Source organism: Pan troglodytes, chromosome 13, assembly GCF_028858775.2.
Source record: "Pan troglodytes isolate AG18354 chromosome 13, NHGRI_mPanTro3-v2.0_pri, whole genome shotgun sequence".
Classification (NCBI taxonomy): domain Eukaryota; kingdom Metazoa; phylum Chordata; class Mammalia; order Primates; family Hominidae; genus Pan; species Pan troglodytes.
The window spans coordinates 9918204-9990292 of NC_072411.2; positions in this window are offsets into that span (position 1 = coordinate 9918204).

Genomic DNA, 72089 nt, shown 5'->3' on the forward strand with positions numbered 1-72089 from the left:
TGGAAATATCTACACCACTATCTGTATAACCCTGAAAATAACTACACCGCTATCTGTATCAACATGTAAATAACTACACCGCTATCTGTATAAACATGGAAATATCTACAATGATATCTCTGTAAACATGGAGATATCGACACAGGTATCTGTGTAAACTTGGAAATATCTACACCGCTATCTGTGTAAAGTTTGCAATGTCTACACCGCAATCTGTGCAAAGATAGAAATATCTTTACCGCTATATCTGTAAAGATGGAAATATCTACACTGCTATATGTATAAACATGGAAATATCTACACCGCCATCTGTATAAACTTGGAAATATCTACACCGCTATCTCTCTAAACATGGAAATATCTACACCGCTATCTGTATAAACATGGAAATATCTACATCGCTATCTGTATAAACAGGGAAATATCTCCACCGCTATCTGTGTAAACATGGAAATATCTACACTGCTATCTGTATAAACAAGGAAATATCTACACCGCCATCTTTAGAAACATGGAAATATCTACACCGCCATCTGTATAAACATGGAAATACCTACACCGCTACCTGTATAAATATGGAAATGTCTTCACCGCTATCTCTATAAACATGGAAATACCTACACCACTTGCACTATAAACATGGAAATATCTACACCGCAATCTCTGTAAACATGGAAATATCTACACCGCCATCTATGTAAACATGAAAATATCTACACTGCCATATTCAGAAACATGGCTGTATCTACACCGCCATCTGTATACACATGGAAATATCTACACCACTATCTGTATGAAGATGGAAATACTTAAACCGCTATCTCTATAAACATGGAAATATCTACACCGTTATCTCTATAAACATGGAAAAACCTACACTGCCGTCTGTATTAACATGGAAATATCTACACAGTCATCTGTATAAACCTGGAAATATATACACTGTCATCTATATAAAGATGGAAATATCTACAGAGAACTCTGAATAAACATGGAAATATCGGCACAGCCATCTGTATAAACATGGACATATCTCCACCGCAATCTTTAAAAACATGAAAATATCTACACCGCTATCTCTATAAACATGGAAATATCTACACTGCCATCTGTACAAACATGGAAATATCTACACAGTCATCTGTAGAAACATGGAAATATCTACACCGCTATGTGTATAAACATGGAAATAACTACACCGCTATCTGTATAAACATGGAAATTTTTACACCGCTATCTGTATACACATGGAAATATCTCCACCGCTACCTTTTAAACACGGAAATACCTACACCGGTATCTTTAAAAACATGGAAATACCTACACCGCTATCTCTATAAACAATGAAATATCTACAACGCTATCTGTGTAAACAGGGAAATATCTACACAGCTATCTGTGTAAACTTGGAAATATCTACACCGCAATCTGTGTAAGCATGGAAATATCTACAACACTATCTGTGTAAACATGGAAATATTTACAACGCTGTCTATGTAAACAGGGAAATATCTACACAGCTATCTGTAAAATGTGGTAATATCTACACCACTATCTGTATAACCCTGAAAATAACTACACCGCTATCTGTATCAACATGTAAATAACTACACCGCTATCTGTATAAACATGGAAATATCTACAATGATATCTCTGTAAACATGGAGATATCGAAACAGGTATCTGTGTAAACTTGGAAATATCTACACCGCTATCTGTGTAAAGTTTGCAATGTACACCGCAATCTGTGCAAAGATAGAAATATCTTTACCGCTATATCTGTAAAGATGGAAATATCTACACTGCTATATGTATAAACATGGAAATATCTACACTGCTATCTGTATAAACTTGGAAATATCTACACCGCTATCTCTATAAACATGGAAATATCTACACCGCTATCTGTATAAACATGGAAATATCTACATCGCTATCTGTATAAACAGGGAAATATCTCCACCGCTATCTGTGTAAACATGGAAATATCTACACCGCTATCTGTATAAACAAGGAAATATCTACACCGCCATCTTTAGAAACATGGAAATATCTACACCGCCATCTGTATAAACATGGAAATACCTACACCGCTACCTGTATAAATATGGAAATGTCTTCACCGCTATCTCTATAAACATGGAAATACCTACACCACTTGCACTATAAACATGGAAATATCTACACCGCAATCTCTGTAAACATGGAAATATCTACACCGCCATCTATGTAAACATGAAAATATCTACACTGCCATATTCAGAAACATGGCTGTATCTACACCGCCATCTGTATACACATGGAAATATCTACACCACTGTCTGTATAAAGATGGAAGTACTTAAACCGCTATCTCTATAAACATGGAAATATCTGCACCGTTATCTCTATAAACATGGAAATATCTACACTGCCGTCTGTATTAACATGGAAATATCTACACAGTCATCTGTGTAAACCTGGAAATATCTACACTGTCATCTATATGAAGATGGAAATATCTACAGAGAACTCTGAATAAACATGGAAATATCGGCACAGCCATCTGTATAAACATGGACATATCTCCACCGCAATCTGTAAAAACATGAAAATATCAACACCGCTATCTCTATAAACATGGAAATATTTACACTGCCATCTGTACAAACATGGAAATATCTACACAGTCATCTGTAGAAACATGGAAATATCTACACCGCTATCTCTATAAACATGGAAATAACTACACCGCTATCTCTATAAACATGGAAATATCTACACCGCTATCTCCATCAACATGGAAATATACACACCACCATCTCTCTAAACATGGAGGTATCTACAACGCCATCTACATAAACAAGAAAATATCTACACTGCCATCTATATAAAGATGGAAATATCTATACCGCCATCTCTAAAAACATGGAAATATCTACACTGCCATTTGTAGAAAGATGGAAATATCTACACCGCCATCTGTATAAACGTGGAAATATCTACACCGCTATCTGTATAACATGGAAATATCTACACCGCAATCTGTATAAACACGGAAATATATACACCGCTATCTGTAAAAATATGAAATATCTAAACCGCTGTCTCTATAAATGTGGAAATATCTACACTGCTATCTGTATAAACATGGAAATATCTTCACTGCTATCTCTATGAACATGGATATATCTACACCGCTATCTCTATAAACATGGAAATATCTACACCGCCATCTCTATAAACATGGAAATAACTATACCGCCATCTGTATAAACATGGAAATATCTACACCGCTATCTGTATAAACTTGGAAATATCTACACGGCGATCTGTATAAACATGGAAATATCTACACCGTGATCTGTATAAACATGGAAATATCTAGACCGCTGTCTGTATAAACATGGAAATATCTACACAGTTATCTCTATAAACATAGAAATATCTACACCGCCATCTGTGTAAACATGGAAATACCTACAAATTAATCTGTATAAACATGGAAATAACTACACAGCCATCTGTATAAACATGGAAATATCTACACAACCATCTGTATATACATGGAAATATCTACACAGCTATCTGTATAAACATGGAAATACCTACACCGCTATTTGTATAAACAAGGAAATATCTACACCGCCATCTGTTTAAACATGGAAATATATACAGAGGCATCTGTTTATACATGGAAATATCTACACCGCTATCTGTATAAACATGCTAATAACTACACCGCTATCTGTATAAATTTGGAAATATTTGCACCGCTATCCCTATAAACATGGTAATATCAACACCGCGATCTGTATAAACATGGAAATATCTACACCATGATCTGTAGAAACATGGAAATATATACACCGCGATCTGTATAAACATGGAAATACCTACACCGCTGTCTCTATAAACATGGAAATATGTACACCGCTATGTGTATAAACATGGAAATATCTCCACTGCTGTCTGTATAAACATGGAAATATCTACACCACGATGTGTATAAACATGGAAATATCTACCCCACTATCTGTATAAACATGGAAATATCTACACAGCTATATCTATAAACATCGAAATACCTACACCACTATCTGTATAAACATGGAAATATCTACACCGCTATCTCTATAAATATGAAAATATTTACGCCACCATCTCTAAAAACAAGGAAATATTTACACCGCTATCTCTATAAACATAGAAATAACTACACCGCCATCTCTATAAACATGGAAATACCTACACCGACATCTGCATAAACATGGAAATATCTACACAGACATCTGTATAAACTTGGAAATACCTACAATGACATCTGTAGAAAGATGGAAATATCTACAAAGCGATCTGTATAAACATGGGAATTTCTACACCGCTACCTGTAAAAACATGGAAATATCTACACCGCTATCTGTATCAACATGGAAATAACTACACCGCAATCTGTATAAACATGGAAATATCAACACAGCAATCTGTGTAAAGTTGGAAATATCTGCACCGCAGTCTCTATAAACATGGAAATATCTACACCGCTATCTGTATAAACATGGAAATAACTACACCGCTATCTGTATAAACATGGAAATTTTTACACCGCTATCTGTATACACATGGAAATATCTCCACCGCTACCTTTTAAACACGGAAATACCTACACCGGTATCTTTAAAAACATGGAAATACCTACACCGCTATCTGTATAAACAATGAAATATCTACAACGCTATCTGTGTAAACAGGGAAATATCTACACAGCTATCTGTATAAACTTGGAAATATCTACACCGCTATCTCTATAAACATGGAAATATCTACACCGCTATCTGTATAAACATGGAAATATCTACATCGCTATCTGTATAAACAGGGAAATATCTCCACCGCTATCTGTGTAAACATGGAAATATCTACACCGCTATCTGTATAAACAAGGAAATATCTACACCGCCATCTTTAGAAACATGGAAATATCTACACCGCCATCTGTATAAACATGGAAATACCTACACCGCTACCTGTATAAATATGGAAATGTCTTCACCGCTCTCTCTATAAACATGGAAATACCTACACCACTTGCACTATAAACATGGAAATATCTACACCGCAATCTCTGTAAACATGGAAATATCTACACCGCCATCTATGTAAACATGAAAATATCTACACTGCCATATTCAGAAACATGGCTGTATCTACACCGCCATCTGTATACACATGGAAATATCTACACCACTGTCTGTATAAACATGGAAGTACTTAAACCGCTATCTCTATGAACATGGAAATATCTGCACCGTTATCTCTATAAACATGGAAATATCTACACTGCCGTCTGTATTAACATGGAAATATCTACACAGTCATCTGTGTAAACCTGGAAATATCTACACTGTCATCTATATGAAGATGGAAATATCTACAGAGAACTCTGAATAAACATGGAAATATCGGCACAGCCATCTGTATAAACCTGTACATATCTCCACCGCAATCTGTAAAAACATGAAAATATCAACACCGCTATCTCTATAAACATGGAAATATTTACACTGCCATCTGTACAAACATGGAAATATCTACACAGTCATCTGTAGAAACATGGAAATATCTACACCGCTATCTCTATAAACATGGAAATAACTACACCGCTATCTCTATAAACATGGAAATATCTACACCGCTATCTCCATCAACATGGAAATATACACACCACCATCTCTCTAAACATGGAGGTATCTACAACGCCATCTACATAAACAAGAAAATATCTACACTGCCATCTATATAAAGATGGAAATATCTATACCGCCATCTCTAAAAACATGGAAATATCTACACTGCCATTTGTAGAAAGATGGAAATATCTACACCGCCATCTGTATAAACGTGGAAATATCTACACCGCTATCTGTATAACATGGAAATATCTACACCGCAATCTGTATAAACACGGAAATATATACACCGCTATCTGTAAAAATATGAAATATCTAAACCGCTGTCTCTATAAATGTGGAAATATCTACACTGCTATCTGTATAAACATGGAAATATCTTCACTGCTATCTCTATGAACATGGATATATCTACACCGCTATCTCTATAAACATGGAAATATCTACACCGCCATCTCTATAAACATGGAAATAACTATACCGCCATCTGTATAAACATGGAAATATCTACACCGCTATCTGTATAAACTTGGAAATATCTACACGGCGATCTGTATAAACATGGAAATATCTACACCGTGATCTGTATAAACATGGAAATATCTAGACCGCTGTCTGTATAAACATGGAAATATCTACACAGTTATCTCTATAAACATAGAAATATCTACACCGCCATCTGTATAAACATGGAAATACCTACAAATTAATCTGTATAAACATGGAAATAACTACACAGCCATCTGTATAAACATGGAAATATCTACACAGCCATCTGTATATACATGGAAATATCTACACCGCTATCTGTATAAACATGGAAATACCTACACCGCTATTTGTATAAACAAGGAAATATCTACACCGCCATCTGTTTAAACATGGAAATATATACAGAGACATCTGTTTATACATGGAAATATCTACACCGCTATCTGTATAAACATGCTAATAACTACACCGCTATCTGTATAAATTTGGAAATATTTGCACCGCTATCCCTATAAACATGGTAATATCAACACCGCGATCTGTATAAACATGGAAATATCTACACCATGATCTGTATAAACATGGAAATATATACACCACTATCTGTATGAAGATGGAAATACTTAAACCGCTATCTCTATAAACATGGAAATATCTACACTGTTATCTCTATAAACATGGAAATATCTACACTGCCGTCTGTATTAAGATGGAAATATCTACACAGTCATCTGTGTAAACCTGGAAATATCTACACTGTCATCTATATGAAGATGGAAATATCTACAGAGAACTCTGAATAAACATGGAAATATCGGCACAGCCATCTGTATAAACATGGACATATCTCCACCGCAATCTGTAAAAACATGAAAATATCAACACCGCTATCTCTATAAACATGGAAATATCTACACTGCCATCTGTACAAACATGGAAATATCTACACAGTCATCTGTAGAAACATGGAAATATCTACACCGCTATCTCTATAAACATGGAAATAACTACACCGCTATCTCTATAAACATGGAAATATCTACACCGCTATCTCCATCAACATGGAAATATACACACCACCATCTCTCTAAACATGGAGGTATCTACAACGCCATCTACATAAACAAGAAAATATCTACACTGCCATCTATATAAAGATGGAAATATCTATACCGCCATCTCTAAAAACATGGAAATATCTACACTGCCATTTGTAGAAAGATGGAAGTATCTACACCGCCATCTGTATAAACGTGGAAATATCTACACCGCTATCTGTATAACATGGAAACATCTACACCGCAATCTGTATAAACACGGAAATATATACACCGCTATCTGTAATAATATGAAATATCTAAACCGCTGTCTCTATAAAAGTGGAAATATCTACACTGCTATCTGTATAAACATGGAAATATCTTCACTGCTATCTCTTTGAACATGGATATATCTACACCGCTATCTCTATAAACATGGAAATATCTACACCGCCATCTCTATAAACATGGAAATAACTATACCGCCATCTGTATAAACATGGAAATATCTACACCGCTATCTGTATAAACATGGAAATAACTACACGGCGATCTGTATAAACATGGAAATATCTACACCGGGATCTGTATAAACATGGAAATATCTAGACCGCTGTCTGTATAAACATGGAAATATCTACACAGTTATCTCTATAAACATAGAAATATCTACACCGCCATCTGTATAAACATGGAAATACCTACAAATTAATCTGTATAAACATGGAAATAACTACACAGCCATCTGTATAAACATGGAAATATCTACACAGCCATCTGTATATACATGGAAATATCTACACCGCTATCTGTGTAAACATGGAAATACCTACACCGCTATTTGTATAAACAAGGAAATATCTACACCGCCATCTGTTTAAACATGGAAATATATACAGAGACATCTGTTTATACATGGAAATATCTACACCGCTATCTGTATAAACATGCTAATAACTACACCGCTATCTGTATAAATTTGGAAATATTTGCACCGCTATCCCTATAAACATGGTAATATCAACACCGCGATCTGTATAAACATGGAAATATCTACACCATGATCTGTATAAACATGGAAATATATACACCGCGATCTGTATAAACATGGAAATATCTACACCGTGATCTGCATAAACATGGAAATATCTACACCGCCATCTATATAAACATGGAAATATCTACACCCCTATCTGTATAAACATGGAAATATCCACACAGCTATCTCTATAAACATGGAAAAATCAACACTGCTATCTCTATGAACATGGAAATATCTACAAAGCCATCTCTATAAACATGGAACTATCTACACCGCGATCAGTATAAACATGGAAATATCTACACCGCTATCTGTATAAACATGGAAATAACTCCACTGCTATCTAAATAAATATCGAAATATCTACACCGCCATCTGTATAAACATGGAAATACTTACAAAGTTATCTGTATAAACATGGAAATATCTACACCGCAATCTGAATAAACATGGAAATATCTACACAGCCATGTGTATATACATGGAAATATCTACACCGCGATCTATATAAACATGGAAATAACTACACCGCTATCTGTGTAAACATGGAAATATCTACACCGCCATCTACATATCCATAGAAATATCAGTGCCGCCATCTGTATAAACATGGAAATATCTACACGGTCGTCTGTGTATAGATGGAAATATCAACACCACCATCTGTACAAACATGGAAATATCTGCACCGCTATCTGTATAAACATGGAAATATCTACACCGCGGTCTGTATAAACCTGGAAATATCTACACCACTATCTGTATAAACATGGAAATATTGACAAAGCCATCTGTATAAACATGGAAATTCCTTCACAGTCATGTGTAGGAACATGGAAATATCTACACTGCTATCTGTATAAACATGGAAATATCTACACAGCCCTCTGTATAAATATGGAAATATCTGCATAGGCATCTGTATAAACATGGAAATATCTGCACCGCTATCTGTATAAACATGGAAATACCTACACCGCTGTCTCTATAAACATGGAAATATGTACACCGCTATGTGTATAAACATGGAAATATCTCCACTGCTGTCTGTATAAACATGGAAATATCTACACCGCGATCTGTATAAACATGGAAATATCTACACCACTATCTGTATAAACATGGAAATATCTACACAGCTATATCTATAAACATCGAAATACCTACACTGCTATCTGTATAAACATGGAAATATCTACACCGCTATCTCTATAAATATGAAAATATTTACGGCACCATCTCTAAAAACAAGGAAATATTTACACCGCTATCTCTATAAACATAGAAATAACTACACCGCCATCTCTATAAATATGGAAATATCTACACCGCCATCTGCATAAACATGGAAATATCTACACAGACATCTGTATAAACTTGGAAATACCTACAATGACATCTGTAGAAAGATGGAAATACCTACAAAGCGATCTGTATAAACATGGGAATTTCTACACCGCTACCTGTAAAAACATGGAATTATCTACACCGCTATCTGTATCAACATGGAAATAACTACACCGCAATCTGTATAAACATGGAAATATCTACACAGCAATCTGTGTAAATTTGGAAATATCTACACCGCAGTCTCTATAAACATGGAAATATCTACACCGCTATCTGTATAAACATGGAAATAACTACACCGCTATCTGTATAAACATGGAAATTTTTACACCGCTACCTGTATACACATGGAAATATCTCCACCGCTACCTTTTAAACACGGAAATACCTACACCGGTATCTTTAAAAACATGGAAATACCTACACCGCTATCTCTATAAACAATGAAATATCTACAACGCTATCTGTGTAAACAGGGAAATATCTACACAGCTATCTGTGTAAACTTGGAAATATCTACACCGCAATCTGTGTAAGCATGGAAATATCTACAACACTATCTGTGTAAACATGGAAATATTTACAACGCTATCTGTGTAAACAGGGAAACATCTACACAGCTATCTGTAAAATGTGGAAATATCTACACCAGTATCTGTATAACCCTGAAAATAACTACACCGCTATCTGTATCAACATGTAAATAACTACACCGCTATCTGTATAAACATGGAAATATCTACAATGATATCTCTGTAAACATGGAGATATCGACACAGGTGTCTGTGTAAACTTGGAAATATCGACACCGCTATCTGTGTAAAGTTTGCAATGTCTACACCGCAATCTGTGCAAAGATAGAAATATCTTTACCGCTATATCTGTAAAGATGGAAATATCTACACTGCTATATGTATAAACATGGAAATATCTACACCGCCATCTGTATAAACTTGGAAATATCTACACCGGTATCTCTATAAACATGGAAATATCTACACCGCTATCTGTATAAACATGGAAATATCTACATCGCTATCTGTATAAACAGGGAAATATCTCCACCGCTATCTGTGTAAACATGGAAATATCTACACCGCTATCTGTATAAACAAGGAAATATCTTCACCACCATCTTTAGAAACATGGAAATATCTACACCGCCATCTGTATAAACACGGAAATACCTACACCGCTACCTGTATAAACATGGAAATGTCTTCACCGCTATCTCTATAAACATGGAAATACCTACACCACTTGCACTATAAACATGGAAATATCTGCACCGCAATCTCTGTAAACATGGAAATATCTACACCGCCATCTATGTAAACATGAAAATATCTACACTGCCATATTCAGAAACATGGCTGTATCTACACCGCCATCTGTATACACATGGAAATATCTACACCACTATCTGTATAAAGATGGAAATACTTAAACCGCTATCTCTATAAACATGGAAATATCTACACTGTTATCTCTATAAACATGGAAAAATCTACACTGCCGTCTGTATTAACATGGAAATATCTCCACAGTCATCTGTATAAACCTGGAAATATATACACTGTCATCTATATAAAGATGGAAATATCTACAGAGAACTCTGAATAAACATGGAAATATCGGCACAGCCATCTGTATAAACATGGACATATCTCCACCGCAATCTGTAAAAACATGAAAATATCTACACCGCTATCTCTATAAACATGGAAATATCTACACTGCCATCTGTACAAACATGGAAATATCTACACAGTCATCTGTAGAAACATGGAAATATCTACACCGCTATGTGTATAAACATGGAAATAACTACACCGCTATCTGTATAAACATGGAAATTTTTACACCGCTATCTGTACACATGGAAATATCTCCACCGCTACCTTTTAAACACAGAAATACCTACACCGGTATCTTTAAAAACATGGAAATACCTACACCGCTATCTCTATAAACAATGAAATATCTACAACGCTATCTGTGTAAACAGGGAAATATCTACACAGCTATCTGTGTAAACTTGGAAATATCTACACCGCAATCTGTGTAAGCATGGAAATATCTACAACACTATCTGTGTAAACATGGAAATATTTACAACGCTATCTATGTAAACAGGGAAATATCTACACAGCTATCTGTAAAATGTGGAAATATCTACACCACTATCTGTATAACCCTGAAAATAACTACACCGCTATCTGTATCAACATGTAAATAACTACACCGCTATCTGTATAAACATGGAAATATCTACAATGATATCTCTGTAAACATGGAGATATCGAAACAGGTATCTGTGTAAACTTGGAAATATTTACACCACTATCTGTGTAAAGTTTGCAATGTACACCGCAATCTGTGCAAAGATAGAAATATCTTTACCGCTATATCTGTAAAGACGGAAATATCTACACTGCTATATGTATAAACATGGAAATATCTACACCGCCATCTGTATAAACTTGGAAATATCTACACCGCTATCTCTATAAACATGGAAATATCTACACCGCTATCTGTATAAACATGGAAATATCTACATCGCTATCTGTATAAACAGGGAAATATCTCCACCGCTATCTGTGTAAACATGGAAATATCTACACCGCTATCTGTATAAACAAGGAAATATCTACACCGCCATCTTTACAAACATGGAAATATCTACACCGCCATTTGTATAAACATGGAAATACCTACACCGCTACCTGTATAAATATGGAAATGTCTTCACCGCTATCTCTATAAACATGGAAATAACTACACCACTTGCACTATAAACATGGAAATATCTATACCGCAATCTCTGTAAACATGGAAATATCTACACCGCCATCTATGTAAACATGAAAATATCTACACTGCCATATTCAGAAACATGGCTGTATCTACACCGCCATCTGTATTCACATGGAAATATCTACACCACCATCTGTATAAAGATGGAAATACTTAAACCGCTATCTCTATAAACATGGAAATATCTACACCGTTATCTCTATAAACATGGAAATATCTACACTGCCGTCTGTATTAACATGGAAATATCTACAGAGAACTCTGAATAAACATGGAAATATCGGCACAGCCATCTGTATAAACATGTACATATCTCCACCGCAATCTGTAAAAACATGAAAATATCAACACCGCTATCTCTATAAACATGGAAATATCTACACTGCCATCTGTACAAACATGGAAGTATCTACACAGTCATCTGTAGAAACATGGAAATATCTACACCGCTATCTCTATAAAATGGAAATAACTACACCGCTGTCTCTATAAACATGGAAATATGTGCACCGCTATGTGTATAAACATGGAAATATCTCCACGGCTGTCTGTATAAATATGGAAATATCTACACCGCGATCTGTATAAACATGGAAATATCTACACCGCTATCTGTATAAACATGGAAATATCTACACAGCTATCTCTATAAACATGGAAGTACCTACACCGCCATCCGCATAAACATGGAAATACCTACAAAGTCATCTGTATAAACATGGAAATATCTACACGCCATCTGTATAAACATGGAAATATCTACACAGCCATCTGTATATACATGGAAATATCTACACCGCTATCTGTATAAACATGGAAATATCTACACCGCCTTCTACATATCCATGGAAATATCTGCGCCGCCTTCTGTATAAACATGGAAATATCTACACGGTCATCCGTGTGTAGATGGAAATATCAACACCGCCATCTGTACAAACATGGAAATATCTGCACCGCTATCTGTATAAACATGGAAATATCTACACCGCGGTCTGTATAAACTTGGAAATAGCTAAACCGCTATCTGAATAAACATGGAAATATCGACACTGCTATCTCTATAAACCTGGAAATATCTACAATGCCATCTGTAAAAACATGGAAATACCTATACAGTCATCTCTATAAACATGGAAATATCTACACCACCATCAGTATAAACATTTAAATATCTACAATGTCATCTGTATACACATGGAAATACCTACACGGCAATCTGTGTATAGATGTAAACATCAACACCGCCATCTGTACAAACATGGAAATATCTACACCGCTATCTGTATAAACATGGAAATATCTACACTGCGGTCTGTATAAACATGGAAATTTCTACACCGGTATCTGTATAAACATGGAAATATCAACACCACGATCTGTATAAACATGGAAATATTTACACCGCTATCTGTATAAACATGGAAATATCTACACAGCTATCTCTATAAACATGGAAATAACTACACCGCCATTTGTATAAACATGGATATACCTACAAAGTCATCTGTATAAACATGGAAATATCTACACAGCCTTCTGTATAAACATGGAAATATCTACACAGCCATCTGTATATACATGGAAATATCTACACCGCTATCTGTATAAACATAGAAATCTCTACACCGCCTTCTACATTTCCAGGGAAATATCTGCGCAGCCTTCTGTATAAACATGGAAATATCTACACGGTCATCTGTGTATAGATGGAAATATCAACACCGCCATCTGTACAAACATGGAAATATCTGCACCGATAACTGTATAAACATGGAAATATCTACACCGCGGTCTGTATAAACATGGAAACAGCTAAACCGCTACCTGTATAAACATGGAAATATCTACACTGCTATCTCTATAAACATGGAAATATCTACAATGCCATCTGTAAAAACATGGAAATACCTATACAGTCATCTGTATAAACATGGAAATATCTACACGACCATCTGTATAAACATGGAATTATCTACAATGTCATCTGTATACACATGGAAATACCTACACGGCAATCTGTGTATAGATGGAAACATCAACACCGCCATCTGTACAAACATGGAAATATCTACACCGCTATCTGTATAAACATGGAAATATCTACACTGCGGTCTGTATAAACATGGAAATTTCTACACCGGTATCTGTATAAACATGGAAATATCTACACCACGATCTGTATAAGCATGGAAATATTTACACCGCTATCTGTATAAACATGGAAATATCTACACCGCTATCTCTATAAACATGGAAATATCTACAAAGCCATCTGTATAAACATGAAAATACCTACACAGTCATGTGTAGGAACATGGAAAGATCTGCACTGCCATCTTTATGAACATGGAAATATCTACAGAGCCCTCTGTATAAATATGGAAATATCTGCATAGGCATCTGTATAAACATGGAAATCACTGCACCGCTATCTGTATAAACATGGAAATATCTCCACTGCTATCTCTATAAAGTTAGAAATATCTACACCGCCATCTGTATAAACATGGAAACACTTACAAATTTATCTGTATAAACATGGAAATATCTACACCGCCATCTGTATAAACATGGAAATATCTACACAGCCATGTGTACATACATGGAAATATCTACACCGCTCTCTATACAAACATGGAAATAAGTACAGCGCTATCTGTATATACATGCAAATATCTACACCACCATCTGCATATCCATAGAAATATCTGCGCCGCCATCTGTGTAACCATGGAAATATCTACACGGTAATCTGTGTATACATGGAAATATCAACACCGCCATCTGTACAAACATGGAAATATCAGCACCGCTATCTGTATAAACATGGAAATATTTACATCGCTATCTGTATAAACAGGGAAATATCTCCACCGCTATCTGTGTAAACATGGAAATATCTACACCGCTATCTGTATATACATGGAAATATCTACACCGCTATCTGTATAAACAAGGAAATATCTACACCGCCATCTTTAGAAACATGGAAATATCTACACCGCCGTCTGTATAAACATGGAAATACCTACACCGCTACCTGTATAAATATGGAAATGTCTACACTGCTCTCTCTCTAAACATGGAAATACCTACACGACTTGCACTTTAAACATAGAAATATCTACACCGCAATCTCTGTAAACATGGAAATATCTACACCGCCATCTATCAAAACATGAAAATATCTACACTGCCATATTCAGAAACATGGCTGTATCTACACCACCATCTGTATAAACATGGAAATATCTACACCACTATCTGTATAAAGATGGAAATATTTAAACTACTATCTCTATAAACATGGAAATATCTACACCGCTATCTCTATAAACATGGAAATATCTACACCGCCATCTGTATTAACATGGAAATATCTACACAGTCATCTGTATAAACCTGGAAATATCTGCACTGTCATCTATATAAACATGGAAATATCTACAGAGAACTCTGTATAAACATGGAAATATCGGCTCAGCCATATGTAGAAACATGGAAATATCTACACCGCTATCTGTATAAACATGGAAATGTCTACACCGCTATGTGTATTAACGTGGAAATATCTCCATTGCTATCTGTATAAACATGGACAAATCTCCACCGCAACCGGTATAAACATGGAAATATCTACACCGATATCTCTATAAACATGGAAATATCTACATTGCCATCTGTACAAACATGGAAATATCTACAAAGTCATCTGTAGAAACATGGAAATATTTACACCGCTATCTCTATAAGCATGGAAATAACTACACCACTATCTCAATAAACATGGAAATATCTACACCGCTATCTCCGTCAACATGGAAATATAAACACCGCCATCTCTTTAAACATGGAGGTATCAACAACGTCATCTACATAAACAAGAAAATATCTACACTGCCATCTATATAAACATGGAAATATGTACACCGCCATCTCTATAAACATGGAAATATCTACACTGCCATTTGTAGAAAGATGGAAATATCTACACTGCCATCTGTATAAACGTGGAAATAACTACACCGCTATCTGTATAAACATGGAAATATCTACACCTCAATCTGTATAAACATGGAAATATCTACACCGCTATCTGTATAAATATGAAATATCTAAACCGCTTTCTCTATAAAATTGGAAATATCTACACTGCTATCTGTATAAACATGGAAATATCCTCACTGCTATCTCTATGAACATGGATATATCTACACCGCTATCTCTGTAAACATGGAAATATCTACACCGCCATCTCTATAAACATGGAAATATCTACACCGCCATCTGTATAAACATGGAAATATCTTCACCGCTATCTGTATAAACATGGAAATATCTACACCCCGATCTGTATAAATATGGAAATATCTACACCGCAATCTGTATAAACATGGAAATACCTTCAAAGTCATCTGTATAAACATGGAAATATCTACACACCCATCTGTATAAACATGGAAATATCTACACCGCTATCTGTATAAACATGGAAATATCTACACCGCTATCCCTATAAACATGGTAATATCAACACCGCGATCTGTATAAACATGGTAATATCTACACCGCGATCAGTATAAACATGGAAATATCTACACCGCTACCTCTATAAACATGGAAATATCTACACCGTGATCTGTATAAACATGGAAATATTTACACCGCTATCTGTATAAACATGGAAATTTCTAAACCGTTATCTGTATAAATATGGAAATATTTACACCGCCATGTCTATAAACTTGGAAATACCTATTCAGTCATCTGTGTAAACATGGAAATATCTATACCACCATCTGTATAAACATGGAAATATCTACAATGCCATCTTTATACACATGTAAATAACTACACGCAATCTGTGTATAGATGGAAACATCAACACCGCCATCTGTACAAACATGGAAATATCTACACTGGTATCTCTATAAACATGGAAATATCTACACTGCGGTCTGTATAAACATGGAAATATCTACACCGGTATCTGTATAAACATGGAAATATCTACACCACGATCTGTATAAACATGAAAATATATATACCGCTATCTGTATAAACATGGAAATATCTGCACCGCTATCTCTATAAACATGGAAATATCTACAAAGACATCTGTATAAACATGGAAATACCTACACAGTCATGTGTAGGAACATTTAAATATCTACACTGCCATTTGTATAAACATAGAAATATCTACACAGCCCTCTGTATAAATATGGAAATATCTGCATAGGCATCTGTAAAAACATGTAAATATCTGCACCGCTATCTGTATAAACATGGAAATACCTACACCGCTGTCTCTATAAACATGGAAACATGTACACCGCTATGTGTAGAAACATGGAAATATATCCACTGCTCTCTGTATAAACATGGAAATAACTCCACCGTTATCTGTATAAACATGGAAATATCTACAGCGCCATCTCTATAAACATTGAAATATCTACACTGCCATCTGTAAAAACATGAAAATATCTACACTGCCATCTGTAGAAAGATGGAAATATCTACACCGCTATCTCTATAAATATGGAAATATCTACACCGCCATCTCTATAAACATGAAAATATCTACACTGCCATCTCCTTAAAGATGGAAGTGTCTACTCCGCCATGTGTATAAACACGGAAATATCTACACCACCATCTGTGTAAACATGGAAATACCTACACCGCTATCTGTATAAACATGGAAATAACTACACCGCCATCTGCATGTCTTTGGAAATATCTACGCCGCCATCTGTATAAACATTTAAATATCTACACGGCCATCTGTGTATAGATGGAAATATCAACACCGCCAACTGTAGAAACCTGGAAATATCCACACTGCTATCTCTATAAACATGGAAATATCTGCACTGCCATCTGTAAAAACATGGAAATACCTATACAGTCATCTGTATAAACATGGAAATATCTACAATGCCATCTGTATACACATGGAAATATCAACACAGCCATCTGTATAAACATGAAAATATATACACTGCTATCTCTATAAACATGGAAATATCTACACCACCATCTCTATACACATGAAAATATCTACACGGCCATCTCCATAAACATGGAACTAACTACTCCGCCATCTGTATAAACATGGAAACATCTTCCTCGCCATCTGTGTGAATAAGGAAATATCTACAATGCCATCTGTATAAAGATATAAATATCTGCACCGCGAGCTGTATAAACATGGAAATATCTACATCGCTATCTGTATAAACGTGGAAATACCAACACACCTATCGGTATAAACATGGAAATGTCTACAACGCCATCTATATAAACATGGAAATATCTACACCGCTATGTCTATAAACATGGAAACACCTACACCGCTATCTCTATAAACATGGAAATATCTACAATGCTATCTGTATAAACATGGAAATATCTAAACCGCTCTCTGTATAAACATGGAAATATCTACACCGCGAACTGTATAAACAGGGAAATATCTACACCGCGATCTGTATAAACATGGAAATGTCTTCAACACGATCTGTATAAACATGAAAATATCTACACCGCTATCTGTATAAACATGGTAATATCTACACCACCATCTATATAAACATGGAAATATCTTCACCACCGTCTGTATAAACATGGAAATATCTACAATGCCATCTGTAGAAAGAAGGAAATATCTACACCACAATCTGTGTAAACATGGAAATATCTACACCGATATCTGTAAAAACATGGAAATATCTACACCGCTATCTGTATAAACATGGAAATATCTACACCGCGATCTGTATAAACATGGAAATATCTTCAGCGCCATCCCTATAAACATTGAAATATCTACACTGCCATCTGTAAAAACATGGAAATATCTACACAGTCATCTGAATAAACATGGAAATATCTACACCACCATCTGTATAAACATGGAAATACCTACAATACCATCTCTATACACATGGAAATATCTACACAGACATCTGTATAAACATGTAAATATCTACACTGCTATCTCTATAAACATGGAAATATCCACACCGCCATCTCTATAAACATGAAAATATCTACACTGCCACCTCCATAAACATGGAACTAACTACTCCGCAATCTGTATAAACATGGAAACATCTACACCGCCATCTGTGTGAATAAGGAAATATCTACAATGCCATCTGTATAAACATATAAATATCTGCACCGCGAGCTGTATAAACATGAAAATATCTACATCGCTATCTGTATAAACGTGGAAATACCAACACCGCTATCGGTATAAACATGGAAATATCTGCACCGTTATCTGTATAAACATGGAAATATTTACACCGCTATCTGTATAAACATGGAAATATCTACACCGCGGTCTGTATAAACATGGAAATAGCTAAACCGCTATCTGTATAAACATGGAAATATCTACACTGCTATCTCTATAAACCTGGAAATATCTACACCGTGATCTGTATAAATATGGAAATATTTACACTGCTATCTGTATAAACATGGAAATATCTACACCGTTATCTGTATAAATATGGAAATATCTACACCGCTACCTCTATAAACATGGAAATATCTACACCGCCATCTGTATAAACATGGAAATATCTACACTGCTATCTCTATAAACATGGAAATATCTACAATGCCATCTGTAAAAACATGGAAATACCTATACAGTCATGTGTATAAACATGGAAATATCTACACCACCATCTGTATAAACATGGAAATATCTACAATGCCATCTGTATACACATGGAAATACCTACACGGCAATCTGTGTATAGATGGAAACACCAACACCGCCATCTGTACAAACATGGAAATATCTACACCGCTATCTGTATAAACATGGAGATATCTACACTGCGGTCTGTATAAACATGGAAATTTCTACACCCCTATCTGTATAAACATGGAAATATCTACACCACGATCTGTATAATCATGGAAATATTTGCACTGCTATCTGTATAAACATGGAAATATCTGCACCGCTATCTCTATAAACATGGAAATATCTACAAAGCCATCTGTATAAATATGGAAATACCTACACAGTCATGTGTAGGAACATGGAAAAATCTACACTGCCATCTGTATAAACATGGAAATATCTACAGAGCCCTCTGTATAAATATGGAATTATCTGTATAGGCATCTGTATAAACATGGAAATATCTGCACCGCTATCTGTATAAACATGGAAATACCTACACCGCTGTCTCTATAAACATGGAAATATGTACACCGCTATGTGTATAAACATGGAAATATCTCCACTGCTGTCTGCATAAACATGGAAATATCTACACCGCAATCCCTATAAACATGGAAATATCTACACCGCTATCTGTATAAACATGGAAATATCTACACAGCTATCTCTATAAACATGGAAATACCTACACCGCCATCTGTATAAACATGGAAATACCTACAAAGTCATCTGTATAAACATGGAAATATCTACACAGCCATCTCTATAAACATGGAAATACCTACACAGCCATCCGTATATACATGGAAATATCTACACCGCTATCTGTATAAACATGGAAATATCTACACCGCCTTCTACATATCCATGGAAATATCTGCGCCGCCTTCTGTATAAACATGGAAACATCTACACGGTCATCTGTGTAGAGATGGAAATATCAACACCGCCATCTGTACAAACATGGAAATATCTGCACCGCTATCTGTATAAACATGGAAATATCTACACCGCGGTCTGAATAAACATGGAAATAGCTAAACCGCTATCTGTATAAACATGGAAATATCTACACTGCTATCTCTATAAACCTGGAAATATCTACACCGTGATCTGTATAAACATGGAAATATTTACACTGCTATCTGTATAAACATGGAAATATCTACACTGTTATCTGTATAAATATGGAAATATCTACACCGCCATCTCTATAAACATGGAAATATCTACACCGCCATCTGTATAAACATGGAAATATCTACACTGCTCTCTCTATAAACATGGAAATATCAACAATGCCATCTGTAAAAACATGGAAATACCTATACAGTCATCAGTATAAACATGGAAATATCTACAACACCATCTGTATAAACATGGAAATATCTACAATGCCATCTGTATACACATGGAAATACCTACACGGCAATCTGTGTATAGATGGAAACACCAACACCGCCATCTGTACAAACATGGAAATATCTACACCGCTATCTGTATAAACATGGAGATATCTACACTGCGGTCTGTATAAACATGGAAATTTCTACACCGGTATCTGTATAAACATGGAAATATCTACACCACGATCTGTATAAACATGGAAATATTTACACCAGTATCTGTATAAACATGGAAATATCTACAACGCTATCTCTATAAACACGGAAATATCTACAAAGCCATCTGTATAAACATGGAAATACCTACACAGTCATGTGTAGGAACATGGAAAAATCTACACTGCCATCTGTATAAACATGGAAATATCTACAGAGCCCTCTGTATAAATATGGAAATATCTGCATAGGCATCTGTATAAACATGGAAATATCTGCACCGTTATCTGTATAAACATGGAAATACCTACACCGCTGTCTGTATAAACATGGAAATATGTACACCGCTATGTGTATAAACATGGAAATATCTCCACTGCTGTCTGTATAAACATGGAAATATCTACACCGCGATCTGTATAAACATGGAAATATCTACACCGCTATCTGTATAAACATGGAAATATCTACACAGCTATCTCTATAAACATGGAAATAACTGCACCGCCATCTGTATAAACATGGAAATACCTACAAAGTCATCTGTATAAACATGGAAATATCTACACAGCCATCTGTATAAACATGGAAATATCTACACAGCTATGTCTATATACATGGAAATATCTACACCGCTATCTGTATAAACATGGAAATATCTACACCGCCTTCTACATATCCATGGAAATATCTGCGCCGCCTTCTGTATAAACATGGAAATATCTACACGGTCATCTGTGTATAGATGGAAATATCAACACCGCCATCTGTACAAACATGGAAATATCTGCAACGCTATCTGTATAAACATGGAAATATCCACACCGCGGTCTGTATAAACATGGAAATAGCAAAACCGCTATCTGTATAAACATGGAAATATGTACACTGCTATCTCTACAAACCTGGAAATATCTATACCGTGATCTGTATAAACATGGAAATATTTACACTGCTATCTGTATAAACATGGAAATATCTACACCGTTATCTGTATAAACATGGAAATATCTACACCGCTATCTCTATAAACATGGAGATATCTACACCGCCATCTGTATAAACATGGAAATATCTACACTGCTATCTCTATAAACATGGAAATATCTAGAATGTCATCTGTAAAAACATGGAAATACCTATACAGTCATCTGTATAAACATGGAAATATGCACACCACCATCTGTATAAACATGGAAATATCTACAATGCCATCTGTATACACCTGGAAATAACTACACGGCAATCTGTGTATAGATGGAAACATCAACAACGCCATCTGTACAAACATGGAAATATCTACACCGCTATCTGTATAAACATGGAGATATCTACATTGCGGTCTGTATAAACATGGAAATATCTACACTGCGGTCTGTATAAACATGGAAATTTCTACACCGGTATCTGTATAAACATGGAAATATCTACACCACGATCTGTATAAACATGGAAATATTTACACCGCTATCTGTATAAACATGGAAATATCTACACTGCTATCTCTATAAACATGGAAATATCTACAAAGCCATCTGTATAAACATGGAAATACCTACACAGTCATGTGTAGGAACATGGAAAAATCTGCACTGCCATCTGTATAAACATGGAAATATCTACAGAGCCCTCTGTATAAATATGGAAATATCTGCATAGGCATCTGTATAAACATGGAAATATCTGCACCGCTATCTGTATAAACATGGAAATACCTACACCGCTGTCTCTATAAACTTGGAAATATGTACACCGCTATGTGTACAAACATGGAAATATCTCCACTGCTATCTGTATAAACATGGAAATATCTACAACGCGATCTGTATAAACATGGAAATATCTACACCGCTATCTGTATAAGCAAGGAAAAATCTACACAGATATCTCTATAAACATGGAAATACCTACACCGCCATCTGTATAAACATGGAAATACCTACAAAGTCATCTGTATAAACATGGAAATATCTACACAGCCATCTGTATAAACATGGAAATATCTACACAGCCATCTGTATATACATGGAAATATCTACACCGCTATCTGTATAAACATGGAGATGTATACACTGCGGTCTGTATAAACATGGAAATATCTACACTGCGGTCTGTATAAACATGGAAATTTCTACAACGGTATCTGTATAAACATGGAAATATCTACACCACGATCTGTATAAACGTGGAAATATTTACACCACTATCTGTATAAACATGGAAATATCTACAACGCTAACTCTATAAACATGGAAATATCTACAAAGCCATCTGTATAAACATGGAAATACCTACACAGTCATGTGTAGGAACATGGAAATATCTACACAGCTATCTGTATAAACATGGAAATACCTACACCGCTGTCTCTATAAACATGGAAATATGTACACCGCTATGTGTATAAACATGGAAATATCTCCACTGCTGTCTGTATAAACATGAAAATATCTACACCACGATCTATGTAAACATGGAAATATTTACAACGCTATCTGTATAAACATGGAAATATCTACACCCCTATCTCTACAAACATGGAAATAACTACAAAGCCATCTGTATAAACATGGAAATACCTACACAGTCCTGTGTAGGAACATGGAAAAATCTACACTGCCATCTGTATAAACATGGAAATATCTACAGAGCCTTCTGTATAAATATGGAAATATCTGCATAGGCATCTGTATAAACATGGACATATCTGCACCGCTATCTGTATAAACATGGAATTACCTAAACCGCTGTCTCTATAAACATGGAAATAGGTTCACCGTTATGTGTATAAACATGGAAATATCTCCAATGCTGTCTGTATAAACATGGAAATATCTACACCACCATCTGTATAAACATGGAAATATCTACAATGCCATCTGTATACACATGGAAATACCTGCACGGCAATCTGTGTATAGATGGAAACATCAACACCGCCATCTGTACGAACATGGAAATATCTACACAGCTATCTCTATAAACATGGAAATACCTACAACGCCATCTGTATAAACATGGAAATACCTACAAAGTCATCTGTATAAACATGGAAATATCTACACAGCCATCTGTATAAACATGGAAATATCTACACAGCCCTCTGTATATACCTGGAAATATCTACACCGCTATCTGTATAAACATGGAAATATCTACACCGCCTTCTACATATCCATGGAAATATCTGCGACGCCTTCTGTATAAACATGGAAATATCTACACGGTCATCTGTGTAGAGATGGAAATATCAACACCGCCATCTGTACAAACATTGAAATATCTGCACCGCTATCTGTATAAACATGGAAATAGCTAAACCACTATCTGTATAAACATGGAAATATCTACACTGCTATCTCTATAAACCTGGAAATATCTACACCGTGATCAGTATAAACATGGAAATATTTACACTGCTATCTGTATAAACATGGAAATATCTACACCGCCATCTGTATAAACATAGAAATATCAACACTGCTATCTCTATAAACATGGAAATATCTACAATTCCATCTGTAAAAACATGGAAATACCTATACAGTCATCTGTATAAACATGGAAATATCTACACCACCATCTGTATAAACATGGAAATATCTACAATGCCATCTGTATACACATGGAAATACCTACACGGCAATCGGTGTATAGATGGAAACACCAACACCGCCATCTGTACAAACATGGAAATATCTACACTGCTATCTGTATAAACATGGAGATATCTACACTGCTGTCTGTATAAACATGGAAATTTCTACACCGGTATCTGTATAAACATGGAAATATCTACACCACGATCTGTATAAACATGGAAATATTTACACCGCTATCTGTATAAACATGGAAATATCTACACCGCTATCTCTATAAACATGGAAATATCTACAAAGCCATCTGTATTAACATGGAAATACCTACACAGTCATGTGTAGGAACATGGATAAATCTACACTGCCATGTCTATAAACATGGAAATATCTACAGAGCCCTCTGTATAAATATGGAAATATCTGCATAGGCATCTGTATAAACATGGAAATATCTGCACCGTTATCTGTATAAACATGGAAATACCTACACCGCTGTCTCTATAAACATGGAAATATGTACACCGCTATGTGTATAAACATGGAAATATCTCCACTGCTGTCTGTATAAACATGGAAATATCTACACCGCTATCTCTATAAATATGGGAATATCTAGACCTCCATCTCTATAAACATGAAAATATCTACACTGCCATCTCCATAAAGATGGAAGTATCTACTCCACCATGTGTATAAACACGGAAATATCTACACCACCATCTGTGTAAACATGGAAATATCTACACCGCTATCTGTATAAACATGGAAATATCTACACCGCCATCTGCATGTCCAGGGAAATATCTACGCCGCCATCTGTATAAACATGGAAATATCTACACGGCCATCTGTGTATAGATGGAAATATCAACACCGCCATCTATACAAACATGGAAATATCTACAACGCTATCTCTGTAAACATGGAAATATCTGCACTGCCATCTGAAAAAAACATGGAATTACCTATACAGTCATCTGTATAAACATGGAAATAACTACAATGCCATCTGTATACACATGGAAATATCTACACAGCCATCTGTATAAACATATAAATATCTACACTGCTATCTCTATAAACATGGAAATATCTACACCGCCATCTCTATAAACATGAAAATATATACACTGCCATCTCCATAAACATGGAACTAACTACTCCGCCATCTGTATAAACATGGAAACATCTACACCGCCATCTGTGTGAATGAGGAAATATCTACAATGCCGTCTGTATAAAGATAGAAATATCTGCACGGCGAGCTGTATAAACATGGAAATATCTACATCGCTATCTGTATAAACGTGGAAATACCAACACTGCTATCGGTATAAACATGGAAATATCTACAAGGCCAACTATATAAACATGGAAATATCTACACCTCTATGTCTATAAACATGGAAATACCTACACCGCTATCTCTATAAACATGGAAATATCTACACCGCTATCTGTATAAACATGGAAATATCTACACCGCTATCTGTATAAACATGGAAATATCTACACCGCAATCTCTGTAAACATGGAAATATCTACACCGCTATCTGTAAAAACATGGAAATATCTACACCGCCATCTGTATAAACATGGAAATACCTACACCGCCATCTGTATAAACATGGAAATATCTACACCGCGATCTGTATAAACATGGAAATATCTACACCGCTATCTATATAAACATGGAAATATCTACACAGCTATCTCTATAAACATGGAAATATCTACACCGCCATCTGTATAAACATGGAAATACCTAAAAAGGCATATGTATAAACATGGAAATATCTACACAGCCATCTGTATAAACATGGAAATATCTACACAGCCATCTGTATATACATGGAAATATCTACACCGCTAACTGTATAAACATGGAAATAACTACACCGCTATTTGTATAAACAAGGAAATACCTACACCGTGATCTGTATAAACATGGAAATATCTACAACGCCATCTCTATAAACATGGAAATATCTACACCCCTATCTGTAAAAACATGGAAATGTCCACAACGCTATCTCTATAAACATGGAAAAATCAACACCGCTATCTCTACGAACATGGAAATATCTGTACCGCCATCTCTATAACATGGAAATATCTACCCCACGATCAGTATAAACATGGAAATATCTACACCGCTATCTGTATAAACATGGAAATATCTCCACTGCTATCTCTATAAACATCGAAATATCTACACCGCCATCTGTATAAACTTGGAAATACTTACAATGTTATCTGTATAAACATCGAAATATCTACACCGCCATTTGTATAAACATGGAAATATCTACACAGCCATGTGTATATACATGGAACTCTCTACACCGCTATCTATATAAACATGGAAATAACTACACCGCTATCTGTATAAACATGGAAATATCTACACCGCCATCTACATATCCATGGAAATATCTGCGCCACCATCTGTATAAACATGGGAATATCTACACAGTCATCTGTGTATAGATGGAAATATCAACACCGCCATCTGTACAAACATGGAAATATCTGCACCGCTATCTGTATAAACATGGAAATATCTACACCGCGGTCTGTGTAAACATGGAAATATCTACACCGCTATCTGTACAAACATGGAAATATCTACACCACTATCTCTATAAACATGGAAATATCTACACCGTGATCTGTATAAACATGGAAATATTTACACCGCTATCTGTATAAACATGGAAACTTCTACACCGTTATCTGTGTAAATATGGAAATAACTACACCGCTATCTCTATAAACTTGGAAATATCTACACCGCCATCTGTATAAACATGGAAATACCTGTACAGTCATCTGTGTAAACATGGAAATATCTACACCACCATCTGTATAAACATGGAAATATCTACAATGCCATCTGTATACACATGGAAATACCTAAACGGCAATCTGTGTATAGATGGAAACATCAACACCGCCATCTGTACATAATGGAAATATCTACACTGCTATGTCTATAAACATGGAAATATCTTCAGTGCGGTCTGTATAAACATGGAAATATCTACACCGGTGTCTGTATAAACATGGAAATATCTACACCACGATCTCTATAAACATGGAAATATATACACCGCTATCTGTATAAAAATGGAAATATCTGCACCGCTACCTCTATAAACATGGAAATATCTACAAAGCCATCTGTATAAACATGGAAATACCTACACCGTCATGTGTAGGAACATGGAAATATCTACAATGCCATCTGTACAAACATGGAAATATCTACAAAGACCTCTGTATAAATATGGAAATATCTGCATAGGCATCTGTATAAACATGGAAATATCTGCACCGCTATCTGTATAAACATGGAAATACCTAAACCGCTGTCTCTATAAACATGGAAATATGTACACTGCTATGTGTATAAACATGGAAATATCTCCTCTGCTGTCTGTATAAACATGGAAATATCTACACCACGATCTGTATAAACATGGAAATATCTACACCGCTATCTGAATAAACATGGAAATATCTACACATCTATCTCAATAAACATCGAAATACCTACACCGCCGTCTGTATAAACATGGAAATACCTACAAAGTCATCTGTATAAACATGGAAATATATACACAGCCATCTGTATAAACATGGAAATATCGGCACCGCTATCTGTATAAACATGAAAATACCTACACCGCTGTCTCTATAAACATGGAATGATGTACACCGCTATGTGTATAAACATGTTAATATCTCCACTGCTGTCTGTATCAACATGGAAATATCTCCACCGTTATCTGTATAAACATGGAAATATCTACACCACCATCTGTATAAACATGGAAATACATTCATTACCATCTGTATACACATGGAAATATCTACACAGACATCTGTATAAATATGGAAATATCTACACCGCCATCTGTATAAACATGGAAATATCTACACTGCCATCTGTAGAAAGATGGAAATATCTACACCGCTATCTCTATAAATATGGAAATATCTAGACCTCCATCTCTATAAACATGAAAATATCTACACTGCCATCTCCATAAAGATGGAAGTATCTACTCCACCATGTGTATAAACACGGAAATATCTACACCACCATCTGTGTAAACATGGAAATATCTACACCGCTATCTGTATAAAGATGGAAATATCTACACCGCCATCTGCATGTCCAGGGAAATATCTACGCCGCCATCTGTATAAACATGGAAATATCTACATGGCCATCTGTGTATAGATGGAAATATCAACACCGCCATCTATACAAACATGGAAATATCTACACCGCTATCTCTGTAAACATGGAAATATCTGCACTGCCATCTGAAAAAAACATGGAATTACCTATACAGTCATCTGTATAAACATGGAAATACCTACAATGCCATCTGTATACACATGGAAATATCTACACAGCCATCTGTATAAACATATAAATATCTACACTGCTATCTCTATAAACATGGAAATATCTACACCGCCATCTCTATAAACATGAAAATATCTACACTGCCATCTCCATAAACATGGAACTAACTACTCCGCCATCTGTATAAACATGGAAACATCTACACCGCCATCTGTGTGAATAAGGAAATATCTACAATGCCGTCTGTATAAAGATATAAATATCTGCACGGCGAGCTGTATAAACATGGAAATATCTACATCGCTATCTGTATAAACGTGGAAATACCAACACTGCTATCGGTATAAACATGGAAATATCTACAAGGCCATCTATATAAACATGGAAATATCTACACCTCTATGTCTATAAACATGGAAATACCTACACCGCTATCTCTATAAACATGGAAATATCTACACCGCTATCTGTATAAACATGGAAATATCTACACTGCTATCTGTATAAACATGGAAATATCTACACCGCGATCTGTATGAACATGGAAATATCTACGCCGCGATCTGTATAAACATGGAAATATCTACTCCGCTATCTGTAGAAACATGAAAATACTTACACCACCATCTCTATAAACATGGAGATATTTACACCGCTATCTCTATAAACATAGAAATAACTACACCGCCATCTCTATAAACATGGAAATATCTACACCGCCATCTGAATAAACATGGAAGTATCTACACAGCAATCTGTGTAAACTTGGAAATATCTACACAGTTATCTGTGTAAAAATGGAAATATCTACACAGCAATCTGGGCAAAGATGGAAATATCTACATTGCTATCTCTGTAAACATGGAAATATCTACACCGCTATCTGTATAAACCTGTAAATATCTATACCGCAGTCTCTATAACCATGGAAATATCTCCACCGCTATCTGAATAAACATGAAAATATCTACACCGCTTTCTGTATAAACATGGACATATCTACACCGCAATCTATATAAACATGGAAATATCTACAACGCTATGTGTGTAAACATGGAAATATCTACACAGCTATCTGTGTAAACTTGGTAATATCTACACAGCTATCTGCGTAAACATGGAAATATCTACACGGCAATCTGTGCAAAGATGGAAATAACTACACCGCTATCTCTGTAAACATGGAAATATCTACACCGCTACCTGTATAAACATGGAAATATCTACACCGCTGTCTGTATAAACAAGGAAATATCTACACCAGCATCTGTAGAAACATGAAAATATCTACACCGCAATCTGAATAAACATGGAAATATCTGAGTCGCCATCTGTATAAACATGGAATTATCTACACGGCAACCTGTGTACAGTTGGAAACATCAACACCGCCATCAGTACAAACATGGAAATATCTACACTGCTATCTCTATAAATATGGAAATATCTTCACTGCGGTCTGTATAAACATGGAAATATCTACACCGGTATCTGTATAAACATGGAAATATCTACACCACGATCTGTATAAACATGGAAATATATACACCGCTATCTGTATAAACATGGAATTATCTGCACCGCTACCTCTATAAACATGGAAATATCTACAAAGCCATCTGTATAAACATGGAAATACCTACACAGTCATGTGTAGGAACATGGAAATATCTACACTGCCATCTGTATAAACATGGAAATATCTACAAAGCCCTCTGTATAAATTTGGAAATATCTGCATAGGCATCTGTATAAACATGGAAATATCAGCACCGTTATCTGTATAAACATGGAAATACCTACACCGCTGTCTCTATAAACATGGAAATATGTACACAGCTGTGTGTATAAACATGGAAATATCTCCAATGCTGTCTGTATTAACATAGAAATATCTACGCCGCGATCTGTATAAACATGGAAATATCTACACCGCTATCTGTATAAACATGGAAATATCTACACAGCTATCTCAATAAACATCGAAATACCTACACCGCCGTCTGAATAAACATGGAAATACCTACAAAGTCATCTGTATAAACATGGAAATATATACACAGCCATCTGTATAAACATGGAAATATCTACACAGCCATCTGTATATACATGGAAATATCTACACCGCTATCTGTGTAAAGATGGAAATAACTACACCTCTATTTGTATAAACAAGGAAACATCTACACCGCCATCTGTTTAAACATGGAAATATATACACAGACATCTGTTTATACATGGAAATATCTACACTGCTAGCTGTATAAACATGCTAATAACTACACCGCTATCTGTATAAATTTGGAAATATTTGCACCGCTCTCACTATAAACATGGTAATATCAACACCGCGATCTGTATAAACATGGAAATATCTACACCATGATCTGTATAAACATGGAAATATCTACACCGCGATCTGTACAAACATGGAAATATCTACACCGTGATCTATATAAACACGGAAATATCTACACCGCCATCTCTATAAATATAGAAGTATCTACACCCGGATCTGTATAAACATGGAAATATCCACACAGCTATCTCTATAAACATGGAAAAATCAACACCGCTATCTCTATGAACATGGAAATATCTACACCGCCATCTCTATAAACATGGAAATATCTACACCGCGATCAGTATAAACATGGAAATATCTACACCGCTATCTGTATAAACATGGAAATATCTACACTGCTATCTCTATAAACATCGAAATATCTACACCGCCATGTGTATAAACATGGAAATACTTACAAACTTATCTGTATAAACATGGAAATATCTACACCGCTATCTGTATAAACTTGGAATAATCTACACAGCCATGTGTATATACATGGAAATATCTACACCGCTATCTATATAAACATGGAAATAACTACACCGCTATCTATATAAACATGGAAATATCTCCACTGCTATCTGTATAAACATCGAAATATCTACACCACCATCTGTATAAACATGGAAATACTTACAAAGTTATCTGTATAAACATGGAAATATCTACACCGCCTTCTGTATAAACATGGAAATATCTACACAGCCATGTGTACATACATGGAAATATCTACACCGCTCTCTATATAAACATGGAAATAACTACACCGCTATCTCTATATACATGGAAATATCGACACCGCCATCTGCATATCCATAGAAATATCTGCGCCGCCATCTGTATAAACATGGAAATATCTACACGGTCATCTGTGTATAGATGGAAATATCAACACTGCCATCTGTACAAACATTGAAATATCTACACCGCGGTCTGTATAAACATGGAAATATCTACACCGCTATCTGTATAAACATGGAAATATCTCCACTGCTATCTCTATAAACATCGAAATATCTACACCGCCATCTGTATAAACATGGAAATACTTACAAAGTTATCTGTATAAACATGGAAATATCTACACCGCCATCTGTATAAACATGGAAATATCTACACAGCCATCTGTACATACATGGAAATATCCACACCGCTCTCTATATAAACTTGGAAATAACTACACCGCTATCTCTATATACATGGAAATATCTACACCGCCATCTACATATCCATAGAAATATCTGCGCCGCCATCTGTATAAACATGGAAATATCTACACGGTCATCTGTGTATAGATGGAAATATCAACACCGCCATCTGTACAAACATGGAAATATCTACACCGCGGTCTGTATAAACATGGAAATATCTACACCGCTATCTGTACAAACATGGAAATATCTACAGTGCTATCTCTATAAACATGGAAATATCTTCACTGCGGTCTGTAAAAAAAAAAAATATCTACACCGGTATCTGTATAAACATGGAAATATCTACACCACGATCTTTATAAACATGGAAATATATACACCGCTATCTGTATAAACATGGAATTATCTCCACCGATACCTCTATAAACATGGAAATATCTACAAAGCCATCTGTATAAACATGGAAATAACTACACAGTCATGTGTAGGAACATGGAAATATCTACACTGCCATTTGTATAAACATGGAAATATCTACAAAGCCCTCTGTATAAATATGGAAATATCTGCATAGGCATCTGTATAAACATGGAAATATCAGCACCGTTATCTGTATAAACATGGAAATACCTACACCGCTGTCTCTATAAACATGGAAATATGTACACCGCTATGTGTATAAACATGGAAATATCTCCACTGCTGTCTGTATTAACATGGAAATATCTACACCGCGATCTGTATAAACATGGAGATATCTACACCGCTATCTGTATAAACATGGAAATATCTACACGTCTATCTCAATAAACATCGAAATACCTACACCGCCGTCTGAATAAACATGGAAATACCTACAAAGTCGTCTTTATATACATGGAAATATCTACACAGCCATCTGAATAAACATGGAAATATCTACACAGCCATCTGTATATACATGGAAATATCCACACCGCTATCTGTATAAACATGGAAATAACTACACCGCTATTTGTATAAGCAAGGAAATATCTACACCGTGATCTGTATATACATGGAAATATCTACACCGCCATCTCTATAAGCATGGAAATATCAACACCCCTATCTGTATAAACATGGAAATATCTACACCGCTATCTCTATAAACATGGAAATATCTACACCGTGATCTGTATAAACATGGAAATATTTACACGGCTATCTGTATAAACATGGAAATATCTACACCGTTATCTGTATAAATATGGAAATATCTACACCGCTATCTCTATAAACATGGAAATATCTACACCGCCATCTGTATAAACATGGAAATATCTACACTGCTATCTCTATAAACATGGAAATATCTACAATGCCATCTGTAAAAACATGGAAATACCTATACAGTCATCTGTATAAACTTGGAAATATCTACACCACCCTCTGTATAAACATGGAAATATCTACAATGCCATCTGTATACACATGGAAATAACTAGACGGCCATCTGTGTATAGATGGAAACATCAACACCGCCATCTGTACATACATGGAAATATCTACACCGCTATCTCTATAAACATGGAAATATCTACAAAGCCGTCTGTATAAACATGGAAATACCTACACAGTCATGTGTACGAACATGGAAATATCTACACTGCCATCTGTATAAACATGGAAATATCTACACAGCCCTCTGTATAAATATGGAAATATCTGCATAGGCATCTGTATAAACATGGAAATATCTACACTGCTATCTGTATAAATACGGAAATATGTACAGCACTCTCTGTATAAAGATAGAAATATCTACATCACTATCTGTATAAACCTGGAAACATCTACGCAGATATTTGTATAAATATGGAAATATCTACACCGCTATCTCTATAAACATGGAAATATCTACACCGTGATCTGTATAAACATGGAAATATTTACAGGGCTATCTGTATAAACATGGAAATATCTACACCATTATCTGTATAAATATGGAAATATCTACACCGCTATCTCTATAAACATGGAAATATCTCAACTGCGGTCTGTATAAACATGGAAATATCTACACCGCTATCTCTATAAACATGGAAATTTCTACAAAGCCATCTGTTTAAACATGGAAATACCTACACAGTCATGTGTACGAACATGGAAATATCTACACTGCCATCTGTATAAACATGGAAATATCCACAGCCCTCTGTATAAATATGGAAATATCTGCATAGGCATCTGTACAAACATGGAAATATCTGCACCGCTATCTGTATAAACATGGAAATTTCAACACCGCGGTCTGTATAAACATGGAAATATCTACACCGCTACCTGTATAAACATGGAAATATCTACACCGCTGTCTCTATAAACATGGAAATATCTACACCGTGATCTGTATAAACATGGAAATATCTACACCGCCATCTGTATAAACATGGAAATAACTATAGAGTCATCTGTGTAAACATGGAAATATCTACACCACCATCTGTATAAACATGGAAATATCTACAATGCCATCTGTATACACATGCAAATACCTACACGGCAATATGTGTATAGATGGAAACATCAACACTGCCATCTGTACAAACATGGAAATATCTACACTGCTATCTCTATAACCATGGAAATATCTACACTGCGGTCTGTATAAACATGGAAATATCTACACCGGTATCTGTATAAACATGGAAATATCTGCACCGCTATCTCTATAAATATGGAAATATCTACAAAGGCATCTGTATAAACATGGAAATACCTACACAGTAATGTGTAGGAACATTTAAATATCTACACTGCCATCTGTATAAACATAGAAATATCTACGCAGCCATCTGTATAAACATGGAAATATCTGCACCGCTATCTGTATGAACATGGAAATAGCTACACCGCTGTCTCTATAAACACGGAAATATGTACACCGCTATGTGTATAAACATGGAAATATCTCCACTGCTCTCTGTATAAACATGGAAATATCTCCACCGTTATGTGTATAAACATGGAAATATCTACACCGCCATCTCTATAAACATTGAAATATCTACACTGCCATCTGTAAAAACATGGAAATATCAACACAGTCATCTGAATAAACATGGAAATATCTACACCACCATCTGTATAAACATGGAAATACCTACAATACCATTTGTATGCACATGCAAATACCTTTACAGACATCTGTATAAATATGGAAATATCTACACCGCCATCTGTATAGACATGGAAATACCTACACTGCCATCCATAGAAACATGGAAATATCTACACCGCGATCTGTATAAACATGGAAATATCTACGCAGCCATCTGTATATACATGGAAATATCTACATCGCTATCTGTATAAACATGGAAATAACTACACCGCTATTTGTATAAACAAGGAAATATATACACTGCGATCTGTATAAACATGGAAATATCTACACAGCTATCTCTATAAACATGGAAATATCTACACAGCTATCTCTATAAACATGGAAATATCTACACCGCCATCTGTACAAACATGGAAATACCTACAAAGTCATCTTTATAAACATGGAAAAATCTACACAGCCATCTGAATAAACCTGGAAATATCTACACAGCCATCTGTATATACATGGAAATATCTACACCGCTATCTGTATAAACATGGAAATAACTACACCGCTATTTGTATAAACAAGGAAATATCTACACCGTGATCTGTATAAACATGGAAATATCTACACCGCCATCTCTATAAACATGGAAATATCTACACCCCTATCTGTATAAACATGGAAATATCCACACCGCTATCTCTATTAACATGGAAAAATCAACACCGCTATCTCTATAAACATGGAAATATCTACACCGACATCTCCATAAACATGGAAATATCTACACCACGATCAGTATAAACATGGAAATATCTACACCTCTATCTGTATAAACATGGAAATATCGCCAATGCTATCTCTATAAACATCGAAATATCTACACCGCCATCTATATAAACATGGAAATACTTACAAAGTTATCTGTATAAACATGGAAATATCTACACCGCCATGTGTATAAACATGGAAATATCTACACAGCCATGTGTATATACATGTAAATATCTACACCGCTATCTATATAAACATGGAAATAACTACACCGCTATCTGTATAAACATGGAAATATCTACACCGCCATCTACATAACCATGGAAATATGTGCGCCGCCATCTGTATAAACATGGAAATATCTACACGGTCATCTGTGTTTAGAGGGAAATATCAACACTGCCATATGTACAAACATGGAAAAATCTGCACCGCTATCTGTATAAACATGGAAATATCTACACCGCGGTCTGTATAAACATGGAAATAACTACACAGTCATGTGTACGAACATGGAAATATCTACACTGCCATCTGTATAAACATGGAAATATCTACACAGCCCTCTGTATAAATATGGAAATATCTGCATAGGCATCTGTATAAACATGGAAATATCTACACTGCTATCTGTATAAATATGGAATTATGTACAGCACTCTCTGTATAAAGATAGAAATATCTACATCGCTATCTGTATAAACCTGGAAACATCTACGCAGCTATTTGTATAAATATGGAAATATCTACACCGCTATCTCTATAAACATGGGAATATCTACACCGTGATCTGTATAAACATGGAAATATTTACACGGCTATCTGTATAAACATGGAAATATCTACACTGTTATCTGTATAAATATGGAAATATCTACACCGCTATCTCTATAAACATGGAAATATCTACACCGCCATCTGTATAAACATGGAAATATCTACATGGCTATCTCTATAAACATGGAAATATCTACAATGCCATCTGTAAAAACATGGAAATACCTATACAGTCATCTGTATAAACATGGAAATATCTATACCACCATCTGTATAAACATGGAAATATCTACAATGCCATCTGTATACACATGGAAATAACTACACGGCAATCTGTGTATAGATGGAAACATCAACACCGCCATCTGTACAAACATGGAAATATCTACACCGCTATCTCTATAAACATGGAAATATCTCAACTGCGGTGTGCATAAACATGGAAATATCTACACCGCTATCTCTATAAACATGGAAATTTCTACAAAGCCATCTGTATAAACATGGAAATACCTACACAGTCATGTGTACGAACATGGAAATATCTACTCTGCCATCTGTATAAACATGGAAATATCTACACAGCCCTCTGTATAAATATGAAAATATCTGCATAGGCATCTGTATAAACATGGAAATATCTGCACTGCTATCTGTATAAACATGGAAATATCTACACCGCGGTGTGTATAAACATGGAAATATCTACACCGCTATCTATATAAACGTGGAAATATCTACACCGCTATCTCTATAAACATGGAAATATCTACACCGTGATCTGTATAAACATGGAAATATTTACACCACTATCTGTATAAACATGGAAATTTCTACACCTTTATCTGTATAAATATGGAAATATCTACACCGCTATGTCTATAAACATGGAAATATCTACACCGCCATCTGTATAAACATGGAAATACCTATAGAGTCATCTGTGTAAACATGGAAATATCTACACCACCATCTGTATAAACATGGAAATATCTACAATGCCATCTGTATAAACATGGAAATACCTACGCGGCAATATGTGTATAGATGGAAACTTCAACACCGCCATCTGTACAAACATGCAAATATCTACACTGCTATCTCTATAAACATGGAAATATCTACACTGCGGTCGGTATAAACATTGAAATATCTACACCGGTATCTGTATAAACATGGAAATATCTACACCGCCATCTACATATACATGGAAATATCTGCGCCGCCATCTTTATAAACATGGAAATATCAACACGGTCATCTGTGTATAGATGGAAATATCAACACCGCCATATGTACAAACATGGAAAAATCTGCACCGCTATCTGTATAAACATGGAAATATCTACACCGCGGTCTGTATAAACATGGAAATATCTACACCGCTATCTCTATAAACATGGAAATATCTACACCGTGATCTGTATAAACATGGAAATATTTACACTGCTATCTGTATAAACATGGAAATTTCTACACCGTTATCTGTATAAATATAGAAATATCTACACCGCTATCTCTATATACATGGAAATATCTACACCGCCATCTGTATAAACATGGAAATACCTATACAGTCATCTGTGTAAACATGGAAATATCGACACCACCATCTGTATAAACATGGAAATATCTCCACTGCTATCTCTATAAACATGGAATTATCTAAACCGCCATCTGTATAAACATGGAAATATCTACACCGTTATCTGTATAAATATGGAAATATCTACACCGCTATCTCTATAAACATGGAAATATCTACACCGTGATCTGTATAAACATGGAAATATCTACACCGCCATCTGTATAAACATGGAAATAAGTATAGAGTCATCTGTGTAAACATGGAAATATCTACACCACCATCTGTATAAACATGGAAATATCTACAATGCCATCTGTTTACACATGCAAATACCTACACGGCAATATGTGTATAGATGGAAACATCAACACCGCCTTCTGTACAAACATGGAAATATCTACACTGCTATCTCTATTACCATGGAAATATCTACACTGCGGTCTGTCTAAACATGGAAATATCTACACCGGTATCTGTATAAACATGGAAATATCTGCACCGCTATCTCTATAAACATGGAAATATCTACAAAGGCATCTGTATAAACATGGAAATACCTACACAGTAATGTGTAGGAACATTTAAATATCTACACTGCCATCTGTATAAACATAGAAATATCTACGCAGCCATCTGTATAAACATGGAAATATCTGCACCGCTATCTGTACAAACATGGAAATAGCTACACCGCTGTCTCTATAAACATGGAAATATGTACACCGATATGTGTATAAACATGGAAATATCTCCACTGCTCTCTGTATAAACATGGAAATATCTCCACCGTTATCTGTATAAACATGGAAATATCTACAGCGCCATCTCTATAAACATTGAAATATCTACACTGCCATCTGTAAAAAATGGAAATATCTACACAGTCATCTGAATAAACATGGAAATATCTACACCACCATCTGTATAAACATGGAAATACCTACAATACCATTTGTATGCACACGCAAATACCTATACAGACATCTGTATAAATATGGAAATATCTACACCGCCATCTGTATAGACATGGAAATACCTGCACTGCCATCTGTAGAAACATGGAAATATCTACACCGCGATCTGTATAAACATGGAAATATCTACACAGCCATCTGTATATACATGGAAATATCTACATCGCTACCTGTATAAACATGGAAATAACTACACCGCTATTTGTATAAACAAGGAAATATCTACACTACGATCTGTATAAACATGGAAATATCTACACTGTTATCTGTATAAATATGGAAATATCTACACCGCTATCTCTATAAACATGGAAATATCTACACCGCCATCTGTATAAACATGGAAATATCTACATGGCTATCTCTATAAACATGGAAATATCTACAATGCCATCTGTAAAAACATGGAAATACCTATACAGTCATCTGTATAAACATGGAAATATCTACACCACCATCTGTATAAACATGGAAATATCTACAATGCCATCTGTATACACATGGAAATAACTACACGGCAATCTGTGTATAGATGGAAACATCAACACCGCCATCTGTACAAACATGGAAATATCTACACCGCTATCTCTATAAACATGGAAATATCTCAACTGCGGTCTGCATAAACATGGAAATATCTACACCGCTATCTCTATAAACATGGATATTTCTACAAAGCCATCTGTATAAACTTGGAAATACCTACACAGTCATGTGTACGAACATGGAAATATCTACTCTGCCATCTGTATAAACATGGAAATATCTACACAGCCCTCTGTATAAATATGAAAATATCTGCATAGGCATCTGTATAAACATGGAAATATCTGCACTGCTATCTGTATAAACATGGAAATATCTACACCGCGGTGTGTATAAACATGGAAATATCTACACCGCTATCTATATAAACATGGAAATATCTACACCGCTATCTCTATAAACATGGAAATATCTACACCGTGATCTGTATAAACATGGAAATATTTACACCACTATCTGTATAAACATGGAAATTTCTACACCTTTATCTGTATAAATATGGAAATATCTACACCGCTATCTCTATAAACATGGAAATATCTACACCGCCATCTGTATAAACATGGAAATACCTATAGAGTCATCTGTGTAAACATGGAAATATCTACACCACCATCTGTATAAACATGGAAATATCTACAATGCCATCTGTATAAACATGGAAATACCTACACGGCAATATGTGTATAGATGGAAACTTCAACACCGCCATCTGTACAAACATGCAAATATCTACACTGCTATCTCTATAAACATGGAAATATCTACACTGCGGTCGGTATAAACATTGAAATATCTACACCGGTATCTGTATAAACATGGAAATATCTACACCGCCATCTACATATCCATGGAAATATCTGCGCCGCCATCTTTATAAACATGGAAATATCTACACGGTCATCTGTGTATAGATGGAAATATCAACACCGCCATATGTACAAACATGGAAAAATCTGCACCGCTATCTGTATAAACATGGAAATATCTACACCGCGGTCTGTATAAACATGGAAATATCTACACCGCTATCTCTATAAACATGGAAATATCTACACCGTGATCTGTATAAACATGGAAATATTTACACTGCTATCTGTATAAACATGGAAATTTCTACACCGTTATCTGTATAAATATAGAAATATCTACACCGCTATCTCTATATACACGGAAATATCTACACCGCCATCTGTATAAACATGGAAATACCTATACAGTCATCTGTGTAAACATGGAAATATCGACACCACCATCTGTATAAACATGGAAATATCTCCACTGCTATCTCTATAAACATGGAATTATCTACACCGCCATCTGTATAAACATGGAAATATCTACACCGTTATCTGTATAAACATGGAAATATCTACACCGTGATCTGTATAAACATGGAAATATCTACACCGCCATCTGTATAAACATGGAAATAAGTATAGAGTCATCTGTGTAAACATGGAAATATCTACACCACCATCTGTATAAACATGGAAATATCTACAATGCCATCTGTTTACACATGCAAATACCTACACGGCAATATGTGTATAGATGGAAACATCAACACCGCCTTCTGTACAAACATGGAAATACCTACACTGCTATCTCTATAACCATGGAAATATCTACACTGCGGTCTGTATAAACATGGAAATATCTACACCGGTATCTGTATAAACATGGAAATATCTGCACCGCTATCTCTATAAACATGGAAATATCTACAAAGGCATCTGTATAAACATGGGAATACCTACACAGTAATGTGTAGGAACATTTAAATATCTACACTGCCATCTGTATAAACATAGAAATATCTACGCAGCCATCTGTATAAACATGGAAATATCTGCACCGCTATCTGTACAAACATGGAAATAGCTACACCGCTGTCTCTATAAACATGGAAATATGTACACCGCTATGTGTATAAACATGGAAATATCTCCACTGCTCTCTGTATAAACATGGAAATATCTCCACCGTTATCTGTATAAACATGGAAATATCTACAGCGCCATCTCTATAAACATTGAAATATCTACACTGCCATCTGAAAAAATGGAAATATCTACACAGTCATCTGAATAAACATGGAAATATCTACACCACCATCTGTATAAACATGGAAATACCTACAATACCATTTGTATGCACACGCAAATACCTATACAGACATCTGTATAAATATGGAAATATCTAAACCGCCATCTGTATAGACATGGAAATACCTGCACTGCCATCTGTAGAAACATGGAAATATCTACACCGCGATCTGTATAAACATGGAAATATCTACACAGCCATCTGTATATACATGGAAATATCTACATCGCTACCTGTATAAACATGGAAATAACTACACTGCTATTTGTATAAACAAGGAAATATCTACACTATGATCTGTATAAACATGGAAATATCTACACAGCTATCTCTATAAACATGGAAATATCTACACCGCCATCTCTATAAACATGGAAATATCTACACCACGATCAGTATAAACATGGAAATATCTACACCGCCATCTCTATAAACATGGAAATATCTACACCACGATCAGTATAAACATGGAAATATCTACACCTCTATCTGTATAAACATGGAAATATCGCCAACGCTATCTCTATAAACATCGAAATATCTTCACCGCCATCTATATAAACATGGAAATACTTACAAAGTTATCTGTATAAACATGGAAATATCTACACCGCCATGTGTATAAACATGGAAATATCTACACAGCCATGTGTATATACATGGAAATATCTACACCGCTATCTATATAAACATGGAAATAACTACACCGCTATCTGTATAAACATGGAAATATCTACACCGCCATCTACATAACCATGGAAATATCTGCGCCGCCATCTGTATAAACATGGAAATATCTACACGGTCATCTGTGTATAGATGGAAATATCAACACTGCCATATGTACAAACATGGAAAAATCTGCACCGCTATCTGTATAAACATGGAAATATCTACACCGCGGTCTGTATAAACATGGAAATATCTACAATGCCATCTGTAAAAACATGGAAATACCTATACAGTCATCTGTATAAACATGGAATTATCTACACCACCATCTGTATAAACATGGAAATATCTACAATGCCATCTGTATACACATGGAAATAACTACACGGCAATCTGTGTATAGATGGAAACACCAACACCGCCATCTGTACAAACATGGAAATATCTACACCGCTATCTCTATAAACATGGAAATATCTACAAAGTCATCAGTATAAACATGGAAATACCTACACAGTCATGTGTACGAACATGGAAATATCTACACTGCCATCTGTATAAACATGGAAATATCCACAGCCCTCTCTATAAATATGGAAATATCTGCATAGGCATCTGTATAAACATGGAAAAATCTGCACCGCTATCTGTATAAACATGGAAATATCTACACCGCGGTCTGTATAAACAGGGAAATATCTACACCGCTATCTGTATAAACATGGAAATATCTACACCGCTATCTCTATAAACATGGAAATATCTACACCGTGATCTGTATAAACATGGAAATATCTACACCGCCATCTGTATAAACATGGAAATAAGTATAGAGTCATCTGTGTAAACATGGAAATATCTACACCACCATCTGTATAAACATGGAAATATCTACAATGCCATCTGTTTACACATGCAAATACCTACACGGCAATATGTGTATAGATGGAAACATCAACACCGCCTTCTGTACAAACATGGAAATATCTACACTGCTATCTCTATAACCATGGAAATATCTACACTGCGGTCTGTATAAACATGGAAATATCTACACCGGTATCTGTATAAACATGGAAATATCTGCACCGCTATCTCTATAAACATGGAAATATCTACAAAAGCATCTGTATAAACATGGAAATACCTACACAGTAATGTGTAGGAACATTTAAATATCTACACTGCCATCTGTATAAACATAGAAATATCTACGCAGCCATCTGTATAAACATGGAAATATCTGCACCGCTATCTGTATAAACATGGAAATAGCTACACCGCTGTCTCTATAAACATGGAAATATGTACACCGATATGTGTATAAACATGGAAATATCTCCACTGCTCTCTGTATAAACATGGAAATATCTCCACCGTTATCTGTATAAACATGGAAATATCTACAGCGCCATCTCTATAAACATTGAAATATCTACACTGCCATCTGTAAAAAATGGAAATATCTACACAGTCATCTGAATAAACATGGAAATATCTACACAACCATCTGTATAAACATGGAAATACCTACAATACCATTTGTATGCACACGCAAATACCTATACAGACATCTGTATAAATATGGAAATATCTACACCGCCATCTGTATAGACATGGAAATATCTACACTGCCATCTGTAGAAACATGGAAATATCTACACCGCGATCTGTGTAAACATGGAAATATCTACACAGCCATCTGTATATACATGGAAATATCTACATCGCTATCTGTATAAACATGGAAATAACTACACCGCTATTTGTATAAACAAGGAAATATCTACACTGTGATCTGTATAAACATGGAAATATCTACATCGCTATCGGTATAAACATGGAAATATCTACACTGCCATCTGTATAAAGATGGAAATATATACACCGCGAGCTGTATAAACATGGAAATATCTACACCGCAATCTCTATAAACATGGAAATACCAACACCGTTATCTGTATAAACATGGAAATATCTACAGTGCTATCTCTATAAACATGAAAATACTTACACCACCATCTCCATAAACATGGAGATATTCACACCGTTATCTCTATAAACATAGAAATAACTGCACCGCCATCTCTATAAACATGGAAATATATACAATGCTATCTATGTAAACATGGAATTATCTACACAGCTATCTGTGTAAACTTGGAAATATCTACGCCGCTCTCTGTGTAAGTTTGGCAATACCTACACCACAATCTGTGCAAAGATGGAAATACCTACACCGCTATCTGTATAAACATGGAAATATCTACACTGATATCTGTATAAACATGGAAATATCTACACTGCCATCTATATAAACATGGAAATACCTAAACCGCTTTCTCTATAAACATGAAAATATCTACACTGCTATCTCTATAAACATGGAAATATCTACACCACTATCTCTATAAATATGGAAATATCTTGACTGCCATCTGTATAAACATGGAAATGTCTATACCGCCATCTGTATAAATATGGAAATATCTACACTGCCATCTGCATAAACATGGAAATATCTACACAGACATCTGTATAAACATGGAAATATCTACACTGCAATCTGTATAAACTTGGAAATATCTACACTGACATCTGTAGAAAGATGAAAATGTCTACAAAGCGATCTGAATAAACATGGGAATTTCTACACCACTACCTGTATAAACATGGAAATATCTACACCGATATCTGTATAAACATGGAAATATCTATACCGCAGTCTCTATAAACATGGAAATATCTCCACCGCTATCTGTATAAACATGAAAATATCTTCACCGCTATCTGTATAATCATGGACATATCTACACCGCAATATGTATAAACATGGAAATATCTACCACGCTATGTGTGTAAACATGGAAATATCAACACAGCTATCTGTGTAAACTTGGAAATATCTACACAGCTATCTGCGTAAACATGGAAGTATCTACACGGCAATCTATGCAAAGATGGAAATATCTACGCCGCTATCTCTGTAAACATGGAATTATCTACACCGCTACCTGTATAAACATGGAAATATCTACACCGCTGTCTGTATAAAAAAGGAAATATCTACACGGACATCTGTAGAAACATGGAAATATCTACACTGCAATCTCTATAAACATGGAAATACCTACACCGCTATCTGTATAAATATGGAAATATCTACACCGCTATCTCTATAAACATGGAAATACCTACACCGCTTTCTCTATAAACATGAAAATATCTACACTGCTATCTCTATATACATGGAAATATCTACACCTCCATCTCTATAAACATGAAAATATCTACACCGCCATCTTCAGAGACATGGATGCATCTACACTGCTATCTGTATAAACATGGAAATATCTACACCACTATCTGTATAAACATGGAACTATCTTCACTGCCATTTGTAAAAACATGGAAATATCTACACCGCCGTCTGTATAAAGATGGAAATATCTTCACCGCAATCTCTATAAATATGGAAATAACTACACCGCTATATCTATAGACAAGGAAATATCTACACTGCTATCTGTATAAACATGGAAATATCTACACTGCCATCTGTATAAAGATGGAAATATCTACACCGCGAGCTGTATAAACATGGAAATATCTACACCACTATCTGTATAAACATGGAAATATCTTCACTGCCATCTATATTAACATGGAAATATCTACGCCGCCATCTGTATAAAGATGGAAATATCTAAACCACAATCTGTACAAATATGGAAATACCTACACCGCTATCTCGATAGACATGGAAATATCTACACCGCTATCTGTATAAACTTGGAAACATCTACCCTGCCATCTGTATAAAGATGGAAATATCTACACCGCGAGCTGTATAAACATGGAAATATCCACACCGCTATTTGTATAAACATGGAAATACCAACACCGTTATCTGTATAAACATGGAAATATCTACACCGCTATCTCTATAAACATGAAAATACTTACACCACCATCTCTATAAACATGGAGATATTTACACTGCTATCTCTATAAACATAGAAATAACTACACCACCATATCTATAAACATGGAAATATCTACACAGCCATCTGAATAAATATGGAAATATCTACACAGACATCTGTATAAACATGGATAAATCTACACTGCCATCTGTATAAACTTGGAAAAATCTACACTGACATCTGTAGAAAGATGGAAATGTCTACAAAGCGATCTTTATAAACATGGGAATTTCTACACCGCTACCTGTATAAACATGGAAATATCTACAGCGCTATCTGTATCAACATGGAAATACCTACACCGCAATCTGTATAAACAAGGAAGTATCTACAATGCTATCTCTGTAAACATGGAAATATCTACACAGATACCTGTGTAAACTTTGAAATATCTACACCGCTATCTCTGTAAGTTTGGCAATACCTACACCGCAATCTGAGCAAAGATAGAAATACCTACACCGGCATCTCTGTAAACATGGAAATATCTACACCGATATCTGTATAAACATGGAAACATCTACACTGCCATCTGTATAAACATGGAAATACCTACACCACTTTCTCTATAAACATGAAAATATCTACACTGCTATCTCTATATACATGGAAATATCTACACCTCCATCTCTATAAACATGAAAATATCTACAACGCCATCTTCAGAAACATGGATGTATCTACACCGCCATCTGTATAAACATGGAAATATGTAAACCACTATTTGTATAAATATGGAAATATCTTCCCGGCCATCTGTATAAACATGGAAATATCTACACCGCCATCCGTATAAAGATGGAAATATCTACACCGCAAGCTGTATAAATATGGAAATAACTACACCGCTATCTCTATAGACATGGAAATATCTACACCGCTATGTGTATAAACATGGAAATATCTACACTGCCATCTGTATAAAGATGGAAATATCTACACCGCGAGGTGTATAAACATGGAAATATCTACACCGCTATCTGCATAAACATGGAAATACCAACACCGCTATCTGTATAAACATGTAAATATCTACACCGCTATCTCTATAAACATGAAGATACTTACACCACCATCTCTATAAACATGGAATTATTTACACCGCTATCTCTATAAACTTAGAAATATCTAGACTGCCATCTCTATAAACATGGAAATATCTACACCGCTATCTGCATAAACCTGGAAATATCTACACAGACATCTATATAAACATGGAAATATCTACACAGCTATCTCTATAAACATGGAAATACCTACACCGCCATCTGTATAAACATGGAAATACCTACAAAGTCACCTGCATAAACATGGAAATATATACACAGTCATCAGTATAAACATGGAAATATCTACACAGCCATCTGTATATACATGGAATTATCTACACCGCTATCTGTATAAACATGGAAATATCTACACCGCCTTCTACATATCCATGGAAATATCTGCGCTGCCTTCTGTATCAACATGGAAATATCTACACGGTCATCTGTGAATTGATGGAAATATCAACACCGCCATCTGTACAAACATGGAAATATCTGCACCGCTATCTGTATAAACATGGAAATATCTACACCGCGGTCTGTATAAACATGGAAGTAGCTAAACCGCTATCTGTATAAACATGGAAATATCTACACTGCTGTCTCTATAAACCTGGAAATATCTACACCGTGATCTGTATAAACATGGAAATATATACACTGCTATCTGTATAAACATGGAAATATGTACACTGCTATCTCTATAAACATCGAAATATCTACAATGCCATCTGTAAAAACATGGAAATAACTATACATTCATCTGTATAAACATGGAAATATCTACACCACGATCTGTGTAAACATGGAAATATCTACACCTCTATCTGTATAAACATGGAAATATCTACACAGCTATCTCTATAAACATGGAAATACCTACACCGCCATCTGTATAAACATGGAAATACCTACAAAGTCATCTGTATAAACATGGAAATATCTACACAGCCATCTGTATAAACATGGAAATATCTACACAGCCATCTGCATATACATGGAAATATCTACACCGCTATCTGTATAAACCTGGAAATATATACACCGCCTTCTACATATCCATGGAAATATCAGCGCAGCCTTCTGTATAAACATGGAAATATCTACACGGTCATCTGTGTATAGATGGAAATATCAACACCGCCATCTGTACAAACATGGAAATATCTGCACCGCTATCTGTATAAACATGGAAATATCTACACCGCGGTCTGTATAAACATAGAAATAGCTAAACCGCTATCTGTATAAACATGGAAATATCTACACTGCTATCTCTATAAACCTGGAAATATCTACACCGTGATCTGTATAAACATGGAAATATTTACACTGCAATCTGTATAAACATGGAAATATCTACACCGTTATCTGTATAAATATGGAAATATCTACACCGCTATCTCTATAAACATGGAAATATCTACACCGCCATCTGTATAAACATGGAAATATCTACACTTACATCTCTATAAACATGGAAATACCTACAATGCCATCTGTAAAAACATGGAAATACCTATACAGTCATCCGTATGAACATGGAAATATCTACACCACCATCTGCATAAACATGGAAATATCTACAATGCCATCTTTATACACATGGAAATACCTACACGGCAATCTGTGTATAGATGGAAACATCAACACCGCCATCTGTGCAGACATGGAAATATCTACACCGCTATCTGTATAAACATGGAAATATCTACACTGCGGTCTGTATAAACATGGAAATTTCTACACCGGTATCTGTATAAACATGGAAATATCTACACCACGATCTGTATAAACATGGAAATATTTACACCGCTATCTGTATAAACATGGAAATATCTACACCGCTATCTCTATAAACATGGAAATATCTACAAAGCCATCTGTATAAACATGGAAATACCTACACAGTCATGTGTAGGAACAGGGAAAAATCTGCACTGCCATGAGTATAAACATGGAAATATCTACAGATCCTTCTGTATAAATATGGAAATATCTGCATAGGCATCTGTATACACATGGAAATCTCTGCACCGCTATCTGTATAAACATGGAAATACCTACACCGCTGTCTCTATAAACATGGAAATATGTACACCGCTATGTGTATAAACATGGAAATATCTCCACTGCTGTCTGTATAAACATGGAAATATCTACACCGCGATCTGTATAAACATGGAAATATCTACACCGCTATTTGTATACACATGGAAATATCTACACAGCTATCTCTATAAACATGGAAATACCTACAACGCCATATGTATAAACATGGAAATACCTACAAAGTCATCTGTATAAACATGGAAATATCTACACAGCCATCTGTATAAACATGGAAATATCTACACAGCCATCTGTATATACATGGAAATATCTACACCGATATCTGTATAAACATGGAAATATCTACACCGCCTTCTACATATCCATGGAAATATCTGCGCCACCTTGTGTATAAACATGGAAATATCTACACGGTCATCTGTGTATAGATGGAAATATCAACACCGCCATCTGTACAAACATGGAAATATCTGCACCGCTATCTCTATAAACATGGAAATACCTACACCGCCATCTGTATAAACATGGAAATACCTACAAAGTCATCTGTATAAACATGGAAATATCTACAATGCCATCTGTAAAAACATGGAAATACCTATACAGTCATCTGTATAAACATGGAAATAGCTAAACCGCTATCTGTATAAACATTGAAATATCTACACCGTTATCTGTATAAATATGGAAATATCTACACCGCTATCTCTATAAACATGGAAATATCTACACCGCCATCTGTATGAACATGCAAATATCTACACTGCTATCTCTATAAACATGGAAATATGTACAATGCCATCTGTAAAAACATGGAAATACCTATACAGTCATCTGTATAAACGTGGAAATATCTACACCACCATCTGTATAAACATGGATATATCTACAATGCCATCTGTATACACATGGAAATACCTACATGGCAATCTGTGTATAGATGGAAACATCAACAGCGCCATCTGTACAAACATGGAAATATCTTCACCGCTATCTGTATAAACATGGAAATATCTACACTGCGTTCTGTATAAACATGGAAATATTTTCACCGCTATCTGTATAAACATGGAAATATCTACACCGCTATCTCTATAAACATGGAAATATCTACAAATCCATCCGTATAAACATGGAAATACCTACACAGTCATGTGTAGGAACATGGAAAAATCTGCACTGCCATCTGTATAAACATGGAAATATCTACAGAGCCCTCTGTATAAATATGGAAATATCTGCATAGGCATCTGTATAAACATGGAAATATCTGCATCGCTATCTGTATAAACATGGAAATACCTACACCGCTGTCTCTATAAACATGGAAATATGTACACCGCTATGTGTATAAACACGGAAATATCTCCACTGCTGTCTGTATATACATGGAAATATCTACACCGCGATCTGTATAAACATGGAAATATCTACACCGCTATCTGTATAAAGATGGAAATATCTACACAGCTATCTCTATAAACATGGAAATACCTAAACCGCCATCTGTATAAACATGGAAATACCTACAATTCATCTGTATAAACATGGAAATATCTACACAGCCATCTGTATAAACATGGAAATATCTACACAGCCATCTGTATATACATGGAAATATCTACACCGCTATCTGTATAAACATGGAAATATCTACACCGCCTTCTACATATCCATGGAAATATCTGCGCCACCTTCTCTATAAACATGGAAATATCTACACGGTCATCTGTGTATAGATGGAAATATCAACACCGCCATCTGTACAAACATGGAAATATCTGCACCGCTATCTGTATAAACATGGAAAATCTACACCGCGGTCTGTATAAACATGGAAATAGCTAAACCGCTATCTGTATAAACATGGAAATATCTACACTGCTATCTCTATAAACCTGGAAATATCTACACCGTGATCTGTATAAACATGGAAATATTTACACTGCTATCTGTAGAAACATGGAAATATCTACACCGTTATCTGTATAAATATGCAAATATCTACACCGCTATCTCTATAAACATGGAAATATCTACACCGCCATCTGTATAAACATGGAAATATCTACACTTATATCTCTATAAACATGGAAATATCTACAATGCAATCTGTAAAAACATGGAAATACCTATACAGTCATCTGTATGAACATGGAAATATCTACACCACCATCTGTATAAACATGGAAATATCTACAATGCCACATGTATACACACGGAAATACCTACATGGCAATCTGTGTATAGATGGAAACATCAACACCGCCATCTGTACAGACATGGAAATATCTGCACCGCTATCTGTATAAACATGGAAATATCTACTCCGCGGTCTGTATAAACATGGAAATAGCTAAACGGCTATCTGTATAAACATGGAAATATCTACACTGCTATCTCTATAAACCTGGAAATATCTACACCGTGATCTGTATAAACATGGAAATATTTACACTGCTATCTGTATAAACATGGAAATATCTACACCGTTATCTGTATAAATATGGAAATATCTACACCGCTATCTCTACAAACATGGAAATATCTACACCGCCATCTGTATAAACATGGAAATATCTACACTGCTATCTCTATAAACATGGAAATATCTACAATGCCATCTGTAGAAACATGGAAATACCTATACAGTCATCTGTATAAACATGGAAATATCTACACCACCATCTGTATATACATGGAAATATCTACAATGCCATCTGTATACACATGGAAATACCTACACGGCAATCTGTGTATAGATGGAAACATCAACACCGCCATCTGTACAAACATGGAAATACCTACACCGCTATCTGTATAAACATGGAAATATCTACACTGCGGTATGTATAAACATGGAAATTTCTACACCGGTATCTGTATAAACATGGAAATATCTATACCACGATCTGTATAAACATGGAAGTATTTACACCGCTATCTGTATAAACATGGAAATATCTACACCGCTATCTCTATAAACATGGAAATATCTACAAAGCCATCTGTATAAACATGGAAATACCTACACAGTCATGTGTAGGAACATGGAAAGATGTGCACTGCCATCTGTATAAACATGGAAATATCTACAGAGCCCTCTGTATAAATATGGAAATACCTGCATAGGCATCTGTATAAACATGGAAATATCTGCACCGCTCTCTGTATAAACATGGAGATAACTACACCGCTGTCTCTATAAACATGGAAATATATACACCCCTATGTGTATAAACATGGAAATATCTCCACTACTGTCTGTATAAACATGGAAATATCTACAATTCAATCTGTAAAAACATGGAAATACCTATACAGTCATCTGAATGAACATGGAAATATCTACACCACCATCTGTATAAACATGGAAATATCTACAATGCCTCCTGTATACACATGGAAATACCTACATGGCAATCTGTGTATAGATGGAAACATCAACACCGCCATCTTTACAGACATGGAAAATCTGCACCGCTATCTGTATAAACATGGAAATATCTACTCCGCGGTCTGTATAAACATGGAAATAGCTAAACGGCTATCTGTATAAACATGGAAATATCTACACTGCTATCTCTATAAACCTGGAAATATCTACACCGTGATCTGTATAAACATGGAAATATTTACACTGCTATCTCTATAAACATGGAAATATCTACACCGTTATCTGTATAAATATGGAAATATCTACACCGCTATCTCTATAAACATGGAAATATCTACACTGCCATCTGTATAAACATGGAAACATCTACACTGCTATCTCTATAAACATGGAAATATCTACAATGCCATTTGTAAAAACATGGAAATACCTATACAGTCATCTGTATAAACATGGAAATATCTACACCACCATCTGTATAAACATGGAAATATCTACAATGCCATCTGTATACACATGGAAATACCTACACGGCAATCTGTGTATAGATGGAAACATCAACACCGCCATCTGTACAAACATGGAAATACCTACACCGCTATCTGTATAAACATGGAAATATCTACACTGCGGTCTGTATAAACATGGAAATTTCCACACCGTTATCTGTATAAACATGGAAATATCTACACCACGATCTCTGTAAACATGGAAATATTTACACCGCTATCTGTATAAACATGGAAATATCTACACCGCTATCTCTATAAACATGGAAATATCTACAAAGCCATCTGTATATACATGGAAATACCTACACAGTCATGTGTAGGAACATGGAAAAATCTACACTGCCATCTGTATAAACATGGAAATATCTACAGAGCCCTCTGTATAAATATGGAAATATCTGCATAGGCATCTGTATAAACATGGAAATATCTGCACCGCTATCTGTATAAACATGGAAATACCTACACCGCTGTCTCTATAAACATGGAAATATCTACACCATTATCTGTACAAATATGGAAATATCTACACCGCTATCTCTATAAACATGGAAATATCTACACCGCCATGTGTATAAACATGGAAATATCTACACTGCTATCCCTATAAACATGGAAATATCTACACAGCTATCTCTATAAACATGGAAATACCTACACCGCCATCTGTATAAACATGGAAATACCTACAAAGTCATCTGTATAAACAAGGAAATATCTACACAGCCATCTGTATAAACATGGAAATATCTACACAGCCATCTGTATATACATGGAAATATCTACACCGCTATCTGTATAAACATGGAAATATCTACACCGCCTTCCACATATCCATGGAAATATCTGCGCCGCCTTCTGTATAAACATGGAAATATCTACACGGTCATCTGTGTATAGATGGAAATATCAACACCGCCATCTGTACAAACTTGGAAATATCTGCACCGCTATCTGTATAAACATGGAAATATGTACACCGCGGTCTGTATAAACATGGAAATAGTTAAACCGCTATCTGTATAAACATGGAAATATCTACACTGCTATCTCTATAAAAGTGGAAATATCTACACCGTGATCTGTATAAACATAGAAATATTTACACTGCAATCTGTATAAACATGGAAATATCTACACCGTTATCTGTATAAATATGGAAATATCTACACCGCTATCTCTATAAACATGGAAATATCTACACCGCCATCTGTATAAACATGGAAATATCTACAATTATATCTCTATAAACATGGGAATATCTACAATGCCATCTGTAAAAACATGGAAATACCTATACAGTCATCTGTATGAACATGGAAATATCTACACCACCATCTGTATAAACATGGAAATATCTACAATGCCATCTGTATACACATGGAAATACCTACACGGCAATCTGTGTATAGATGGAAACATCAACACCGCCATCTGTACAGACATGGAAATATCTACACCGCTATCTGTATAAACATGGAAATATCTACACTGCGGTCTGTATAAACATGGAAATTTCCACACCGTTATCTGTATAAACATGGAAATATCTACACCACGATCTGTATAAACATGGAAATATTTACACCGCTATCTGTATAAACATGGAAATATCTACACCACTGTCTCTATAAACACGGAAATATCTACAAAGCCATCTGTATATACATGGAAATACCTACACAGTCATGTGTAGGAACATGGAAAAATCTACACTGCCATCTGTATAAACATGGAAATATCTACAGAGCCCTCTGTATAAATATGGAAATATCTGCATAGGCATCTGTATAAACATGGAAATATCTGCAACGCTACCTGTATAAACATGGAAATCCTACACCGCTGTCTCTATAAACATGGAAATATGTACACCGCTATGTGTATAAACATGGAAATATCTCCACTGCTGTCTGTATAAACATGGAAATATCTACACCGCGATCTGTATAAACATGGAAATATCTACACCGCTATCTGTATAAACATGGAAATATCTACACAGCTATCTCCATAAACATGGAAATACCTACACCGCCATCTGTATAAACATGGAAATACCTACAATGTCATCTGTATAAACATGGAAATATCTACACAGCCATCTGTATGACCAAGGAAATATCTACACAGCCATCTGTATATACATGGAAATATCTACACCGCTATCTGTATAAACATGGAAATATCTACACCGCCTTCTACATATGCATGGAAATATCTGCGCCGCCTTCTGTATAAACATGGAAATATCTACACGGTCATCTGTGTACAGATGGAAATATCAACACCGCCATCTGTACAAACATGGAAATATCTGCACCGCTATCTGTATAAACATGGAAATATCTACACCGCGGTCTGTATAAACATGGAAATAGCTAAACCGCTATCTGTATAAACATGGAAATATCTACACTGCTATCTCTATAAACCTGGAAATATCTACACCGTGATCTGTATAAACATGGAAATATTTACACTGCTATCTCTATAAACATGGAAATATCTACAATGTCATCTGTAAAACATGGAAATACCTATACAGACGTCTGTATAAACATGGAAATATCTACACCACCATCTGTATAAACATGGAAATATCTACAATGCCATCTGTATACACATGGAAATACCTACACGGCAATCTGTGTATAGATGGAAACATCAACACCACCATGTGTACAGACATGGAAATATCTACACCACTATCTGTATAAACATGGAAATATCTACACTGCGGTCTGTATAAACATGGAAATTTCCACACCGGTATCTGTATAAACATGGAAATATCTACACCACGATCTGTATAAACATGGAAATATTTACACCGCTATCTGTATAAACATGGAAATATCTACACCGCTATCTCTATAAACGTGGAAATATCTACAAAGCCATCTGTATAAACATGGAAATACCTACACAGTCATGTGTAGGAACATGGAAAAATCTACACTGCCATCTGTATAAACATGGAAATATCTACAGAGCCCTCTGTATAAATATGGAAATATCTGCATAGGCATCTGTATAAACATGGAAATATCTGCACCGCTATCTGTATAAACATGGAAATACCTACACCGCTGTCTCTATAAACATGGAAATATGTACACCGCTATGTGTATAAACATGGAAATATCTCCACTGCTGTCTGTATAAACATGGAAATATCTACACCGCGATCTGTATAAACATGGAAATATCTACACCGCGATCTGTATAAACATGGAAATACCTACACCGCCATCTGTATAAACATGGAAATAGCTACAAAGTCATCTGTATAAACATGGAAATATCTACACAGCCATCTGTATAAACATGGAAATATCTACACAGCCGTCTGTATATACATGGAAATATCTACACTGCTATCTGTATAAACATGGAAATATCCACACCGCCTTCTACATATCCATGGAAATATCTGCGCCGCCTTCTGTATAAACATGGAAATATCTGCACGGTCATCTGTGTATAGATGGAAATATCAACACCGCCATCTGTACAAACATGGAAATATCTGCACCGCTATCAGTATAAACATGGAAATATCTACACCGCGGTCTGTATAAACATGGAAATAGCTAAACCGCTATCTGTATAAACATGGAAATATCTACACTGCTATCTCTATAAACCTGGAAATATCTACACCGTGATCTGTATAAACATGGAAATATTTACACTGCTATCTGTAGAAACATGGAAATATCTACACCGTTATCTGTATAAATATGGAAATATCTACACTGCTATCTCTATAAACATGGAAATATCTACACCGCCATCTGTATAAACATGGAAATACCTACACTTATATCTCTATAAGCATGGAAATATCTACAATGCCATCTGTAAAAACCTGGAAATACCTATACAGTCATCTGTATAAACATGGAAATATCTACACCACCATCAGTATAAACATGGAAATATCTACAATGCCATCTGTATACACATGGAAATACCTACACGGCAATCTGTGTATAGATGGAAACATCAACACCGCCAGCTGTACAGACATGGAAATATCTACACCTCTATCTTTATAAACATGGAAATATCTACACTGCAGTCTGTATAAACATGGAAATTTCCACACCGGTATCTGTATAAACATGGAAATATCTACACCAAGATCTGTATAAACATGGAAATATTTACACCGCTATCTGTATAAACATGGAAATATCTACACCGCTATCTCTATAAACATGGAAATATCTACAAAGCCATCTGTATAAACATGGAAATACCAACACAGTCATGTGTAGGAACATGGAAAAATCTACACTGCCATCTGTATAAACATGGAAATATCTACAGTGCCCTCTGTATAAATATGGAAATACCTGCATAGGCATCTGTATAAACATGGAAATATCTGCACCGCTCTCTGTATAAACATGGAGATAACTACACCGCTGTCTCTATAAACATGGAAATATGTACACCCCTATGTGTATAAACATGGAAATATCTCCACTACTGTCTGTATAAACATGGAAATATCTACAATTCAATCTGTAAAAACATGGAAATACCTATACAGTCATCTGAATGAACATGGAAATATCTACACCACCATCTGTATAAACATGGAAATATCTACAATGCCTCCTGTATACACATGGAAATACCTACATGGCAATCTGTGTATAGATGGAAACATCAACACCGCCATCTTTACAGACATGGAAAATCTGCACCGCTATCTGTATAAACATGGAAATATCTACTCCGCGGTCTGTATAAACATGGAAATAGCTAAACGGCTATCTGTATAAACATGGAAATATCTACACTGCTATCTCTATAAACCTGGAAATATCTACACCGTGATCTGTATAAACATGGAAATATTTACACTGCTATCTCTATAAACATGGAAATATCTACACCGTTATCTGTATAAATATGGAAATATCTACACCGCTATCTCTATAAACATGGAAATATCTACACTGCCATCTGTATAAACATGGAAACATCTACACAGCTATCTCTATAAACATGGAAATATCTACAATGCCATTTGCAAAAACATGGAAATACCTATACAGTCATCTGTATAAACATGGAAATATCTACACCACCATCTGTATAAACATGGAAATATCTACAATGCCATCTGTATACACATGGAAATACCTACACGGCAATCTGTGTATAGATGGAAACATCAACACCGCCATCTGTACAAACATGGAAATACCTACACCGCTATCTGTATAAACATGGAAATATCTACACTGTGGTCTGTATAAACATGGAAATTTCCACACCGTTATCTGTATAAACATGGAAATATCTACACCACGATCTCTGTAAACATGGAAATATTTACACCGCTATATGTATAAACATGGAAATATCTACACCGCTATCTCTATAAACATGGAAATATCTACAAAGCCATCTGTATATACATGGAAATACCTACACAGTCATGTGTAGGAACATGGAAAAATCTACACTGCCATCTGTATAAACATGGAAATATCTACAGAGCCCTCTGTATAAATATGGAAATATCTGCATAGGCATCTGTATAAACATGGAAATATCTGCACCGCTATCTGTATAAACATGGAAATACCTACACCGCTGTCTCTATAAACATGGAAATATCTACACCATTATCTGTACAAATATGGAAATATCTACACCGCTATCTCTATAAACATGGAAATATCTACACCGCCATGTGTATAAACATGGAAATATCTACACTGCTATCCCTATAAACATGGAAATATCTACACAGCTATCTCTATAAACATGGAAATACCTACACCGCCATCTGTATAAACATGGAAATACCTACAAAGTCATCTGTATAAACAAGGAAATATCTACACAGCCATCTGTATAAACATGGAAATATCTACACAGCCATCTGTATATACATGGAAATATCTACACCGCTATCTGTATAAACATGGAAATATCTACACCGCCTTCCACATATCCATGGAAATATCTGCGCCGCCTTCTGTATAAACATGGAAATATCTACACGGTCATCTGTGTATAGATGGAAATATCAACACCGCCATCTGTACAAACTTGGAAATATCTGCACCGCTATCTGTATAAACATGGAAATATGTACACCGCGGTCTGTATAAACATGGAAATAGTTAAACCGCTATCTGTATAAACATGGAAATATCTACACTGCTATCTCTATAAAAGTGGAAATATCTACACCGTGATCTGTATAAACATAGAAATATTTACACTGCAATCTGTATAAACATGGAAATATCTACACCGTTATCTGTATAAATATGGAAATATCTACACCGCTATCTCTATAAACATGGAAATATCTACACCGCCATCTGTATAAACATGGAAATATCTACAATTATATCTCTATAAACATGGGAATATCTACAATGCCATCTGTAAAAACATGGAAATACCTATACAGTCATCTGTATGAACATGGAAATATCTACACCACCATCTGTATAAACATGGAAATATCTACAATGCCATCTGTATACACATGGAAATACCTACACGGCAATCTGTGTATAGATGGAATCATCAACACCGCCATCTGTACAGACATGGAAATATCTACACCGCTATCTGTATAAACATGGAAATATCTACACTGCGGTCTGTATAAACATGGAAATTTCCACACCGTTATCTGTATAAACATGGAAATATCTACACCACGATCTGTATAAACATGGAAATATTTACACCGCTATCTGTATAAACATGGAAATATCTACACCACTGTCTCTATAAACATGGAAATATCTACAAAGCCATCTGTATATACATGGAAATACCTACACAGTCATGTTTAGGAACATGGAAAAACCTACACTGCCATCTGTATAAACATGGAAATATCTACAGAGCCCTCTGTATAAATATGGAAATATCTTCATAGGCATCTGTATAAACACGGAAATATCTGCAACGCTATCTGTATAAACATGGAAATCCTACACCGCTGTCTCTATAAACATGGAAATATGTACACCGCTATGTGTATAAACATGGAAATATCTCCACTGCTGTCTGTATAAACATGGAAATATCTACACCGCGATCTGTATAAACATGGAAATATCTACACCGCTATCTGTATAAACATGGAAATATCTACACAGCTATCTCCATAAACATGGAAATACCTACACCGCCATCTGTATAAACATGGAAATACCTACAATGTCATCTGTATAAACATGGAAATATCTACACAGCCATCTGTATGACCAAGGAAATATCTACACAGCCATCTGTATATACATGGAAATATCTACACCGCTATCTGTATAAACATGGAAATATCTACACCGCCTTCTACATATGCATGGAAATATCTGCGCCGCCTTCTGTATAAACATGGAAATATCTACACGGTCATCTGTGTATAGATGGAAATATCAACACCGCCATCTGTACAAACATGGAAATATCTGCACCGCTATCTGTATAAACATGGAAATATCTACACCGCGGTCTGTATAAACATGGAAATAGCTAAACCGCTATCTGTATAAACATGGAAATATCTACACTGCTATCTCTATAAACCTGGAAATATCTACACCGTGATCTGTATAAACATGGAAATATTTACACTGCTATCTGTATAAACATGGAAATACCTACACCGTTATCTGTATAAATATGGAAATATCTACACCGCTATCTCTATAAACATGGAAATATCTACACCGCCATCTGTATCAACATGGAAATATCTACACTGCTATCTCTATAAACATGGAAATATCTACAATGTCATCTGTAAAACATGGAAATACCTATACAGACGTCTGTATAAACATGGAAATATCTACACCACCATCTGTATAAACATGGAAATATCTACAATGCCATCTGTATACACATGGAAATACCTACACGGCAATCTGTGTATAGATGGAAACATCAACACCACCATGTGTACAGACATGGAAATATCTACACCACCATCTGTATAAACTTGGAAATATCTACACTGCGGTCTGTATAAACATGGAAATTTCCACACCGGTATCTGTATAAACATGGAAATATCTACACCACGATCTGTATAAACATGGAAATATTTACACCGCTATCTGTATAAACATGGAAATATCTACACCGCTATCTCTATAAACGTGGAAATATCTACAAAGCCATCTGTATAAACATGGAAATACCTACACAGTCATGTGTAGGAACATGGAAAAATCTACACTGCCATCTGTATAAACATGGAAATATCTACAGAGCCCTCTGTATAAATATGGAAATATCTGCATAGGCATCTGTATAAACATGGAAATATCTGCACCGCTATCTGTATAAACATGGAAATACCTACACCGCCGTCTCTATAAACATGGAAATATGTACACCGCTATGTGTATAAACATGGAAATATCTCCACTGCTGTCTGTATAAACATGGAAATATCAACACCGCGATCTGTATAAACATGGAAATATCTACACCGCTATCTGTATAAACATGGAAATATCTACACAACTATCTCTATAAACATGGAAATACCTACACCTCCATCTGTATAAACATGGAAATACCTACAAACTCATCTGTATAAACATGGAAATATCTACACAGCAACCTGTATAAACATGGAAATATCTACACAGCCATCTGTATATACATGGAAATATCTACACCGCTATCTGTATAAACATGGAAATATCTACACCGCCTTCTACATATCCATGGAAATATCTGCGCCACTTTCTGTATAAACATGGAAATATCTACACGGTCATCTGAGTGTAGATGGAAATATCAACACCGCCATCTGTACAAACATGGAAATATCTGCACCGCTATCTGTATAAACATGGAAATATCTACACCGCGGTCTGTATAAACATGGAAATATGTACACCGCTATGTGTATAAAGATGGAAATATCTCCACTCCTGTCTGTATAAACATGGAAATATCTACACCGCGATCTGTATAAACATGGAAATATCTACACCGCTATCTGTATAAACATGGAAATATCTACACAGCTATCTCTATAAACATGGAAATACCTACACCTCCATCTGTATAAACATGGAAATACCTACAAAGTCATCTGTATAAACATGGAAATATCTACACAGCCATCTGTATAAACATGGAAATATCTACACAGCCATCTGTATATACATGGAAATATCTACACCGCTATCTGTATAAACATGGAAATATCTACACCGCCTTCTACATATCCATGGAAATATCTGCGCTGCCTTCTGTATATACATGGAAATATCTACACGGTCATCTGTGTATAGATGGAAATATCAACACCGCCATCTGTACAAACATGGAAATATCTGCACCGCTATCTGTAAACATGGAAATATCTACCCCGCGGTCTGTACAAACATGGAAATAGCTAAACCGCTATCTGTATAAACATGGAAATATCTACACTGCTATCTCTATAAACCTGGAAATATCTACACCGTGATCTGTATAAACATGGAAATATTTACACTGCTATCTGTATAAAGATGGAAATATCTACACCGTTATCTTTATAAATATGGAAATATCTACACCGCTATCTCTATAAACATGGAAATATCTACACCGCCATCTGTATAAACATGGAAATATCTACACTGCTATCTCTATAAACATGGAAATATCTACAATGCCATCTGTAAAAACATGGAAATACCTATACAGTCATCTGTATGACCATGGAAATATCTACACCACCATGTGTATAAACATGGAAATATCTACAATGCCATCTGTATACACATGGAAATACCTACAGGGCAATCTGTGTATAGATGGAAACATCAACACCGCAATCTGTACAGACATGGAAATATCTACACCGCTATCTGTATAAACATGGAAATATCTACACCGCTATCTGTATAAACATGGAAATATCTACACAGCTATCTCCATAAACATGGAAATACCTACACCGCCATCTGTATAAACATGGAAATACCTACAATGTCATCTGTATAAACATGGAAATATCTACACAGCCATCTGTATGACCAAGGAAATATCTACACAGCCATCTGTATATACATGGAAATATCTACACCGCTATCTGTATAAACATGGAAATATCTACACCGCCTTCTACATATGCATGGAAATATCTGCGCCGCCTTCTGTATAAACATGGAAATATCTACACGGTCATCTGTGTACAGATGGAAATATCAACACCGCCATCTGTACAAACATGGAAATATCTGCACCGCTATCTGTATAAACATGGAAATATCTACACCGCGGTCTGTATAAACATGGAAATAGCTAAACCGCTATCTGTATAAACATGGAAATATCTACACTGCTATCTCTATAAACCTGGAAATATCTACACCGTGATCTGTATAAACATGGAAATATTTACACTGCTATCTGTATAAACATGGAAATACCTACACCGTTATCTGTATAAATATGGAAATATCTACACCGCTATCTCTATAAACATGGAAATATCTACACCGCCATCTGTATCAACATGGAAATATCTACACTGCTATCTCTATAAACATGGAAATATCTACAATGTCATCTGTAAAACATGGAAATACCTATACAGACGTCTGTATAAACATGGAAATATCTACACCACCATCTGTATAAACATGGAAATATCTACAATGCCATCTGTATACACATGGAAATACCTACACGGCAATCTGTGTATAGATGGAAACATCAACACCACCATGTGTACAGACATGGAAATATCTACACCACTATCTGTATAAACATGGAAATATCTACACTGCGGTCTGTATAAACATGGAAATTTCCACACCGGTATCTGTATAAACATGGAAATATCTACACCACGATCTGTATAAACATGGAAATATTTACACCGCTATCTGTATAAACATGGAAATATCTACACCGCTATCTCTATAAACGTGGAAATATCTACAAAGCCATCTGTATAAACATGGAAATACCTACACAGTCATGTGTAGGAACATGGAAAAATCTACACTGCCATCTGTATAAACATGGAAATATCTACAGAGCCCTCTGTATAAATATGGAAATATCTGCATAGGCATCTGTATAAACATGGAAATATCTGCACCGCTATCTGTATAAACATGGAAATACCTACACCGCTGTCTCTATAAACATGGAAATATGTACACCGCTATGTGTATAAACATGGAAATATCTCCACTGCTGTCTGTATAAACATGGAAATATCTACACCGCGATCTGTATAAACATGGAAATATCTACACCGCGATCTGTATAAACATGGAAATACCTACACCGCCATCTGTATAAACATGGAAATAGCTACAAAGTCATCTGTATAAACATGGAAATATCTACACAGCCATCTGTATAAACATGGAAATATCTACACAGCCGTCTGTATATACATGGAAATATCTACACTGCTATCTGTATAAACATGGAAATATCCACACCGCCTTCTACATATCCATGGAAATATCTGCGCCGCCTTCTGTATAAACATGGAAATATCTGCACGGTCATCTGTGTATAGATGGAAATATCAACACCGCCATCTGTACAAACATGGAAATATCTGCACCGCTATCAGTATAAACATGGAAATATCTACACCGCGGTCTGTATAAACATGGAAATAGCTAAACCGCTATCTGTATAAACATGGAAATATCTACACTGCTATCTCTATAAACCTGGAAATATCTACACCGTGATCTGTATAAACATGGAAATATTTACACTGCTATCTGTAGAAACATGGAAATATCTACACCGTTATCTGTATAAATATGGAAATATCTACACTGCTATCTCTATAAACATGGAAATATCTACACCGCCATCTGTATAAACATGGAAATACCTACACTTATATCTCTATAAGCATGGAAATATCTACAATGCCATCTGTAAAAACCTGGAAATACCTATACAGTCATCTGTATAAACATGGAAATATCTACACCACCATCAGTATAAACATGGAAATATCTACAATGCCATCTGTATACACATGGAAATACCTACACGGCAATCTGTGTATAGATGGAAACATCAACACCGCCAGCTGTACAGACATGGAAATATCTACACCTCTATCTTTATAAACATGGAAATATCTACACTGCAGTCTGTATAAACATGGAAATTTCCACACCGGTATCTGTATAAACATGGAAATATCTACACCAAGATCTGTATAAACATGGAAATATTTACACCGCTATCTGTATAAACATGGAAATATCTACACCGCTATCTCTATAAACATGGAAATATCTACAAAGCCATCTGTATAAACATGGAAATACCAACACAGTCATGTGTAGGAACATGGAAAAATCTACACTGCCATCTGTATAAACATGGAAATATCTACAGTGCCCTCTGTATAAATATGGAAATACCTGCATAGGCATCTGTATAAACATGGAAATATCTGCACCGCTCTCTGTATAAACATGGAGATAACTACACCGCTGTCTCTATAAACATGGAAATATGTACACCCCTATGTGTATAAACATGGAAATATCTCCACTACTGTCTGTATAAACATGGAAATATCTACAATTCAATCTGTAAAAACATGGAAATACCTATACAGTCATCTGAATGAACATGGAAATATCTACACCACCATCTGTATAAACATGGAAATATCTACAATGCCTCCTGTATACACATGGAAATACCTACATGGCAATCTGTGTATAGATGGAAACATCAACACCGCCATCTTTACAGACATGGAAAATCTGCACCGCTATCTGTATAAACATGGAAATATCTACTCCGCGGTCTGTATAAACATGGAAATAGCTAAACGGCTATCTGTATAAACATGGAAATATCTACACTGCTATCTCTATAAACCTGGAAATATCTACACCGTGATCTGTATAAACATGGAAATATTTACACTGCTATCTCTATAAACATGGAAATATCTACACCGTTATCTGTATAAATATGGAAATATCTACACCGCTATCTCTATAAACATGGAAATATCTACACTGCCATCTGTATAAACATGGAAACATCTACACAGCTATCTCTATAAACATGGAAATATCTACAATGCCATTTGCAAAAACATGGAAATACCTATACAGTCATCTGTATAAACATGGAAATATCTACACCACCATCTGTATAAACATGGAAATATCTACAATGCCATCTGTATACACATGGAAATACCTACACGGCAATCTGTGTATAGATGGAAACATCAACACCGCCATCTGTACAAACATGGAAATACCTACACCGCTATCTGTATAAACATGGAAATATCTACACTGTGGTCTGTATAAACATGGAAATTTCCACACCGTTATCTGTATAAACATGGAAATATCTACACCACGATCTCTGTAAACATGGAAATATTTACACCGCTATATGTATAAACATGGAAATATCTACACCGCTATCTCTATAAACATGGAAATATCTACAAAGCCATCTGTATATACATGGAAATACCTACACAGTCATGTGTAGGAACATGGAAAAATCTACACTGCCATCTGTATAAACATGGAAATATCTACAGAGCCCTCTGTATAAATATGGAAATATCTGCATAGGCATCTGTATAAACATGGAAATATCTGCACCGCTATCTGTATAAACATGGAAATACCTACACCGCTGTCTCTATAAACATGGAAATATCTACACCATTATCTGTACAAATATGGAAATATCTACACCGCTATCTCTATAAACATGGAAATATCTACACCGCCATGTGTATAAACATGGAAATATCTACACTGCTATCCCTATAAACATGGAAATATCTACACAGCTATCTCTATAAACATGGAAATACCTACACCGCCATCTGTATAAACATGGAAATACCTACAAAGTCATCTGTATAAACAAGGAAATATCTACACAGCCATCTGTATAAACATGGAAATATCTACACAGCCATCTGTATATACATGGAAATATCTACACCGCTATCTGTATAAACATGGAAATATCTACACCGCCTTCCACATATCCATGGAAATATCTGCGCCGCCTTCTGTATAAACATGGAAATATCTACACGGTCATCTGTGTATAGATGGAAATATCAACACCGCCATCTGTACAAACTTGGAAATATCTGCACCGCTATCTGTATAAACATGGAAATATGTACACCGCGGTCTGTATAAACATGGAAATAGTTAAACCGCTATCTGTATAAACATGGAAATATCTACACTGCTATCTCTATAAAAGTGGAAATATCTACACCGTGATCTGTATAAACATAGAAATATTTACACTGCAATCTGTATAAACATGGAAATATCTACACCGTTATCTGTATAAATATGGAAATATCTACACCGCTATCTCTATAAACATGGAAATATCTACACCGCCATCTGTATAAACATGGAAATATCTACAATTATATCTCTATAAACATGGGAATATCTACAATGCCATCTGTAAAAACATGGAAATACCTATACAGTCATCTGTATGAACATGGAAATATCTACACCACCATCTGTATAAACATGGAAATATCTACAATGCCATCTGTATACACATGGAAATACCTACACGGCAATCTGTGTATAGATGGAATCATCAACACCGCCATCTGTACAGACATGGAAATATCTACACCGCTATCTGTATAAACATGGAAATATCTACACTGCGGTCTGTATAAACATGGAAATTTCCACACCGTTATCTGTATAAACATGGAAATATCTACACCACGATCTGTATAAACATGGAAATATTTACACCGCTATCTGTATAAACATGGAAATATCTACACCACTGTCTCTATAAACATGGAAATATCTACAAAGCCATCTGTATATACATGGAAATACCTACACAGTCATGTTTAGGAACATGGAAAAACCTACACTGCCATCTGTATAAACATGGAAATATCTACAGAGCCCTCTGTATAAATATGGAAATATCTGCATAGGCATCTGTATAAACACGGAAATATCTGCAACGCTATCTGTATAAACATGGAAATCCTACACCGCTGTCTCTATAAACATGGAAATATGTACACCGCTATGTGTATAAACATGGAAATATCTCCACTGCTGTCTGTATAAACATGGAAATATCTACACCGCGATCTGTATAAACATGGAAATATCTACACCGCTATCTGTATAAACATGGAAATATCTACACAGCTATCTCCATAAACATGGAAATACCTACACCGCCATCTGTATAAACATGGAAATACCTACAATGTCATCTGTATAAACATGGAAATATCTACACAGCCATCTGTATGACCAAGGAAATATCTACACAGCCATCTGTATATACATGGAAATATCTACACCGCTATCTGTATAAACATGGAAATATCTACACCGCCTTCTACATATGCATGGAAATATCTGCGCCGCCTTCTGTATAAACATGGAAATATCTACACGGTCATCTGTGTATAGATGGAAATATCAACACCGCCATCTGTACAAACATGGAAATATCTGCACCGCTATCTGTATAAACATGGAAATATCTACACCGCGGTCTGTATAAACATGGAAATAGCTAAACCGCTATCTGTATAAACATGGAAATATCTACACTGCTATCTCTATAAACCTGGAAATATCTACACCGTGATCTGTATAAACATGGAAATATTTACACTGCTATCTGTATAAACATGGAAATACCTACACCGTTATCTGTATAAATATGGAAATATCTACACCGCTATCTCTATAAACATGGAAATATCTACACCGCCATCTGTATCAACATGGAAATATCTACACTGCTATCTCTATAAACATGGAAATATCTACAATGTCATCTGTAAAACATGGAAATACCTATACAGACGTCTGTATAAACATGGAAATATCTACACCACCATCTGTATAAACATGGAAATATCTACAATGCCATCTGTATACACATGGAAATACCTACACGGCAATCTGTGTATAGATGGAAACATCAACACCACCATGTGTACAGACATGGAAATATCTACACCACCATCTGTATAAACTTGGAAATATCTACACTGCGGTCTGTATAAACATGGAAATTTCCACACCGGTATCTGTATAAACATGGAAATATCTACACCACGATCTGTATAAACATGGAAATATTTACACCGCTATCTGTATAAACATGGAAATATCTACACCGCTATCTCTATAAACGTGGAAATATCTACAAAGCCATCTGTATAAACATGGAAATACCTACACAGTCATGTGTAGGAACATGGAAAAATCTACACTGCCATCTGTATAAACATGGAAATATCTACAGAGCCCTCTGTATAAATATGGAAATATCTGCATAGGCATCTGTATAAACATGGAAATATCTGCACCGCTATCTGTATAAACATGGAAATACCTACACCGCCGTCTCTATAAACATGGAAATATGTACACCGCTATGTGTATAAACATGGAAATATCTCCACTGCTGTCTGTATAAACATGGAAATATCAACACCGCGATCTGTATAAACATGGAAATATCTACACCGCTATCTGTATAAACATGGAAATATCTACACAACTATCTCTATAAACATGGAAATACCTACACCTCCATCTGTATAAACATGGAAATACCTACAAACTCATCTGTATAAACATGGAAATATCTACACAGCAACCTGTATAAACATGGAAATATCTACACAGCCATCTGTATATACATGGAAATATCTACACCGCTATCTGTATAAACATGGAAATATCTACACCGCCTTCTACATATCCATGGAAATATCTGCGCCACCTTCTGTATAAACATGGAAATATCTACACGGTCATCTGAGTGTAGATGGAAATATCAACACCGCCATCTGTACAAACATGGAAATATCTGCACCGCTATCTGTATAAACATGGAAATATCTACACCGCGGTCTGTATAAACATGGAAATATGTACACCGCTATGTGTATAAAGATGGAAATATCTCCACTCCTGTCTGTATAAACATGGAAATATCTACACCGCGATCTGTATAAACATGGAAATATCTACACCGCTATCTGTATAAACATGGAAATATCTACACAGCTATCTCTATAAACATGGAAATACCTACACCTCCATCTGTATAAACATGGAAATACCTACAAAGTCATCTGTATAAACATGGAAATATCTACACAGCCATCTGTATAAACATGGAAATATCTACACAGCCATCTGTATATACATGGAAATATCTACACCGCTATCTGTATAAACATGGAAATATCTACACCGCCTTCTACATATCCATGGAAATATCTGCGCTGCCTTCTGTATATACATGGAAATATCTACACGGTCATCTGTGTATAGATGGAAAT